The sequence below is a fragment of the Mesocricetus auratus genome, unplaced genomic scaffold, assembly GCF_017639785.1.
Source record: "Mesocricetus auratus isolate SY011 unplaced genomic scaffold, BCM_Maur_2.0 Super-Scaffold_100008, whole genome shotgun sequence".
NCBI lineage: Eukaryota > Metazoa > Chordata > Mammalia > Rodentia > Cricetidae > Mesocricetus > Mesocricetus auratus.
The window spans coordinates 73,444,198-73,516,286 of record NW_024429192.1 but is presented as its reverse complement, the minus strand read 5'-3'; the positions used below and the strand labels follow the sequence as shown (position 1 = coordinate 73,516,286).

The 72,089-nt window shown below is 46.3% G+C and overlaps 1 long non-coding RNA gene and 1 other non-coding gene across 2 annotated transcripts; one reads left to right on the top strand and one right to left on the bottom strand.

Annotated features, from left to right (window-relative positions):
• Nucleotides 1-21,701: 21,701 nt before the first annotated feature.
• On the top strand, nt 21,702-21,839 carry LOC121142073. The gene has a single exon (XR_005879086.1). It is a non-coding gene; the product is annotated as a small nucleolar RNA SNORA13 (small nucleolar RNA).
• A 17,118-nt stretch (nt 21,840-38,957) lies between these two features.
• Nucleotides 38,958-45,692, bottom strand: LOC110342312. The gene is made up of 3 exons (XR_002384342.2): nt 45,359-45,692; nt 42,269-42,375; nt 38,958-39,475 (listed from the first exon to the last, which is right to left on the bottom strand). It is a non-coding gene; the product is annotated as an uncharacterized LOC110342312 (long non-coding RNA).
• Nucleotides 45,693-72,089: the final 26,397 nt, after the last annotated feature.

Genomic DNA, 72,089 nt, shown 5'->3' with positions numbered 1-72,089 from the left:
CTAGCTATTGACTGTTTAATCCTTTATTAAACCAATCACAGTGACACGTCTTCACACAGTGTTAAGAAATATTCCACAACACCAACCAAAAGTGAGCACTGGAGACTGTTCTGACAGCCCACAAAATAGATATGCACTGCTCCTGCATGGTCTGGGTAGGCTCCCAGTGCCCAACCTGGGGGACTCAAAATGACCTGGAACCCCAGCTCTAGGGGGATCTAACACCCTGTTTTGGCCTCAGTGAACACCTGCTCTCATGTGCACATACCACACACACACACACACACACACACACACACACACACACACAATTAAAAATAAAAATCTTTTTGAGAAAGGCTCTAAAGAAGATTCTGAGAGTAGGTAGAGCATATCAAGACCCCACCTTGTCATCTGGGCTTCTGACAGGCCTGGTCAGTCTTCCGGCTGTAAAGCCTGCAGCTCCCAAGGGAAAGGGTAGGTGAAATTTGTGGTTCATTTGCTCAGTTTCAGCTCTCACTTCGGCATCTATGAGTGTTCCTGGAGAAGATGTAGAAGTTACGACAGGGGAGGCAATAAGGACACATTGCTCAGTCAATATTGAGATTTCTGTCCTGTTGCCCCCCACCCCGCCACCTGCAGAAAAGACCTGTAGGCTCTGACTCAGCACAAGTATGACCTTGTTGGGCCTGCCCTAGTCACTAGGAGGTCAGATACTCTCCTCGTGGCAATGAACCAATCAGAAGTTAGCTGGTGGGATGCTGGATGTGCTTTAGGGCTCTGGATGTGCCTTACAGACAAGTAGCACAACAGTGATGTGCAGAGCATAGCAACCACCCTGGGAGGGCCATGGGCCAACAACCAGTTGACCAATCAACACAGGGCAGGTCATTCGAGCCCAGAAGTGCACCAGTCCTGAGACTGTTGCAGACCCCTGACACTCCCCTTGCTTTACCCAATATATTCCCTGCCTCGAGGCTTCTCTGGGTCCTTCTCCAGTCATCTGCAGCAATGAAGGGCCTGAGTTAGTGGGGTTAAATAATAAAAGACTCTTTGCTTTTGCATTGGAATGGGTCTCTTGGTGATTTGGGGGGGTTCAGAATTTGGGCACAACACTACTACTTATTGATGCTTTAAAAAATGTGTGGTGAGCATGCGTGTGGGTGCACTTGCATATGTGTAGGCCCAAGGCTGAAGCTGGTGTCTTTCTTCCATGCTTTTCCATCTCATTCTCTTGCTGAGCGCAGACCTCAGAGCTCAGCTGGTCTGCCAGGCAGCTTGTGCTGGGGATTCTGTGTCTGTATTCCAAGGGCTGCCCCTGCAGGTGGCACCAGCCTGCCTGACTTTCACGTCGATTCTGGGGACCTGGTCCTTGTTTCTTGTGTGCCTGTGTAAGAAGCAGAGCCACCGGTGGTCCAAGCCCCTGTGGCTACTGATGGTGGAGGGGTGGACACAGGCAGGCAACTCCACGCTTGCACCAACTGTGGGAGCCTCATCAGACTGAAGCATCACCTTGTGTTTTGCATGCTTTAATAATACAAATGGGAAGTGTGCTGCCTGCCTTACTCTTGAGCCCGGAGTTCCCTGGTTATCCCTACATATCAGACCTTTGAAATATGCTTCAATTCTGGCAGACTTAGCCTCACTGGCCATGGGTGGGTTGATAACTCCATAGGGTTGATCACACGCTTTAAAACAGCTATTCCATCTCAGCACTTGGGAAGCAAAGGAAGGTCAATCTCTGTGAGTTTGAAGTCAGCATGGTTCATATAGTGAGTTACATACTGGCCAAAGGCTAGATTGTAAGACCCTACCTCAAAACAAACAAACACACCATCCCAACAAATAAACTGTCCCAAAGATGCCCAAAGAACTGAAGGCATATGTGGGAAATGTCAAGAAAACAAGTCACGGATAAAGTAAAAATGTCAACAAAACGAGAAACACATCTAAAAATAAAAAAAAAATCAAATTCTAAGCCGAGTGTGGAGATACAAGCATTTAATCTGCGCACTCAAGTGTCAGGTGGATCTCTGGGAGTTCAAGACCAGCCTGGTTTACAGAGCAAGCTTTAGGACAGCCAGGGCTGTTACATAGAGAAACCCTGTCTTGGGAAACAAACAAAAAACTCAAGTTCTAGAGCTGCAAAGTATGATCATTGGAATGAAAACATTTCCTAGAAGGACTCGAAGGCGGGTGTGAGGAGACAATTGAAACCAGTGAGGTTTTTTGAAGTGGGGCGTTAGGTAGCTGACCTTGTGCTCACCTTGGAGCCTCACTAGCCTTTCTGAACTCTGATTCTCTTGATTCCACCTCCCAAGCGCTGACATTACAGGTCTGCACCACCACACTAAGCTGAATGGATCGAGTCTGACAAATAACAAGACAAACTCAGACTGTGGTAGCACCAGGTCTCATGGGCCACCATCAGGTGCCCCACAGGAGCACTGTGCAAGCTTCAGAATTGCAGGAGAGCTGAGCTTATTTGGAGAAATAATGGCTAAAAGTATCCCAAAGATGGCAAAAGGTGTAAGTACAAAGAGTCAAATAACTCAGCAAACTCCAAACAGGATGGACAAAAGGAGCCCCACACCAAAGCACCGTCAAACTGACGGAAGACAGTGGGGAAGAGTCTGTCTGCTGAGACATGACCTCATGTGGCTCAGGCCTGGCCTTGGGGTCTACATGAAGCTTATGATAACCTGGAACTCCTCATCCTCCAGCCTTCATCTCCCACCTCTTGGGATCATAGGTGTATGCACCATTGATGTTCTTTTGCTTCAAATGCTAGGATAAAGCTGGAAGGGTTCCTGAGTGGGGGTCCATGGCAGGTTCCATGGCAGGCGAGGGTGACCAAGGCTGGGGGGGGGGCGCACATATGACACAGGTCACGACAAATGACAAACATGCCAGGGCCAGGTAGACAGTGCTTAGTGAGAAGTTTTATTAGAAAGGGGAGGGAGGGGGAAGGAAAGAGACACAGAGGGAGGACGGAAGAGGGAGACAGGAGCAGAAAGGGAGCAGAAAGAGCAGAGAGTGAAGAGAGAGAAGAGCAGGAAGGAGAGCAGAGCCAGAAAGAGAAGAGAGCAGGGAGAGAGAACAGCTGGGAAGGGAGCAGAAAGCGGAGTGGGGTCTGTCAGGTAAAGGGGTCCTTCGCGCCTGTGTGCACACAAGTACGCATGGAACCCTGGGCTGACCAGAGTACTGCCTGAGTGCATTCTGCCAGGTGATGGGGCAGGCCAGCATAATGCCTGAATTCTTACAACCATGACTGATTTTAGTGTTCTTTGAAGACTTGTGTTGTCCTCAATATAAGGTAACAGCATTCCTGGGCTGGTGGTCCTGGGTTCTATAAGAAAGCAGGCTGGGTAGCCTTGTGAAGCAAGCCAGTAAGCAGCTCCCCTTCATGGCATCTGCATCAGCTCCTGTCTCCAGCATCCTGCCCTATTCAAGTTCCTGTCCTGACTTACTTCAATGATGAACAGCAATGTGTAAGTGTAAACCCTTTCCTCCCCAACTTAGTTTTTGGTAATGGTGTTTCGTCACAGCAGTAGAAACCCTAACTAAGACATGAACTAAACCTCTGAAACTATAAGCAAGTTCCAATTAAATGCTTTCTTTTACAAGAATTTCCATGGTCATGATGTCTCTTTACAGCAATAGAAACCCTAAGACAGTTGGGATTCAGGACTACAGTCCTGACTACAGTCAGGTGGGGTTTGTAAGGCAAAAGTATCCTGAGACTGTTACTATGCAACTAGCAGACCCCCACACACCCCCTTGCTCTACCCCCAATATATGTCTTGTTCCGCTAATGCTCAGAATCCCTCCTACTCCACTTGGACAGATGGAGTAACCGTAAATTAAAAAGACTCTTTGATTTTTGCATCACATCTGGTCTCTTGGTGATTTGGGGTTTCGGAATCTCGGCACAAATATACATTTGGGGAAGGACATAGACTAAGACACGGCACTCCTCCCATGGGGTTCTAATTCCTGATGCTCAGCAGTTGAGTGGCTGGACAGTTTTTATAACCTTTAGGGTCCCATTGTATAGGAATTTACGACTGGTCTAAGCACCCAGAGACCAGTTTTCCCAAGATAGTTTTAGCAATTATTCTTAGGAATACTTTCATTAAATGGTGTAACTATAGTTTAGTAACTCTACATCTGCCTGGGTCTACAAGAATGAGTTGAATTCATAGACTGGGGGGTGATTTTAGGGTCCCTGGTATCTGCAGTGATTTTTTTCCTTTTGATTGGCCGGGAGTAACACAAAGGGGTAGATGTTAGAATTCACGCTCCCAGCCTGCAATCAGGGTTACTGAGCAGCTACATCATCACTAGTTGTCAACCCTTTCAAAGGTCCCTGCCATCCAAAACCGTTCTCTTCTTCTTTCTCTCTGTCTTCCAGTCTTGTCTGTATCTCTCTCTTATGCCCCTACCCCAAGATGTGTTATATTTGTTCATGCTGCATTTGTTAACTATGTTTTTTTAATATTTATTTATTATGTATACAGTGTTCTATCTGCATACATGCTTGCACACCAGAAGAAGGCATCAGATCTCATTATAGATGGTTGTGAACCACCATGTGGTTGCTGGGAATTGAACTCAGGACCTCTGGAAGAACAGACAGTGCTCTTAACCTCTGAGCCATCTCTCCAGCCCGCATTTGTTAACTATGTAAAGATGTGTTGCTTTTGCATTAATTGAATAAAATTACTCTGGGTTCAGAGAAGCAGGATTAGCAACTGGTTGACAGGAAGTAGCAGAGAGGAGCTTAGCATGTTTTTTTTTTTAAGTTGGGGCAGTGTGGAAGGAGAGAGGCTTCCAGGATTCCACCAAAGAGAGAAAGTTAGCCAGTTGCTACTCTGACTCTTTGAGCCTGCAGGTTTTCACCCTAGCCTTTGAATCTTGAGTTTTATTAGAATGATAGAGATTTAGTTAGAACTGCCTTTAGCCTTGGCAGAAACAGAGCTGTTGTATGGGGGAACAAAACTCCCCCCAGGCTCCGGCCTTAGCAGCTGGGCACTAAGGTTAAACAGCACTGTCCCTCATCTCTGGTCCCAGATCACTCGGCCCCTGATGCTTCCGCACCATCAGTGAGTGATCCTGATCAGCCAGCTTAAATGCTTGCCCAAGTCTCTGGTACTCTTGGAAGCAGAGGCACCCATCTCTGAGCCTTCATTTTTGAGCAGTTTTTGTCTTCTGGCTTCATTTGAAAGTCCTGGTACCAGGAGCCTCTGTCTTCTTGGGCTTTTAGCCCTGGCTCCTGAACTGTGCAGAGACAACTCACTGTTCAGTTTGTGCCTTCTTCATCCAGTCCTCGGTAAGTCCTTGGGAGCCATGGGCTTCAGGCCTTGGGCCTCTACCTCACCTATGGAAACTGTATCATTGTCTGACCTCCAGGTTCTCCTTTGAGTTGCTTCATGGAGAACCTCCCATCCCTAAACCTAGCGCTCGACTTAAGGGCTTCTAAACTTACCCACCTTTGCAGTCGAATCTGGCTTCAGTATCCCTTAGATAATCAATCCAAATGTGGCCAGCTGGGGGCACCCTAGATGCCAGTATTACCTGGGACCCTCACAAATACTGTGAGCGATCAGGATGGAAAAGAACTCCCCACTCCTACTTCTTTTTTCTTTGCCCCACGCCCTGCTGTTTTGTCAGGTCTCCTCTTCCCACACTGTGCGAATGTCCCGTATTTAAGTTACAGGTGATGGATCTGTCCATTGCAAAATGGGAGCTGGAGCCTTAATTCAGAAATTGTCATTTTCAAGTCTAATCCCTAACAGGGATGGAATATAAAATCCTAGTCTTATCAAAAGCAACTAACTTATTGTAAACTGTTAAGGATAATTAATAAATGCAAGCTAATGGTTAGTCACCTTATAAATGATCAAGTTCTTCAGTGTGTTCGTATGTTCTGGGCCTGGCAGCTGAAGACTGACTCCGCCCTGGGACCTCATATTTCCAAGGAGGAACCTAGGGCGATTGGACAGGTGGCCAGCAAGTTCCTGTCATTTTTAATAGACTCAGCAGCTGTGTGGTCTGTGCTTCCTGTTTGCTCAGGTGAAATTCATCCTTCTCGGGTCTCTGGTGGCGCTGACGGTGAGGCTGGTGATAGACACTCTGTCAGTTTCCTGGCAGCAACCAAGGCTTCAGCTGCCTCCTCAGTTCTCTTCATGTGTGAAAAGCAGACCTTGGGCCTCACTTTCCTAGATCTACACACAGTTTACCTTGTTACCAGACTCAGAAAAGAGATAAGCTCACAAAAACAGATTTCTAAGTAACATTTTACTAATTCTTTTTGTTTGTTTGTTTGTTTGTTTTGTTTGTTTTTTGAGACAGGGTTTCTCTGTATTGTTTTGGAGGCTGTCCTGGAACTCGCTCTTTAGACCAGGCTGGCCTTGAACTCACAGAGATCTGCCTGCCTCTGCCTCCCGAGTGCTTGGATTAAAAGCATGCACCACCAACGCCTGGCTATTTTTTTGTTTGTTTGTTTACTAGTTCTTTATTTAAAGAAACTCACTTTACAATGACTGTTGTCTGTAATCAACCACCCGTGTCTTCTGGGAAATGATAGGACAGCAAAAGGTGTGGTTTATCTAAGTTCTGAGGGCATGAAACCTTAAGTTGTGATAAGAAAGTGACCTAAGGTGTCTAAACGTAATTTGTAAAGGTGTAAGAAAGTGACTTACACCTATTGGAAAATGCTTCAGATTTCTTTTTCTCACTGTTCAGAGTTTTACCATTACCAATGGAGTTCTCATGGGCTATAAATCTAGCTCTGGTACACACTGGCTGCTCTTCTCATAGAAGCTCAAGATTTTAAGTTTCCTTTGGTTGTCTTCTAAGTATAGACTTAAAAGTGCTTCTTGTTGTGCTCAAACCTCCATCTCATCTATATGCACCCAGACTTCTGGGTGCTTTCATGGCCTGTATTTGTACCGAAAATCAAGAGTAATTGAGTTTTTGTCCTTCTGCTCCATGGGAGGTTTCTGTCCTCCCTGAGCTCTCCTTGCAGAATGTTTATGCTTTTAACCCAAAATCATTTCCCAGGCTTCTACTGTGACATAAAGGTGTAGGTCTGCTGCCTTTTCTACAGTGTGGATTGCAGTACATGTAGAGTGTAGTTTTTTCCTTGCCAGTTGCCTGGCCCCTGCCGTGTTGAAGTCCCCCAAATAACTCACTGGACACTATATTAATTATGAAGCTGTTGGCCGTTTGCTTGGTTTCTTACTGGCTATCTCTGACTTAAGTATTTAACCCAAAATTGTTAATGTAAGTATTTCTCTTACCGGAAAAAGGGTCCGGACCTCTTACTCCTCTGGCGGCTATATGGTATCTCTCTCTGCCTCTCTTTCCCAGAATCCTCCTTGATTCCTAGTCCCACCTATCTTGCTTCCCTATTAGCCAACAATGCTTTATTCAACAACCAGTAAAAGAGACAGATTTACAGAATGACATCTCCCATCATCTCCTCTTTTCTGTCTAAATAAAAAGAAAGGTTTTAACTTTAACATAGTCAAATTATATATAACAGAACAGTTATCAAGTAAGAACTAGTTACGATATTTAGTCCATTAACATTTAGTAAGATTTAAAGAAAATGTCATCTATCCTATCTTTGTGACTCTAAAGTCTTATATGTAACTTACCTTTTATCATAACTAAGGAAAACTATGATTATAGCTATCTGCCTTCAACTCCATCAAAGACCACAGAAGGATAATATATAAACACTAGAGACATCTCACTATCTGGACAGTCACCCAAAGTTCCTCTGTAACGTTGGGGCATCCATCTTCAGCCTACAGGCCACTGTGTGTCTAGAAGACTTCTCAGCAAAGCAGGAAATTTCAAACTGTCCATCTGCATTGGCAGTCCATCATTCACTTTTCTGTGTCCTGTAGAAAGTCTGGTAGACTCTTTCATGAAGCAGGAACCCTTTAAGACTGTCCGAATTCAGTAGTGACTTTTCTGTGGGTCTTGCATGTCTAGATTATATAGCAACAGTCAAACAGTCTAGGCAAGAGCAGTTTCTTGCCCAAATGGTTAATCTTGCCATGTTGAAAGCAAACTCCATCATGAGTCTCTTCGATGCCCATCTTCCTCTCAGACATAATTGTGCTGCCAGGAGTAAACATTTCTCATTGTCAAGAAAAACCCTAAACCATTTTAAATGCCGTTTTCTGAAGGTCTTTGAAAGGTTTGAAGACTATCTGTTTCAAATATATCTCTATATCTAGAATACCTAACTAACCTAACTATAAATTCTACTATAAGTAACTATCTATAATCTGTATTTAATTATGCATTACGTTTTAAAAGATCAGTATAAGCACAATACTTAAACAAGAGGAGAAATACACATATCACAAAATTGACTTTGAATTTGGATCAATAAATGAAAAACCATACCAATACAAAGTATTCGTTTGCACACCATAATCCCCTTTTACCTCTAAAAAGAGATTGGTTGTGATTATTAACCAATTATAAACAACCTCATTCAAATGAAAACAAAGATTTACAAACAATATGGGAATTTGGACAATGCTCATTCCAAACTGCTTCCTGCTGATAGGAGGCGCTGTCCATACCATGGGGATCATGACAAAACACAGAAACCCGTGTAAGTCCTTGTTTTCGTGGTCTGCAAGGCTACATCATCTCAGCTGTCTTAAGGGTCTTGGTTCATCAAACCATAGAAGCCTAGAAGGAATCCACAGCTTTCCATTTTCTGTGGAAATAGAAATAAAATATCTTTTCTAAAGTAACCCTATACTTATACTTAAATTTTGAAGTCAAGACATTTTCAAAAGATATAAGGTGAATTAATTAAGCAGCATTTATAATCAAGTTTACTTTAGCAGTTGTTCCTTCTTTAGCAATCAAAAAACTGAAAAATACAATAGCACACAGTATCCAGACTCGCTGTGTATTTTCCATCTTTATGTGGCTTATATTACTCTATTTCTTTTACTTTTATTTATTTTTTTTCTCTGAGACAGGGTATCTCTTTGGAAATCTACCTGCCTCTGCTGCTGGAGTGCTGGGATTAAAGGCGTGTGCCACCACACCCAGCTACTTCATTTTTATTTGTTCCAATATCTTGTTTCTTTTACTCTCCCAAGTCTCCTTATATTTTTCTTAATCAGAATCTGACTTTACTGTAAAACTTTATGTTTTTCTGGCCACGTGTCTTATGTAGGCTAAAGAACATTGCTAAAATTAAAGTGGAAACAGTCGCTGGGTTTCCAACATGGTGGGTGTAAGTTTGACTCCAGCTCATCGCCTCAGTCTATGCTGACATTCAGCAGCATGGTGCCGCCTTGGAGATGTGGTCACTGCCACCGCCAGATGCTCGTGCACACCATTCAATTGTTAGCAGAGCCTCTTAAAAGAACCTTGCTGGGGTTTTTTTCTTTGCTTATGCTGAGTCAGGAAGACTCCCTTAGGTGAACCACATGAGTCTCTGCTTGTCGCTAGCAAAACAGAGCCCACCTGAGAAAAATGCTGCTACCAAGATGCTGTGCTTTTCTCTGTTCTTTTGTTTCTAAAATCCCCTTAAAGCTTTTGTAATTCTACGTGGAAATTCAACCCCACTTCTGACGCCATATGTAGAGTGTAGTGTTTTTCCTTGTCAGTTGCCTGGCCCCTGCCGTGTTGCAGTCCCCAAATGAACACACGGGACGCTATATTAATTATAAAGCTGTTTGCTGTTTGCTTGGTTTCTTACTGGCTATCTCTGACTTAAGTATTTAACACATAATTGTTAATCTAAGTATTTCTCTTACGGGGAAGGGGTCTGGACCTCTTACTCCTCTCGTGGCTACATGGTGTCTCTCCCAGAATCCTCCTTGACTCCTAGTCCCACCTATCTTGCTTCCTTATTAGCCAACATTATTTTATTCAACAATCAATAAAAGAGACAGATTTACAGAATGACATCTCCCATCAAGTACAGAGTACAAAACAACATTAATGCTAATTTGTGTAAAACTTATCTTTTTGTAAACTTTAAAAAAATCTTTTTTTTCAAGACAGGGTTTCTCTGTGTAGCCTTGGCTATCCTGGAATTCACTCTGTAGACCGGACTGACCCCAAACTCGCAGAGATCCACCTGCCTCTGCCTCCTGAGTGCTGAGATTAAAGGCGTGTGCTACCACTGCCCACCCCCCCCAAAATAATTCTTGTAAGCTGGGCAGTGGTTTCTCTGAGTTTGAGGCAAGCTTGGTTCACAGAGTGAGTTCCCAGATAGCCAGGGCTACAGAGAAACCCTGTCTGGAACTCTCACCCCCCAAAATTCTTGTGAGCTTCAGGGAAATGATTTGAATCCACCTCTCATGGGTCAAATTGACTCCAGATAAGCACTCCTGTCAATCAGCAATCCAAGTTTCCCCACCTACTGCCTACTCCTGAGGGCGGGATCTCTCCTCTTTTCCCTGATTTTGGGATTCCCCTCCCATAACTACCAGGACCATGGGCCTAAAAGTATCAGATGTACACCTGAAAAAAATTTCCCCCTAAACTCCTTCCTTTATCTTCTGCCCCTGATATATATCTGTTCCTGTATCCAGGAACAGTTCCAGGTGTTCCCTCAAAAGCTATATTCCAGACAGCTGCAAAGTGGCTCATCCCAGGTGATCCAGTCTCACAGACTGCTTCAGCTAGGCACACACTTTCCTAGCCCTAGATGGTCCCACAGAGCCTGGACAGTGGGTGAAACCGCCTGCTCTTCCAGGACATGGTCATCCCCCCAGCTTTCTTGGGTTCCCAAAGATGTCAATGCCCCCAGATAACTGGAAGCAGTCTAAAGAGTATGGTGACCCCATTCCTGCTTCAATCACCCTTCCTATTTCCTCACATTTTATATAAAAAAAAAACAAAGAAGAGGAACATTAGAAACCAGGCGCTCTCCCAGCCAGCCCTCAGGGACTCAGGGACCCAGCAGCTATGTCACCACTAGTCACCAACTCTTTAAAAGGTCTCATCCTAGATTGTTCTCTTGTTCTGTCTGTCTGTCTTCTCATCTCATCTGTCTCTCTGTCTCTATCTCTCTCTCATGTCCTTTGCTCCCCACCCCAATAAATCTCTTGTGTTAGATATGGCGTGATCACACTTGCCCCCAACCCACCAAGTTCCTTCCCCTGCTTGAATACTAAGAGTAGACATTGACATCACAGATGAGCATCAGGATTCGTAAAACAGGGAGACAGAGAAAACAAACACCACTTTACCCAGGTAGAATTTGGCCATCATCAAAATAAGTCATTCAATCAGGACACAACCATATCTTGAGTAACCCCTTCTGCAAGCTTTTTTAACTGATTTTAATAGTACTTGTGATACTGGAGGAGCCTGGAGCCCAATGGCCTGTGGTATGCTAACAGGAACCACAGACAGCCATTTGTCCTCTCTGCTGGTAAGGGAAATGGCTCCTTTGGAGAGAGGGGAACCAGCTTCACAAGATGTCAAGGGATGCTGATGCTGGCTGTGGTCTAACTGCCAGAATTTGGGGAAATGGAATATCCTTTGGACCTGACACCTTAGTCTTTTATTAATAGTAAGGTATGACATAAACATTTCTGTAACTGCTTCTTTTTTGGGGGGGGAGGTGTCGAGACAGGGTTTCTCTGTGGCTTTGGAGGCTGTCCTGGAACTAGCTCTTGTAGCCCATGCTGGTCTCGAACTCACAGAGATCCACCTGCCTCTGCCTCCTGAATGCTGGGATCAAAGGCGTGTGCCACCACTGCCTGGCTATAACTGCTTTTTGATTAATATTGGGCATTGTTGCCAGGGCCCAGGAAGTCTGGAGTGCCAGTCAAAGGCTGGGGGTACCTGGTTCACTGTCCTGGTATGGCAGGACCACCTGGAGCCAGCAAAGTGTGGACCATTTTGGAGCCGTCTGGAATACTGGTCCAAAGCAAGAGCTCAAGACAGTAAGAAATTCTGTCAGAATCATCTGGTTTACAACAACTTTCAGTAAGTCCAGGGCTCACTGGTGTCACAGGCTTCCCGGGGCTGTCATACTGCAGACCAGTAGGCTGGAAATCTTCTGAGACGACATAGAATAGGGACAGAAGTTAAAGTTCACTAGTGAGGGAAAATTCTTACACTTGAAACTTCCATGCCTGTGGTCCTGGTAGCTGGAGCAGTGGAAGGAGTTCTAAGGTCAGGGGAAGGAGAGCACTCGCCCTTAGGACCCCCAGAACTCTGCCTGCCTGGAGTCCACTGACCTCACGTTTACTCCTAGCTTGATTGCTGCAATGTGGAGGTGGTGCCGGGAGGAGGTCAGTGCTGAGCCCGCACTCAGGGACAGGTAGTAGGCAGGAAAGCTTAAGCTGTTGACTGACAGGGGTATGTATCTGGTGTCTGTCCTGTGACAGTGGATTCAAGTCACAACTCCCTGAAGCTCACACTAACTTTTTGAAGTTTAGGAAAAGATAAAGGAATAGTATCTTGAGAATGTGTTCACACTGAAATCTAACTTGTGAGTTTAACCCTGTCTGTGAATCTGTAGAGGCCTGAGTTTTAATATAAAATGGACTGACCAGACAACAGCAGCCTTGTGGAGAGAAACTAGATGCTTGCTGTTGCTAAACTGATAAAGCTACAGCTAGGCCTCAGTCACCATCAGTGATCTGAGAAGAATACATTTAAGCAGAAAGTATAATCCAAATGCCTCTGTACCAATTAAAATGACAGAGACTTACCCACTCCCTGAATGGTTACTCTAGGATCCTCTTTGAGGTCAGAGTGGCACTAGTCTTTGGCTTCTGGGCCCTGAAGATTGGAGAGACTTACTCTGTGGGTGTGGAGCTTGAGAGACTGACCTACCCTTTTCTACCTTTTTGGGGCAAAAAGAGGCAACCAGTTATCCACTGTCCATCTTGCCCACAGTTTGGGTAAGGTCCTTCCTGGCCTCGGGCAGGAGTGGGGTGGATTTTTGTTCAGTGGTTAGGGTTACCACAATCCAGGTGGAGTTGTCTGTGCCCTGTCATCTTCTTTGGAGGAAGCCTTAGGGTCGTCACTGGTTTCTGGCAGTTTTATCTGTTGTGGCAAGTTTCCTGTTTATTGAGTAGATCTCTGAGGGTGTTGAGGGCCATCATCTAACCTACTAAGCATATCTGATTTTAAACCAAGTTTGTTTTTAGTTACTTGCTTTAGGTTGAACTTCGATAGCATATACAGAAGGCCAAGCCAACCTTGTCTCTGTAGAAGAATTGCTTTTGCACTTAGCATTTGTGGTGGTTTGAAAGAAAATGCCCCCAATAGGGGGTGGCATTATTAGGAGGTGTGGCCTTGTTTTGAGGTGGACTTTGAGGCCTCATGTATGCTCAAGCCGTGTCAGTGTCTCAGAACATGTCCTGTTGCCTATGGGTCAAGATTGAGCCAGCACCATGTCTGCCTGCATAGCCTGTGCTTCCCCCATGGTGATAATGGACTGAAACTCTGAAACTGTAAACCAGCACCTCAATTGAGTGGTTTCCTGTAACGTGTAGTCTTCCTGCCAGTTGCTGCCATTTGTTGTGGGATTCCCGCCTGGATCCCGTCGCCGATTTAGCCCCCAAATAACACACAGGGTGCCATATTATGAAGCTGTTGACCATTTGCTGTGATTTCTAATTGGCTAGCTCTGACATAATTTTTAACCCATAACTGCTAATCTAAGTATTTCCATGTGATGTTCTCTTACTGGAGAAAGGGTCCAGGACCTCTTACTTCTCCCGTGTCCTACCTCATGACTAACTGTACCTCTGTTTCCCAGAATCCTCGACTCCTAGTCCCACCTATCTTGTTTCCCTATTGGCCAACAGTACTATATTTACATATACACAGAAGGACTTCCTCCATTAGTCTCCTTATAAGAGTTGCTGTGGCCGTGATGTCTCTTCACAGCAGGAAAGCACTTGCGGGGCACCATGACTGTCCCCATTCTGAGCACATTAGAGAACATGGTTGTGTATAAGCTGACTGAGCATTAACTTGCTTGTCTTATTGTATTTAACAGTCTACAACCAGTTAGCAGCTTTTACAACATTGAGATTTTAGAGTTCTACCTCTGTTAAGTTTTAGCCTTTAAGAGTTGAACTGAAGATTTAAGATTCTTTAGCATCAAAATAAAAGTTGCAACCATAAATACAGCCCATAGAGAGGCTGGAACCTGACTTTCCTGGTCCTTACATGGTGTGCCATCACAGACTATCAGCTTCTGTATCACTCAGTTTACGTAAATAGCTAAAGATTAACAAAGTTAGCAAAGACAAAGAGGCTAGACATTATCTCCATTAGTTTCTGCTAGCCTGAACAGACCTTAGGAATTCTTAAACCTTTATCAAACATACTTTCTTATCTAAAAATTTTTAGAAGCCTAGTGTTGGTTAGCAAGTCACAAGACATACATATCTGAGTTAGTTTCTGTTCATCTGAGTAGACCTTTATAACCTTAGGAAGTTAACAAACCTTAATCAAGACACCTTGTGGGTCTTTTCTGTGATCCAGTGACTTAAGCTTTACCTAGTGACTTGACCCAGAAGCATTCTCTTCCCTAGTTTTCTTGTTACTCACCAGTCATCTTTTCCTGCCCATCCTCCCCCATAGGTAGTTTCAGACGTTTGGACCACTTCGTGGTCTGGGAGTTGTGCAGGATGTGTCACACATGGAGTGTGGTGTAGACAGCTGTGCCTTTTGTTTCTAGAGATGTCAGCAGCCTGAGGCAGACAGCCTCTCCCACCCAGGCCCAGAAAGGTGGTGTGCTGTCCTCACAGGACCCAGGTCAGGCTTTCCCGTGTCTGTAGGTTGGTCCAGATCCAACAAGCTTGCTGGCTTGTGTGTCCCCTGGCAGCCATTTCTAGATACTGCCCCCACCCCAGATTGTTGCCTGGATACTTTTAAAGGATCACACAGACACTCATGAACCTGGATCCAGCTTCAACACAGTGACATTCTGCAGGTGACTGAAGCCTCACTTATGAACCTTTCCTGTCCCTAAGGTACTGCCAGGTGTTTCAGAAAGCACACCTGGTACCACCCTCCAGAAAGAACATAAAAACAAAGCAAAAACGGTTGGCCCCGGGTCAGGCCTGAAAGGCGCCCCCCGAGACATGTGATGCCCAGTTCCACTCACCCACTCCTTGTTATAGCATATGTGCGTACTAGCATCTTTCTGTGGGGTAGTCGCCCTCTTCTGCAGAGCGTACCCCATTTGGCCATGCTCAGGATGGCTGGGCATCTCCGGGCTTTAGAAAACTCTGAGGGCGAAACACAGTTTTTTTTGTTGTTGTTGTTTTTTTTTTTTTTTTTTGGTGTTTACGAGACAGGGTTTCTCTGTATTGTTTTGGAGGCTGGCCTCGAACTCATAGAGATCCGCCTGCCTCTGCCTCCCGAGTGCTGGGATTAAAGGCGTGCGCCATCACCACCCGGCCTCACAGTTCTTTATCTTCTTTAGTATGACACTTTTGGATACATGATTTTTGTGTTTTTATAACTGACATCAAGTAGAAATGACAATGGCAGCGAGCAGTCACAGTTACTGTAAACCACAGTAGATTCTACACTTCAGACCTCTTCCCATTACTCTTCCTGGTAAATCTCAGCATTCCTCCTCATCCTCACGATTCATTTAGCACTGTTCCCTCTGGTCATCTGTTCCACCTTCTGGGCCACTATCAAAGCAGGCTCCAGAAAGCTCCTAACAACCTATGTGAACGTGGGAAGGAGGAGGATTACCTAGCCAGCAGGCACCGACTCCCTGCTTAAGAAGCCTGGCCTCCTCCAGTCTACGTGGTCTGTGGTCTCACAGGGAGACAAGGGAAATTTTCCCGGGGTACTTCACCAAGGGAAGCAACCTAGATCGTGGTCCCTTATACAAAGACTGCAGTGATGAGCAGATTGAACCTGTCACAGGGTTGCAGGTCCCATCTGCCAGCTTGTGGACCACAGGTTCAAGGTTATCTAGGCATTTAAATCTCATTGGTGGCCTCCAGAACTGTCCCCATAAACATGGCAGGATCAGACACAATCCATATTTCCACTGCAGAACCAGGAGGAAACTAGAGGCATCTACCAGGTAACTCAGGAAGCTGCACTAGGCTGCACCTGGTCCCTGCACTAGAGGACCACCCTGTGCTGTGTGTGCTGGGCTTCCTTACAGAGGGAGGGAAGCAGCGAGTTCCATGGACGCGCTCTACAGATACAGAGGCCCTGCCAACCACAGGCATATTTGAACCGGTTGGTACCTTTATCAGGCCTCACCAGTGTCTCTCGACAGCCCTAGCTCCTGCCACAGCAGTGCCAGCCTCTGTCCTTACTTGCTGACTCTCAGAGAATAAGAACACTACCGAAAGCGGCCACCAAGTGTCGCCAGACCTGAGAGCGAAGGTCTGCCGAGGGCTGAGATTGCTAACAGTCCACAGTAAATGTGAACAGAACCTGTAATCTCAGCTCTTGAGAAGCCAGCTGTGATTAGGAGATTAAAGCCAGCCTTCCTTACATATCGAGTTCAAGGGCAGCCTGAGCTACATATGAGACTTGGGCCCCAGACACCGACCAACCAACCACAAAACCCGCAGAATACCCTGCACGTGAGGCATGTCCTGCACGACCTCCAGGCCCACGCACCTTCTGAGGCAAGTTCTGCCGTAGCTCTTGGACTTGTGGAAGACAGTGGCTTCCTAAGAATACATCTTAAAGGTTTTAATGTTCAGACACAGGGATGGGCAATTAGTGGCTTTCAAAGAGAATTTTAAAAGCCCAAGATAATTTGGTTCTAGCCTGCACCATTTTAACTCACCACAATCACTGTAGAGCTTTTTTTCTTTTACTTTTTGATTTTTTTGTCAGAACCAGAATTAAGCACCATAATTCCAACCCTTCCATCCGACAAATTACCCTTAGTTGGAGCAGTGTGTTCTGTGAGTTGGCATTGAGTACTTTTAAAGCATATATATGCTTTATTTATATATTTATACATATATATGCTTTAGAATATATATATATACATATATAATGGCAGAAGTGCTTATCTAGGATAACCTCATCAAATGAAAGGGAGAAGCAGAATACTGTGGAACATTCCTTTACACTGTATGAAGGTATGTCACTGTGCATGGTTTAATATAGAGATGAATAGCCAATAGCTAGGCAGGGGAGGTCAGGTGGGACTTCTGAGGACATAGGTCTCGGGGAGAAGAAAGGTGGGTCACCATCAGGAGACAGAAGCAGCAGCCCGTGCATGAGGTTAGGTAAAAGCCATGAGCCATGTGACAGCACATAAAGTTATAAAAGCTAGTTAGAAATAAGCCTAAGGTATTGGGCAAGCTTTCATAATTAATAAGAAGTCTCTGTGTTGTGATTTGGGCACTGCTGGCCTGTACAGCAGAAAGCATCACCTCGGAGAGTAGGGTGGTCAAGACAAGGACCTGGAGTCTTGGTTCTCAGCAATGTCCCCCAACTGTGGCTCGATGGCAGGAGAGTGACGTGGCAGTTTCGTGCTTTGGTAGCTTCCAGGGCAGACATAGTGTGCTGCCTCACAGGAAGGTACCAGTCTGAACCTGCTAGCAGTTGTATTAGAGCCAGATTCCACAGCTCCTAGCTCCCTCCCTCTCTCTCCCTCCCTTCTCCTCCTCCCCTTCCCTCCTCCCTCCCCCTCTTTAGTTTTTGGTTTCATGTGTACAGCTGTTTTGTCTGCATGTCTGCCTGCACATGACACACATGACTGGTGCCCAGTATATGTCCGGAGTTTCAGAGGGTTGCAAACCACCATATGGGTGCTGGGATTGAACCTGGCTCCTCTGGAAGAGCGGCATGCAGCACGGTTGAGCATCTCTCCAGCCCCTACGCTGCTTTTCTTGAAGGTCAGTTCATTCTCAACAAGCTGGATTCTCAGCACCACCCTTCAACTGGTGTGACTGCCAATGCAGAGAAAAACACCATAGAGACCACCAGGTGGCGCCCCAAAGCCAACAAGAACGCCAGTTACCCTACTCAATACCAGCGTGATAAAGCTGCATAAATAACTTACTGACCGTGTCCTTTGCCTTACAGAAGTTTCTCAGTCTCAGGAGGTCCCATTTATTGTTGTTCTCAGTGTCTGTGCTACTGGTATTATATTTAGGAAGTGGTCTCCTGTGCCAATGCATTCAAGGCTACTTCTCATTTTCTCTTCTATAAGGTTCAGTGTGGTTGGATTTATGTTGAGGTCTTTGATCCATTTGAACTTGAGTTTTATGCATGGAGACAGATATGGATCTAGTTGCATTCTTCAACGTTCCAGCATCCAGTTATTTCAGCACCATTTGTTGAAGATGCTTTTTCCCCCCATTATATAATTTTGGTTTCTTAGAAAAAAAAACAGGTGTTCATAGATTGTGGATTAGTATCAGGGTTTTCAATTCATTTCATGGTCCATCTGTGTGTATTTATGCCAATACCAGATTGTTTTTATTACTGTAGTTCTATAGTAGAACTTGAAGTCAGGGGTGGTGATGCTTCTGTAAGTTCCTTTATTGGACAAGATTGTTTTAGCTAACCTGGCTTGTTCATTTTTCCATACAAAGTTGAGTATTGTTCTTTAAAAGTTTGTGAAGAATTGTGTTGGAATTTTGATGGGGATTACATTGAATTTGTAGATTGCTTTTGTTAAGATTGCCATTTTTACTACGTTGATCCTACCTATCCAAGAGCATGGGAGATCTTTTCATTTTCTGATATCTTCTTCAATTTCTTTCTTCAAAGACTTCAAATTATTCAGACACGAATAGTTCCTCAGAGGCATGCACAGTGCTTTGAGTTTTGGTGGATTCCATATGTAGTTAATCTGACAAGCAAGATCAGTATCACAGATTTACACACACACACACACACACACACACACATCATGGTAGGCACACTGCTCAAATAAATGTAATTAAAAATTAAATCCTGCACTCTCTGGGCTCTTAGTTAGTGGTCACTACCCATTCCACATCAAGTGACAGACAGACTATTTTCAACTTGATTTTAACAACTCAACTTTGCCACCACAGCTCAAATACTGTCATAAGCAATACATAGCTAAATGTTGAGACTATATTTACAAAACCAAGTGTATAGTAGTTTGAATGGAATTGGCCCCCAGAAGCTCATAGGGAGTGGCACTATTAGGAGGTGTGACTTTGTTGAAATAGGTGTGGCCTTGTTGGAAGAAATGTATCACTGTGGGGGCAGGCTTTGAGGTCTCCTATATACAAGTACATCTGGTTCAGAACACTTCTTGTTGCCTGAGGATCAAGATGCAGGACTCTCAGCTCCTTCTCCAGCACCTGGCCTGCCTGCTGCCACCATGTTTCCTGCCATGATGGTAGTGGACTAACCCTCTGAAACTGTAAGTCCATTAAATGTTGTCCTTTATAAGAGTTGCTGTGGTCACGGTGTCTCTTCATAGCAATAGAACACTGACTAAAACAAGATATAAGACTACAGTTGGCCCATGAGCCAAGAGTTCATCAACCTTTTCTCTTGAAGGGACAAAAAGCCATATATGGAAAAGTTAGACACTGGTAACTCATGCCAAGAAATGACATAGAAGATTTAACTGTGCTCTTTGAAGACATTTTAGGGGTATTTGAACTAATTATATTTTCTTGGAAGTAATTAAAAATAAGCCAGAGCTTTGGCAGGATCAAGCTTCTGTAGGGTGACCCACAGCCCCAGTAGTCAGGGAAGAGCTGGGACTCCAGCTTCCGTGAGCATAGGGTCCTCTGAGAGACCACTTTCCCCCCCTACTGACTCTCCCCACAGCAGCCACATGTAGCACGATAATAAAAGACCCAGAGACTGATATTGGGGTTCAAGCTTCAAACTGGAGACTGATACTGGGGTTCAAGCTTCAAACTGAAGATCAGAAAAGCAAAGCAGCCGGCCATTAGCTCTCGCCTCTGCCTCAGCTCAGACCTGAGGGGTGATCGATCCTTAGACTGCAGATTCACTCAGACTGCTATGCTCTCCTCAACGTGACTAGAGACTAAACTCTCAGACTGAATGCCTCTACCTTTTATACCTCTCAGATCCTGGGATTAAAGGTGTGAGCTCTCCAGTAGCCCAGGGTGGTCTTGGACTCTTAATCCTGAGTCCTGGGATTAAAGGTGTGTCCCACCACTGATTGATCTGTATAGATCGAGGCTGACTTTGCTTTCCGAACGACATATCACCACACCCACAACTTTGGCTCTTCAGCATGGATCTAGCGTGTGCCTTCAGGGACAATGGTCCAGGACTTCCACGCACCAAGCCCAAGGCTGATGCAGAGAGAGATCTCTGTCCCCGCCTTTCCTTGGTAATTCCTCTAGAACAGAAGCAGGCTCCTGCTGGGGAAGTGCCTCAGCCTCAGTTGCATGTCATTACATTGGGCAGCAGTCACACAGCTGAGGCAATGGCTTGAGGGCAATCTCTCTCCATTTGCCGTACTCAGGAACAGCCATTTTCAGAGTGTCCTTATAGACACACCAAGTCCATAGCACAGACAAGACAATGGACACCAGCATTCTCCCCATGGACACTCCATATCCAGATAGCTCAGCCTCAGGCACCTGTCTTACAAGCCATGAAACCAACACCATGGTAACAAGGTACACCATCACTTTTGTTTATGCTGCATTTGTTTACCTCTGTGAAGCTGTGTTACTGTGCCTGTCTAACACTGGATGGTCTAATAAAGAGCTGAATGGCCAATAGGTAGGCAGGAGAAAGTATAGGTGGGGTTGAGAGAATGAACAGGAGGAGAAATCTGAGAAAAGGAGGAAGAAATGAGAGAAAGAGCCAGATATAACAAGGAGTGGAGGACATCAGGGGCCAGTCACCCAACAACCTGGCCAGTCACAAAGTAAGAGTAAAAGTAGTAAGAAAAGGAAAAAGTCCAAGGCAAAAGGTAGTCAGGATAATTTAAGAAAAGCTGGTGAGAAACAAGCCAAGCTAAGACTGGGGATTTGTAAGAGAGAATAAGCCTCTGTGTGTGAATTATTTGGAAACTGAGTGGCAGCTTCCCAAATGAGCAAAGAACAAAAAGCCAAAAGAGTGACGTTAAAAAAAAGTATAAAACAAACACCAACAGCGTCTTGGCATTCTGACGTGGGGCTAGAGTAAAATCCAACAACTAATGTGTTAACTTTTTCTAGGGGAAAACAGGAGTCTCTTCACCTCAGACTGAGTAGAATGATAGACCAAACTGTGTTTCCATCAAAGCCCAGCTTGACGAGTTTACTATGGTTGCTTACAAGCACGGGTGGAAGTCACTTACAGAGCCGCATCCTCACAGACTCCCATGCTATCGTGAGTGATGGCATCAAGGGAGCTGCATCACAAGAGTTCCCCTTACAGTTAACCTTTTGTTTCCTAGTGGACTACATTTCCCAAGATCACTTGCAGCTGCAAGGGGGACTGGGCAGGAACAATAGCTTGAATTTCAGGTGAGGACTCATGATCCCTCCCTCGTTTATCTACTGCTTTTACAATAGACTTGGCTGTCACAGCAATACTTTGATCATTAGTAGTCAAGGCTATCAGGCCAACCTAGTCTTTGCCTCAAGACATCCTCATGTTATATCGAGAGGAAAAAATGCCACACAACAGGTGGAGTAGAAAATGGGTAGATGGATAATGAATAGATGGATGGATGGATGTAAGGATGGGTAGATTAACGGGCAGAAGGATGGGTTAAAAACGAAATAGATGGTGGCCTTTGTGTTGCCAGTTCACCTTTGGTCACTGGTGCATGTGGCGTCAAAAAAGGCATAAATTAATGCTTTGCAGTCATTTCTTACCCTGGAGTTCGGTATCTTGGGTTGTAGGAGCTGCATGCATAAGTAAGAAAAAATGAAACAAAACAAAAACTAAATAGATGAATGTCTGACTCGTGTGTGGATACGTGGATGTCAAGAAGAGAGGAGGGCTGACCGGGTGGTTAGCTGCTGAGAGACACCGACAGATGAATAGACAATGGTTATATTGTGATGGGTGAATTGTGATTGTTTTATTGGCAGAAGGGTGAAGGAACAGAAGGGATGCTTAATACAGCGGAGCCAGACTCTCAGAGCAAGAGCTGCACTCACTATCAACTCACCTGAGCAAGCAGAGCATTGCTGCCACGGAGGAGGGGTCTTGGGAGTTGGTAGTCCAGGCATTCCACAGAGTCACAGGTGGGCAGGAAAGACATTGCCGATTGTTTCCTCTTGCAGGAGACAGATGCAGGCCTAGAAGTGTCCCTGTTGTCTGCCCCAAAGCCAAGTACAGACATTGTCCTAAGTCCCACTCACAGCCCTGCTGATGAAACACACACACACACACACACACACACACACACACACACACACACACACCAGGTCTAGCTCATTGGCTGAGGGGCCATCATATCACTAAAGTCTTTGTCTTCATCTAATGTGCTTGAGGGCAGAGAGCCCCACTGTGGAGCACATGGTGCTGGGAACGAGTTCTTTAAAGTCCACCAGCTCATCTCTTTCCCTTTCCCTTCTACATAGGATGCCCCAGAGTCCAGCAAAAGCAGTTAAGTTCTCATGAGAGCAAGAAGAGTCAGTGAGACCCTTTAGAGGTGTCCATAAGGTCCAAAATCGAGACTCAAATGTGGTTTATAGCACCAGACTGCTTCCACAATAAAACCACAAGGAGGTTCACGCATTCAGGGAAGGCTTCCTTCCGGTGGCGTTGGCCAAGAGGAAAGACCCCATAATTTTAAACAATGACCAGCAGGGGGTGCACAATGGCCAGGTTTGGATCAACCCTCAATGCATCCCTCAATGCTCCATCTGTAAAATGGGGGCAATAACAATGTATGGCATAGGGGTGTTCAGAGAAACAAGAGCTGAAGGGCATCCGGCACGTGCTGAGTGTTGTTCTTTGCTGCAGTTTTGGGTGATGAAGCACAATCCACCAAACTCAACAAACCTGCATGAAGTTTATTGGCAAAGGGAGCAAAGGGAGGGGTAGGTGTTAACCAACCAGGAGCAGAAATGGAAAGAGAGAGAACAGGCAGGAGGCACTTGCTTAAGAAGCTGAATGGGGCTGGGCGTTGGTGGCGTACGCCTTTAATTCCAGCACTTGGGAGGCAGAGGCAGGCGGATCTCTGTGAGTTCGAGGCCAGCCTGGTCTACAAAGTGAGTTCCAGGACAGCCTCCAAAGCCACAGAGAAATCCTGTCTCAAAAAAACAAAAAAAAAAACAAAAAAACAAAAAAAAGAAGCTGAATGGGAGTGGTTTAGAATGAGGCTCAGCAGTTGGGGCCATTGAAATCAGAGTCATGGAGCTGCCGTTGGCCCAGCTCTGCATGGCCCCAGCTCCTCGTGGTTTCTGTGTACAGAGTCCTCACACAGCCACTTAGCACACGCACTACGTAACCATGCAACACAGGGCCCTTTGAGCTGTCAGCATAATGCCAGGATATCAACAAGGAATACATGGAGGAGCAACCACCCAGCAAAGACAGATCCCTGGGTAGGGAGAGAGCCTGAGGGTTAGAGAGACACTGTGACCAGGAAAGGTTCCCTGAGGAGAAGGCCCAGGCCCAGGAGAGAGCTGGGGAGGAGTGACAGGCACAGGCGGGTGCTGAGGAGAAACCCCTGGGATGGGAGATGCTGTTTGTCCTTCTAATACTGGAGAGTAAAATGGCGTTCACGTGTGGCATGTGCCCCAAGACGGTGCTAAGGATCGGGAATGATGCTGAACAGGTCACGAACTTGGTTCCCCAGTGCCTCCACCTCATCAGTGGACAAACCCTGTTTTTGGGTTTGTAGACCGGTGGGCCTGGTTGGAGTAAACGGATCACTGGGGACGTGCCCTTTGAGGTGATAGCATGTCCCAGTCCTTTGCCCTCACTTTCCCCGCCCTGCTTCTCGGCTGCTGTGTGGGACAGGCATCTCTGCTCTGCAACATCCTACCTTAGCATAGACACCAAACTAGCAGACTCCAGTGACCATGGACGAAGTCTCTGACATGTTGACCCAAGGCTTTCTCCTTCAACTTGATCTCAAACATGTTGTCATGGTGCTGGAAAGCTAACAAGAGACACTAGCAACACAAGGAAGATTAATGATCCCCGAGGGCCACGCAGTTATCATATAGAACAATAGATAACAGATAATTTAATCACTTTCAAGCCTAAGCGCATGGCCAGGAGAGAAAGAAAGATGCTGCAAACCAAGAAGGGCCAGGGGGTGGCACCGGAGCACACCCAGCCTTTGTCTGGAGTTCGGCTGTTACCAGGACAATGAACACTTTTTAAAGGACCCTCTCAAGCAAGATGGCTTCTTCCACTTATAGGCATTAAGAGGCCAGTGTAGCCCAGTCAGGCTGCTTTGGAAGCTTTTGAATGTTTTTCTGGAAGTATTGGATATACTTTGCTTCAATTGTCAATTTGGCACAAACCTACAGTCACCTGAAAAGAGGAAATGTCACCTGAAGAAATGCTTTGATCAGACTGGCCCATGACCATACCAATGAGTCATTTTCTTAATTGCTACTTGATAGAAGGCCCAGTCCACTGTCTTGGTGTTTATCACACAACAGAATAGCAAACTAAAACAAAAATCCACTGGACCAACTATACAAAGTAAAAATATTCACTCTCTCTAGGAAATGAAAGACAAGAGCACTGATAATTCTGAGTCAAGAGTTGAAAAAATAAGCCGGGCGTTGGTGGTGCATTCTTTTAATCCCAGTATTTGGGAGGCAGAGGCAGACCTGGTCTACAGAGCGAGTTCCAGGACAGCCTCCAAAACAATACAGAGAAACCCTGTCTCGAACCCCCCCAAAAACAAAGAGTTGAAAAAATAATATCCACTGAGTATATGTAGACAGACATTTTTTTGAGACAGATTCTCACTATGTAGCCCCCAACTGGCCTCTAACTCAGATTTGCCTGCCCCGCCTCCTGCCTCCTGCCTCCTGCCTCCTGCCTCCTGCCTCCTGCCTCCTGCCTCCTGCCTCCTGCCTCCTGCCTCCTGCCTCCTGCCTCCTGCCTCCTGCCTCCTGCCTCTGTTGGGATTAAAGGTATGGGCCAAAATGCCTGATTAAACAGACTATTCATATCTAACAAGCTAAACGCTCATGCCATGTGCCAGCATGGCCCCTTTCCATCTGCATCCCCAGGGCCTGGCACAGTGCGAGGGCACATTGGATGCCCTAGCAGATGTGCTCCCAAGTGAGTCCCTGCTAAGTGAACTGATGGCACCTCCTCACCACCCAGCCTGGGCATTCCTAACCATTGCACTGGGCAAGCTTCTGAAAAGCCACCCTTTGGATGTGTCAGCTGGCTAGAAGCACCCAGAGAGCAGCTGTCTGAGAAGTCATTCTGAAAGGGAGGTGCCGAGCAAGGCTCCCAGCCTACCATATGGTTCCAGCTGGCAGCTGACAATCACTGTGGCTAAACTGGCATGCCGAGGCCATGCTGTAGTGTGGGTTTGCAAGGGCCCCAACAGGTTGGCCTTTACCCTCACTTTGGTGGTAGTAAAAGAGGCTTAAACTGCCCCGGCCCGTGGGACATTCAACGTGGGGGCTGGAGGGTACCTAGGGGAAAGCTGAGAGTAGGAGATACGAAAGAATGGACGCCAAGACAGGAGTCTGACCAAGGCGACAGCTTTATTTCATCCCAAAGGGATTCATATAGAGGAAGGGAGGAGGGGAAGGAATGGGGGTGTGCTGCAGCTGCAATGACCTTGGTGGAGCAAAGGTCAGTGGGGAGTGCTGCCTGGAAACCTAATTTGCAGGGCAAAATGTTGGGGGTAGAACCTCCTGTGTTGCTAGGTAACCTGACTGTAGGTTCTTACTTTATCTGTCTCCATCTTTCCTATGTCGTTGCCTAACTCCTGGCAGAATTGGGGGCTTTCTGTTGAGCTAATCTTTAACTGCTAATTAAGCTTCAGGCCTGTTTCTGGAATTTAGCAGAGGTAGCAGGGTGGCCCAGAGTCACCTACTCTCTATGAGGGTTGAATCATGTCTTCTCTTATGAGTACGTGAGGCAGCCATATCTGGTTGATGGCCAGAGGACCCAGACATCTCCCCCTTTCTGGTTAAATAGAAATTAGGTGCAGCCGGAGTATAAGTTATCCGAAAACCACAAGGATGATGGAGCCTGTCTTAGGATCGATCTGAGAGGCTTCCACCTTACCCGTATGGAATACTTTGCCAGCCATCAAAGCTCCTGACTTAGGGGGCGAAAGCATCAGAAGGGAGCACGTCCTTGGTCTGCCATCTGTGGGTAAAGAGGCCTTGGCTGGGGCTGCATGGGGCCCATGAGCAGATTATGTGCCCCGGGGGAGTTTGTCTCCTTTATGCTATGCTGGGAACATTAGGAGAAGGTGGCCTTCCTCCTTGCCATCGCTGTCCTCAGCTTTCTGAGAAGGACCACTCTCCTTCATGGCCAACCTCTGATAATGGATCTGGATAGGCCTTGCAGCAAGATTATCTACTTGCTGTTTACTAAGGTCCATCAGGCACCTAAGGGCCCATGGGCCAAAAGAAATAAGCGATATAAAGCCTAAGAGAAGGCCCAAGATGTTGGGCAATAAGGATAGTCAGGAAGAAGTGGAAAACGAATTATTTTACCAACTCCCCTGTTGCTTCCTCTCTCTCTTTTTTCTAGATCCTCTCTGATTTTTTTCATACTGTCCTTAGCTCTTCCTGTCTTACTGACATAAAGCAACACTCTTCCCTAAGGGTAGCACAGAGGCCTCCTTGTTGCAGGAACAGGAGGTCTAACCCTCTCCGGTTTTGTAGGACGACCTCAGCCAAAGAGTCGATGGAATCCACAAGGTCGTCTATTCCTTTTTGGAGCCGCAGGATGTCTGCATCGATGGTTGAGCGCAGTTCAGAGTACCTATTGTTTGAAAGGACAATGCCTGTCTTGGCTCCAGAAGCAACGAGGCTGAGGAGGAGAAAGATGGTGAGGGCAGTAATTGGCTCCCTATGGCGTCTGTGAAGTGAGGAGTCGTCTGTCTTCCCATAAAGGAAGGAATTCATTGGGAGGGTAATAGAGCGAGCAGGGTAAAATCGTGATCAGAAGGCAAAATTCATTATTATTTGCAAATGCGGCTGTAGCCAGGCAAGGGGTGAGACCATGGGTACACGCCCACCAAGAGTCATTGGAGGGAATGATGTAGGCACGAGTTGGATCAGGCCTAAGAGTCGTATTGCAAAGATGTCTATATTGAGGAGGGGGTGCAGAGGTAGAGATACCTGGGTGATGGAGACTCCGTGAGTGGGGTCTGTATGCCATCTGCAATGCCGCTAATCATTAGAATAAGCGGCAGCCCCCCAAAATGGCTATCTCCTCACAGAAGGGGGGCTGGGAGTGATAACATAGCCAGCAATCCTCTACAAGTTCAGGGGAGGTTTCATTAAGTGTAAGGAAGGTTTGATCTATGAGATTAAGCACAATGTTTCGAGTCTGGGGAAAGGGCAATGAGAAGAGGGGAGGGGTAGATAGGGTGATTGGAGGGAGTGGCCTGGAGGCAGGAGGAGTTTGGGTAGGTAGTTGAGGTGGTGGTAGGGCCAGAGGAACAAGAAGAGGTTAGGTCCAACGGGTTGGAAGTGCTGGTAATTAACCGGCTCCCTGATATGCTTGACAGTGAAAAGGACACCTGGGTCATGTCTGCCTTTGTGCAGCCTGAGACCCCAGGAAAATCCAGCCTCCCAGTTTAAGATCTTTTTTCCAGGCTCTGTGAAGGAGATCCGTGGCAGGTGGCACCATCCAAAGCAGTCAGAAGGGGCAGTATAATTAGCATTGACCACGATAAAATCCCTACAAGGAGGATGGCTTCCAATGTCCAGTGCCAGTGGTCTCACATCCCCATGTCTGACAAAAGAAGTTGTCCCTGCCCCCTCAGCCTCCTCTATGGGTGTTGTGAAACCCTGGGCATACATAAAATGGGAGCTGCTTAAGCCTTTGGTGGAACATGGTATTACGGCATCCACCCTGACCGCAGGGGTCCTTATTAATCTTGGTGTCGGGGAGGGTTGTTAGGATGAGGACCCAGACTGCTGGTGATCGGTGTCAGAAGCAGCAAGGTTATCGGAATTTTTAGCAGCATCTGCAAGACAAGAAGTGGGAGGTGGTGTCTCAGCTGAAGGTTGGTGCTCCCCTCTGGACAAGGGTGGGTTAACAATTTTTACAAGCTGCTCAGAAAGCCATCTGGGTTCAGAGTTTTCTGAGTCATAGATGCAGGCTGAGCCCCTGCCCCAAATAAGAACTGGATCTGGACCCTTCCAATTATTGGTTAGGGGGTCTTTCCAACAGACTTGAGCATAAGAGTCCTGTGAGCAGGGGTGGCAATGGCGATCCGCCACTGTCCTTCCCCCTTGATCAAGGGTAAGGAAGTTGAGCATAAACAGAGCATGATTAAGCCTGTTTCAGATGTCTGGAGCCTTTGGAGTAGGGACTTGAGCATTTGATGGGCCCATTCCACGATTCCTTGCCCTTGAGGGTTGTAAGGAATGCCGGTAACATGTTTTATTTGAAGAAGGCTACAAAACCTTTGAAATTTAGCTCCTGTATATCCTGGTCCATTGTCTGTCTTTATAGTCTTGGAGGTGCCCATGACAGAGATGCAATGCAGGACGTGAGTAATCACATCCTGAGAAGCTTCTCCTGTAAGGGGTGAGGCACAAAGGAGCCCACTAAAGGTGTCCACAGTGACGTGGATGTACTTGTGCTTACCAAAGGCAGGGAAATGTGTGATGCCCATTTGCCACCAGCCATTGGGGACCAGTCCTCGGGGATTGACCCCCAGATGTGGGACTGGTGCCATCTTGACGCAAGCACCACATGCTTTAACTATCTCTCTAGCTTGATCCCTGGTTATCTTAAACATCTGGTGCAGGGTGCAAGCATTCAAATGATGGAGCGCATGAGCCTTCTGGGCTTGTGTGCACTGAGAGGAAAGGAGGATGGGTGCGGTGAGCTTAGTGGCTGCAGCAGCAGCAGCATTGCCTTCCTCCAGTGGCCCAGGAAGTCCTGTGTGGGCTCCTAGGTGGCCAACATAGAATGGGCACCTCTCTGTCTAATGAGAGTCTATATTTGGGAAAATAGCTGAAAGGCTGTAGAGCTGGATCTAATATAGGGAACTGTTTCTAGAAGGGGAATGGAGTGAGCCACATATGCGCTATCTGTATATAAGTTGAATGGGGTGGATGGTAAAGAAATTAAACACTTGAAGGACTAAGTTCAATTCCACCAACTGAGCAGAGGTTTAGGAGGTGGCTAGGGAGGGAACCTTGTCATTAATAACATATGCAGGGGTACCATAGAAAGAGCCATCAGTGAGTACAGTGAATCCTTCTTTATGAGGTCTGGTGGTTGTCACCCGGGGGAAGGTAAAGGCATGTAGCTGAGCAAATTGAATGAGGGGGTCATCTGGATAGTGATTATCAATTTCTCCCGAGAAGGCAGCGCACGCAATACCAATCATCATCTGTTTGAGACAGCCAAGTGACCTGATCAGCTGTATAGGGGACAATGAGAGTATCGGGGTCCTTACCAAAATACTGTCGGGCCAGCCTTTGGCCCTTTATAATCAGGCTTGCTGTTAGGGAATAATAGGTAGCAAGAACTTTGGAGGGCTTAGAGCCAAGGGGGGCCCAAAGAAGTGGATGGCCAGTATGAGGCCGCTGTTCCTGTTGCCTCTGCCACTCCTAAGGCAGTGGAGGAGGTTTTTCAAACAATGAAATGGAGAGGAAGCCGAGGGTCATGCTGAAACGAAGTCTGAGAAGAAATAGCCTGCTGAATTGCAGCCAGGGCCTGTTTGGAGGGTTCTGTTAGAATGCAGGGAGGAAGAGGGTGTGAATCACCATTTAACAGGTCATGTAGGGGCTCTAAGACATGGGGGGGGTGAGATGGCAAGGTAGGGTCATAAAAATTGCAAATTGCCAAGGAGCTGCTGAAAATCATGAAGTGTCCTAAGGGAAGAGAGGTGAAACTCAATTTTTGGTGTAAAAACCTGCCTGCCTCGGAGTTCAAACCCCAGATAGGAGTAGGGCGGGTGGGTCTGCACCTTTTCAGGGGCGATCTTGAGTCCCGCCTGAGTTAAGGCTTGTTGGAGATGGGAAAAAAGTCAAGAGCCTCTGCTTCCGTGGGGTCAGCCAGTAATATATCATCCATGTAATGGAGTATATAAGCCTGAGGCCAGGCTTGGCGGGTATGGCCTATAACCTGAGCTGCAAATTTCTGAGCTAAGGTGGGGCTGTTGGCCATTCCTTGGGGCAAGCCTTACCATTGGAAGAGGTCCATAGGTCCCTGGAAATTTATTTGGAGGAGGCTGAAGGCAAAATGATAACAGTCCTCAGGGTGGAGAGGAATGGAGAAAAAACCAATCTTTTAAATCTATGACAATTTTAAAAAGATGGGTAGGGATGGCAGCCGGGGAGGGAAGTCCTGGCTGCAAGGCTCCCATGGGAATCATGACCTTATTTACAGCCCTCAGGTCCTGGAGCAGTCTCCATTTACCAGACTTCTTTTTTATTACAAAGATCAGAGTATTCCAGGGCGAGAAGGAGGGTTCTATGTGACCAGCGGCTAGCTGCTCCTGCACTAGCTTTCTTGTCACTGAGAGCTTTTCTTGTGTAAGCAGCCACTGTGCCACCCAGACTGGGAATTCGTCCCTCCAGCTGATTTTATCTGCATAATTCTGGGGAGCAGACAAGCAAGTGGCCACTAGGAAAAAGGCGGGTCGTAAAACCCAAGGCACTGTTGTGTGAGACCTGAATGGGTTTTTTAATGTCTTGGTTATGCTTCCCAAGACCCTGTCCAGGGAAGAATCCTTGAGAGTGCATTTGTTTGGCAATGACCTCACTCGGGCTGCACATAAAAACATTTATCTGGGTAAGGATGTTTCTCCCCCAGAGGTTTACAGGGAGGTTGGGAACTACAAACGGTGCCAACTGTGCCTGAATTGCCCTCAGAGTCTGCCCAATGCAAGCGGCGGGAGCTGATTTTGGGATTATTAAACTGGCCAAGACGTTGAGGGTGGTAAAGGATGAGGTGAGAGGCCAGGACTGTGGCCAGTGTCTGGAAGAAATCACTGTGGAGTCAGGCCTGTTTCTGGAATTTAGCAGAGGTAGCAGGGTGGTCCAGAGTCATGTACTCTCTATGAGGGTTGAGTCACGTCTTCTCTTATGAGTATGTGAGACAGCCATATCTGGTTGATGGCCAGAGGACCCTGACATTGAACCATTAAGAGGTGAGCGAGTGAGTGCTTTTATGTTACTGGAGGTATACTCTAAAAGGGAAGACTTCTTGGAGATCTACAGATCCAATAAAATGCCTATCTAAATGTGAATGCTGGGCTGAGGACACAGCTTCGAGGCACTACACTTGACTAGCTTGCACCAGGCCTCAGCCAGAAGCAGCTAAAGTGCCCATCACAGAAGAATAGAGTCAAGCAAATGTGGTGCATATGTACCATGGAAGAGGATTCAGTAGAGAAGGAAATCCAACTATTTGTGACAGGATGGATGAACCTAGAATACATTATGCTGAATCAGCCAAGCCTCTCCACATGGACAAATGGCAGGATTCTAATTATAAGAAGTATCTAGAAGTCAAAATGCTTAATATCCCTGAGTAGAGTAGTATCACGGAGCCTGGCGGAGAAACTGTAGAGTTATTCTTCAGTGGAAACAAAGTTTCCTGGCAGAGAAACTGCAGAGCCTTTCTTTGGTGGAAACAAAGTTTCAGCTAAGTACCACGAACAGTTAGTTCTACACATCAGTTGCAGTGACACCCTGCCTTTAACTGACAGCACAGACAGGATGGGTTTCATGTAATGGGTTGTTATCTAAAACAACAAAACCAAAACATAAGGAGATTCTGGATGTTGATGGAGGTGGTTTGGGGTATCAGGACTAGATTTTATGAAGAAAATCACCAATATACATACATTAAATATTTTTTGTATATCAGTCATGCCTCAGTAAGGTTTAACACACACATACAAGGAAAGCCACATAATAAATTTGAATGCCTCTGTAAAGATACTATGATGTCCTTTTATAGTTTGAACAAATTCCTGTAAAACTGTGAGCTGCCTAATTGCAAATACTGAAATGTTGATTGAAATTTCAGATGGAAACTCATAGGAATAAATACAAAGAACTTCTTAAAGAATGACAAGGGTAGCAGACTCACCCTGTCCAATGGAAAGTCTGGGAAAGAGCAATTTTTTTGGTTCCAAGCACCAAGCAGAAACAAAGTAAACAAACATGATGCTTAGGGGAACAGCGTAGATTAGGAGCTTGGGAAACCCTCACCCTGGCAGTCAGTTGATTTTCATTGGGGGTGACAAAGCGACTTGATGGAAAATGGATAGCTTTTTCAACATTGTCTAGAAGACACTCACACATACATGCACACACACATGTGAGCACATACACACACACAGTTAAGGGAGGGTTTCCTTTGGTTTGCAGAGGGCATACGGTCCATCATGCCAATGTGATAGCATTGAAAGCATTTGTGTGTCAAGAACTAAAAAATAGAAGTGGTAACCAATATCTTAAACTATGAGGAATGCTAACAACAGGAAAAGTACCACAGAACAACATTAATACAAAATTACAGATACTCTACAAAGAAGCGGCACTAATTATCAATCTGAAGCTACAGTCATTTACAATAACTAGTCATGAGGGAAGTACAACTAAATGTATGGAGAGAACCCACACCCACTAGAATGGTTGCACGGAAAGAAACAACAGCCACATTGCCAGGGACCTGCGGAAAGGTCGGAGCCTTCCTTTAGCAGAGAACAGAGGGCTAGGTGGGACACACCAGATCCGCGTAAGGGAGCCACTGCTGCAGAAAGGTGTGTTGGAGCACATTCTCAACATGGATGAACCTAAGAGCATCTGCTTATTGACATAAGCCAGACCCAAAAGGCAGCCTTCCTATAAAATGAAGGTGTTGCTGTGACTGGCAGGTTGGTTTGGAGAAAGAAGGACAGGTACCAGGTATAGAGTTTCCTTCCAGGCAATGCTGCATGTGTAAATCTTACATGCATCCTGAGACTGGAGAAATGATGACTCAGCAGTTAAACGCACTGGCTACATTTCAAAAGACAGGGATTTTATTACCAGGACTTCCATACTGGTTCACAACCATCTCTTCTGTTCCAAGAAATCTGATGCCCTCTTCTAGCCTAAAACCATTTTCCAAATGTGGGTTTTATCTCACATGGTACAACATTTTTGTAATTTGTCTTCCCAATGCATCAACCAAATAGTGAGTCACCAACTGAGTTCCTTGAGACTTCAGTGAGCTGGTAAGGGGTATCTGAGACTCAACCCTATGCCAGTTGCTCATTTTGATGCCTCTGAGTAGAAAGACAGTTTACTTTCTTTGTCGGGGGTCATCCCACATGCAAACTTGGAATCCACTGTTATCTTTTCCATGTTCTGCAGCATGGTGCCAGGGGATGCCTTCCTGGTAGAAGTAGTATATTAGCATCTCTATCTCTAGCTGCAGGGGAGCCACTAGGTCATAGCAGAGCCTAGGATATCAGACCTTGCATTTTTATATGTCTTTTTTTTTCTCTCCCCGAGACAGGGTTTCTCTGTGGCTTTGGAGCCTGTCCTGAACTAACTCTTGTAGACCAGGCTGGTCTGGAACTCACAGAGATCCGCCTGCCTCTGCCTCCCAGGTGCTGGGATTAAAGGCGTGCGCCACCACCGCCTGGCTGCATTTTGGTATGTCTTACATCATGTTCTACTGCTATGAAGAGATGCCAGGACCAAAGCAATTTGTAGAAGAAAGCATTTAGTTGAGGGTTTGCTCACAGTTTCAGAGGGTGAGTCCATGATCATCACGGCAGGAAAAATAGCAACAGACACATAGACAAAGTGCTGGAGCCCTAGCTAAGAGCTTACATCTTAGCTAGGGACACGACTGGGCCTGGCATAGACTTTTGAATCCTCAAAGGCCACGCCCAGTGATGCACCTCCTCCAACAAGGTCACACCCCCTAATCCTTCCCCAAACAGTTCCACCAACTAGAGTCTAAGCATTCAATATATGAGCCCATGGGAGCCAGTCCCATTCAAATCACCACAGTGCGCATTTAAAATACCCACAAAGATTGAATATATATAGAAATGCCTTTATTTTTCATTTTAATTTTTAAGATGTTCATACATGAATATAATGCATTTGCAACACTTCTATCCCTCCCTCTGTCCACCCGGCTCTTACTGTGTGCCCCCCCCCAGAACTCCCTAGCTCAAATTCATGACACACACACACAAATAAAATCTATTGAGCCCAATTAGTGTTGCCCGTATATACTTAGGCAGGAGTACCCTAACGGGATCTTTCTTCCTCCCCAGCAGCTGTGGCTCTTCATCTGGGGGAGGCCTTGTGACCTTTCTCAACCTGTGTTGGTGTGTGACTGGTGTGTTGGGGGTTTGTGGGTGCAGCTCCCCTGTTGTGCCCGGAAGACACCTTCTCAAAGCAGCTCTTACAGTCAGTCTTTCCTCCTCTCCCATGATATTCCCTGAGCCTTGGGTGTGGGTGTGTGGGTGTTACCCATGGCCGATTTGAGGCTGGGCTCTTTATCATTGCTTACTCTTAACCAACTGCCTCCATCAGACGTAGAAAGAAACTTATTTGATGAGGGGTGAGAGCTGCACTTTACCTAGAGACATGACAAACACTCCATTGAGATGAGGCACAAAACCCTGGCAAGTGTGGCTGCCTGGCCCCGATGGCCTTCAGTCAGAGCTGCAGACAAGTGCTCTGCACCTTGGTGTCTCAATCCCCTGTTCTGTTTGGTTTTTTCGAGACAGGGTTTCTCTGTAGCTTTGGAGCCTGTCCTAGAATTTGCTCTGTAGACCAGGCCAGCCTCCAAGTCACAGAGATCCACCTGTCTCTGCCTCCTGAGTTCTGAGATTAAAGGTGTACACCAGCACTGCCCGGCTCAATTCCCTATTGTTCAATCTAGAAATGCTAACAGGACCTGCTTGTTAGTATTTCACTATTTTGAAGACAAACAGGGGGGAAAAACCTGAAGAAAAATATCTGTTACTTCATAGGCATTACTTAAAATTTTTCAGTTTTGTGTCTGGAAGAATGAACAGGACCCGGTGTCATGGTGACTTCCCAAGAGGCCATTCAGTCCCAGCTCTAGGGAGGCTAGAACCTTACTGGAGGCCTGTAGAGGTCTCCTGGAATAGCCACATGATGCAGGGTGTGGCAATGAGGGACTGTGGCTGCTGCTACCTTATGACTGAGTGCGCTGCAACTTAGACTGAGTAGATTTCCCAAAGCACGTCACAGAGCAGTGATGTCTGCAAGGCAGGGCACAGAAACCTGTTAGTTCCATGAAGGCAGAGACTCCTGACCCTCTGAGATCTCTAGGTCATGCCCTGGGTAGCAAACCTAGGCCTTATCATCTTTCCAAATCCTCCTGCCTCAAGATGGTGACAGGGAATAGATTGGTTTCCTGGAAAAGGAACCCAGCCTGAATCCTGAGTCAACTGTTGGCTATTTCACCCTCTGAACTGAGAGGATGCCTTTCTTCTAGATGAAGCCCCACTGAACACCCAGGGGGCCCCCTGAGCCCACTGCCCTCCAGCACCACCCTGAGGCCCAGTGGTCTGCTGGACTGCCAACTGGCTCAGAACTCAGGGCATTCCAAACCAACCGCCTACACGGCAGTTGCATAGGTAATTAGCCTCTCCCTAACTGACCTTATCTGAAGACAAGCACTTAAGCACTAAGAAGCAGGAAGGTGGCTGCTTGGCTTCAGACGTCTCAGGGAAAGTCTTTGGGCTCCCAGGGTCTTTGCTGATTAAAGTCTGGCCAGGCTTAGACCTGCCAGCAACATACCCACTCCTTGCTGTCTGACTCACAATCTCAGCATTGATATGCAAATATCAGCCATTGTCACAGCCTCTGCAAGACTTCCAGAGAGTGGAGGGGCAGTGTCCAATCTCTATGGTATTTTCCAGATGCCCCTAGGAGGCTGCAGGCCCTGCTGCACAGATGGTAGCTTTTCTAGACTGGGAACAGTTTCTGGTGTGTCTTATGTTTAAATGTCTTTGCTTCTTAATCCACAGTCTTAGCAGACAGAGTCGAAAGGGGTGACTGTCAACACACTGGTGGCAGAAAGCCATAAAGAAGTATCTTTTCCAGGTTCCTGATTCTCTTCCTGACCTTAGGCATGTAGAGGAGCATGCGTAGTGGGTCCAGATGCTGGCTAGGCTGTACTCAGGTCCCATATGAGCCATGTGACACAGGGAAGACACTTCACCTTCTGTCTTCAGTTCCTGCTCTGTGATACTGGAATGTTCTTAGGGCCTGCTTCCTAGGGCTATGTTGTGAGGTGTGGTATAAACCGCAGACGAAGCCTGAGGAAGAATGACTGCTGCATTTGTGCTGCGCCTAAGCTGGAGGCATCACGGGCCCAGAGCACGGGGGCGGGGGGGGGGCAGATTGGGGGATGGGAGGAAGATGTCACACGGAAGATATGTCACCATCCAGGGTTCCTGTGGGTCTGGTACCTTGTAGCTGTGCAGAGGATCTGTTATCACCACAGTGACCCTTCGGGGAGAATTATGAGTTGAGCAGTGGTTGTGCCCACTGTTACAGCTGGACAGGGGGTGATAGGCCCAAGAAGTGAAGCGCTGGTTCAGGCGAGGGCCTCCTTCGTCAGCCCCAGGCTATAGGAGATAGTAGATGTCCTGTATGAGGCCTGAGCCAAGAGGAGGGCAGTAGCTGGCCCAGACCAAGTCCGGGTCAATCCTGACCAAACAAGCTATGCCGTTTCCACTTTGCAGAGAGCAGGGCAGCCCACCCCGGGTCTCTCTTCCCCAGCATCTTTACCTACCAGCTTCCTCCTGGAGGTCAGATGACTACCTGAGGAACTAGCGGTTCCTCTGACTCCAAAGTGGCTCAGAGTGCTATTGCAGGGAATAAGCTTGGTTTTAGCTGGCCAGCCCTGGATGAACTGTTACTGCTAATTATGAGGGACAAAGAGGCCCAATTGCCCCATGTCACAGAGGCCACTAGAGGAAGCTGGCATGTACCCACATGTGGTCACTGCTGGTCTGACAGCAGGTGGAGGAAGACCTGGCTGAGAACAGACAGCATCTGTACCCACTACGCATGCTCCTTCCCAACCTCCTCCGTCTTCAGCAGAACCTGCTTCTACAGTCTGTCCACCAACCCAGACGCTGTGGTCCAGGGCTGAAGACTTCACCCCTCTTGAGAGCCCCTGGACAGCCGCTGTACCAGAAAGCCCTCCTTACAGACAGATTACCTAGGCCCTGCTACAGCCAAAGGCCCACTGTTCCTCCTCCTCCTCCTCACTCCCAGCAGTGCCCAACAGAGGGATCATGTTCTCATCAGCCCCATGTGCATCCTACCCTGGAATCCTAAGCTCCTTTGCTTTCCAAACATCTCTGATAGATCCTCAATGGTTGCCATCAGGTTTGGCAAATCTGGTCAGGCACATTTGATCTGTAATTCACCAGTGTGGCAATGTTTTCCCCCTCAGATCCATGCATCATTCTGCCTGAAATATTGGGTAGAATTCAGATGTAGCTCTCTGGCATGAAGCATGTTTCATTGAAACATGCACCTTTCTGTTTTAATCGATGCTTATTATTTCATAGTATGACTACATATGGAATATGGGCCCCTAGAAATTTTCACTCCTGGTGCCAACACTCTGGGGCAGCATAGTGATCTAGCTCAGTCACAATGGCAGCCTCATAATGACTAATTTGAAAGGTTACAAGAGTGAGTTACGACATGCGCATTCTGAACAAGAATGGGCGTGGCAGTTCGCTTGGGACAAGAGGCTGAGTTCCATGTTTCCCAGGGATTTCTGCTGTGGAGCTGAGATGCCAAAGCTTTGCAACTGTGCTTATAAGATTCACTAAAGTCTACCTTGTGTGGGCTGCTTGTACTTTGATATGTTTATTTATTTTCAACAACAGTAGATACTTCTGGTTTAAGATTAAAACCTCCAATTTGATGTAATTTCTGAAACTAAATCTCTACAGTTACAAAGTAAATGATCATGGCCTGTGTCCTCTGACCTCAGGCTTGATGTGAATGTCACTGCCCCTCCATGCGGTGCTCTGAGCGCCTTTAACACAGACACAGGATCTGGTCACTGGAGGACAGAGACGCAGGGCACCTTGTGGGGAAGCTGTGTAGGACTCCAGGCCTCCTCAGCCCTAGGAGGTGACCTTGGACACCAAGGCCAGACTTCTTTTTTTCCAATAAGGACTGTTAAGTTTAGGGAAAGGACTGTTTCAGACAAAAGGTTCAGAGCTGACAGCTAAAAGCTTCACCCCATGGGGGCACAGGACATTCTTTTACTCTTGGAGATAATGCAGAAGTTGGGGGGGGTTGTGCCTGGAGGAAGGAGGCCCAAGGTCTGCTGACATCATCTAACTAGACTGACGTCACTATTCTGTGGCCCTGGCTGGGCCAGTTGTTTAGTAATTTGTTAGGCCATTTCTGGGTAAATATGTGGGGAATTCCACAAAACAGTGGGCCTAATTAATGGAAGTTTTCTTCCCTGCCAGTAACCATCTCTGTTTAGGGTTTTGCCACCTGGAAGGCCTGTTTCCAGGATGGAAAGCGCCCCCCTTAGGCAACATGATAAACAGTCTCTCAGGAACGCACCTCCCTAGCCTCCATCGGGGTGGGCTACTCCAATGACAGAACCTGACACAGCTGGAAGAGGGTTTTACAGCCTTGGGATGGAAAACGCTTGGCTCCATCAGGCCCTCTGAGGAGCAAGGGCTCTGCTGACCATGGTGGAGCCATGCCCTGCACTGTGAACATGGACAGCTTCCAGGAGCGCTTTCCTTTTTCTGAAAATAATGACTTTCTCTATTGCCACCAAACCATATCTGTGCCTTTCAATAGAAACACTTATGCTGTGATAGTTTAAAAATATATACATATCTTCAAGGATCTTAGTATAGTGCAAAAATGCTATTTAAAGTAGAATAAATCTAAGTACACTTATATCAACACACAAAAAATGAAAGGAACAGACATAATTCATGGTCCTGCCCTCAACATGGAGCTGAAGCTGCCATGGTTTCACTTTGATGGCTTGTGTGTGCTTTGTTTATTACATATGAAAAGTCTGTAGAAGCCCGGTTCCTTCAGTGCCACGAGGTCTCCCCAGGGTCATATAGGCCCCATTGAGGCTAAGGACCTGGAGCTTACACTCGTCCCAGCTGTCTGGGATACTGCAGTGGCCCTCTCTGGGTCACTGAATGGCTCAGCACCCATGGGGATTGCTATGCTGGAGCAAGTGGGCTGTCTTTCTCGCATGAAAGGAACCTTGGTGCCTCTCTCCACTCTGATTTCCCCAAGTAGCCTGAGAGGAGCTGGTCATGGCCACCTCAGCACTGCTCAGCACAGTGGCAAGGGGTGGGCTTGCAACCCTTCTTCCTTCTATCCATGTCCGTTGACGTCCTCACTGCTCTCTGTGAATTCAAAAGAGAACAGTGATGATGAGTGCCTAGAGTCCCAGTGCAGGGGAAGTAGGGTGGGACTGGGTGTGCCCAGAGCCCCCAACTGTTGAAACTCATAGCCTAGTTCCTCAGGATTGCTCAGCACCTTTGTTCAATAAACAGAGAGCCTAGGGAGAGGTTCTGGAGGTCCACTGGACCTCAGCTGTGTGGATGAGCCTGGGAGCTCTAGGAGGACACTCATGAAAGTGCAGAGGGCCTGGGGAGGTGCTGAGACAGGAGGCCGAGAGGGAAGGGGCCAAAGCGGAAGCAATTACATGTGGGTTGCTGCTCTTTCTTCGATGTTCACAAGTCACCTTCCGGTGGTGAGGAGCAGTGACACTGGTGGGGAAGCCACAGGAAACGAGTGTTTAGTTGTGGTGATTATCTTGGGTCACCCTAAAAGTTTAATACTCATACCAACTCTGTGCGTTTGGAGGCATTAGACATAACGAACCCAAGGCTAGAGGTGTCATGACTTGTCATGAAGCCATGACAGTTGGTGCTGGAGTTTGCATTGATAGACTGGAAGTGGGGTGCATCTGACAGCTTGGTAGCACTGTGCTTGGCAGTGGGTCACAGAGGATAGGAAACCTCTGACCCTGCTCCCCAGAGGCCAGTGGCTGCCCTTCCCACACCTTTTCTGGGATCCTGCCTGGCCACAGAGGGATTCTGGGCAAGATGAACACAGTCCTCATATAAGCCAGCAAGTTGAGATAAGGTTGGGCAAGTTGTGGAGGCCAACATGAGCTCACCTATGCATCTCTGTCATGGATCGCCCAAGGATTCTGGGGCACACACAGAGATCTCAAGACAGACCTTCTTGTCCTCACTGGTTCTATATGATCCAGAGAAGGAGGATTAAATATATAGGAAGCAAAGGAAAAGATACATGCCAGGAATGGCTAGACAGATGGGTGACAGATAAATAGGGGGAAAAAACCTTAAACAGGGTGCTTAAATCATCCAGGAAAACCAACTTGTGAAGTTGAGGCAGTCAGCTGGAGTTCCTGGATAAGCCTTCTCTCCATGGCTGAACTTCCAACTCTCCACCCCTCCTTCCCACTGCAGGCATTTTTTGTTTGTTTGTTTGTTTGTCTTGTTTTATTGAGACAGAGTTTCTCTGTGTAGCCCTAGCTGTCCTGGAACTCACTCTGTAGATCAGGCTGGCCCTGAGCTCAGAGATCTACCTACATCTGCCTCCCAAGTACTGGGATAAAAGGTGTGTGTCATGAGACAAACAGTAGTAACTTATGTTGGAAATGGTTCACCTTCTAGCTATTTTCAAGGACAAGTGTGTTTCTTTTGGAGCTGTTCTGCTGTTCTCTGCTCCCTGTCACAGGGCATCCTCAGACAAAGGACTCTGGAGGAGAATTGGAGGCAAATGTGCTTAGGTCTGAAATGAGGGGGGCACCTTGGCTTTCAAAGCCAGCTTTTCAGTGAGTTTAAGCAACACATAACAATTCAGCAATATCCAGTACAGTGTAGTGTACCACTCAGGCCTGGCATGCTCTGGAACTGAGAAGTGCTGAGAATGGGAAGAGAGGGGTCCGCTTCCCCTCTCCACTTGGCACATGCTGTCAGCAGGCCCAAGTTTGTGCCTATGAGCAAACCCTGCCCCTAGCAGACTCCTCTCATAGGTCAATACCCCAAACCCAGTTGTCCCTCTCTTGTGCAGAGTTCCCAGGGGGTTCAGAGCAGCACAGCTCGAGGCAAAGGTGGGAAAGATAATGGCCTCCCGGAAAAACCACCTTTAAACACCAGACAGAGGAAAGACGGCTGCACAGCCAGCGCCAGCTCACTCCATGCCAGAGGTTGTTAGAATACGCAGATGACAAGCAAACTCCTGCGTTCATTCCCTTTATCTTCCCAATTAATGCTCAATCCTAGAGGCAGTGGGTGGAGCTGACACTGGGTGGAGCTTGAGTTTCCCTGCTGAGAGCCTCCTTTCTCATCTGGGAGTTTCAGTGCTCTATGAAGCTCATAGTTAGGCCCCCACACTGAGTCAGTAGTGACTGGTGCTCCCCCTGCCGGCGCCCGTTAGGATCGCTGTGACTTTCACAGCACCCTGGCTCCTTCCCGGGGACTCTTTGGCTCACATTCTCTCCGAGTCTGCCCCGTCAGAGGTCTTTAACAAGATACTGCGAACAGACTTTAAGATGAGGGAGAACCAAAGCAAGCCCGTGCAAACCTCCCTCCCTCCTCCCCATTGGGCCATTACAGCTCCGACTCCAGTCACAGCACCCCAGTGTTCCACTGCGACAGACATACTTCACCTTAGCTGAGCTTGGAAAGCATGCCATGGCAGAAGTTCAGTCAGAGACGCCAGCAGGTGCCCCAAGCGGGGCAGGCGTTCTTGGTCGTTAGCGGCACGCAGCTCCATGGGACATTTGAGATGGGACAAGGGTGGCTAAAAGATTAGATTCTACTTACTGCCTTAAGAAACACATTGCTCACTAAAGCACATTCATGCCATGGCCTCTGGAGTCGAAGGATGAGGAAGGCAGGACTTGGCTCCTGAATGGGGTCACTCATCTGTGGGTGTTCCCTGGGTACGCCCTGGGGTGTGAAATAATGAAGGCCACACCTACGTCCAGAGGAAGCCCATCAGGGGATGTGCAGGGGATAGGAGAACCATCAACACATCAGAGTAGTGGGAGATGGAGGGCAGGCTGTGGTCCCTGGGATCCTACCTGTAGAGCCTGGGGCAGGCCTACGCACAGGTGTGACCCAGCACCCTGGACAGAGTGAGGAGTGAACTTCACATACCTGAGGGAGAGCCCAGCCAAGGAGAATATTCATCAGACACTCATGGGGGCAAGCTGTGCAGGGCAGAACACACCAAGGAGGGCACAGACCCTGCCCTACAGGAACATCTAGGACCAAGATCCCTCTATCAGTGAACAGAACATAGTTTGAGACTGACAATCTTACATATGTCAGGGAGAGGGATGCTGTCAATCAAGATGGCATCCTCAGGGCTCTACAGAGAAACAGCAGGGACTACTGTGAAACCAGCTCCATCGCTGTTTGATGTGTCCCGCACTGGGGCCCATGGCACCTACCTTGCCTGCAATGTTCTGCAATGCCACTAGTGAAGTGACCTTATGTGGTTTTCTACTTAAATGTGGCTCTGGGCAGGACAACCATTGGTTAGCAGTTTCAGCACAAGGGTCACTTTCAGGTGGCTTCCAAGAACAGAGGGAAATAGGGGCTGGGCCACGTCATGGCTTTAGGAAAAGCAGGCCTTGGAGCATCTCTGTCTGTCCCGACACTGTCCTGTCTTTCAGTATCTGTTTTTGTAGCCTAGGTCTGAGGAATAGAAACCTGACTCCTATCCTGCCTCCTAGCAGATCCCACAAAGGAAGTTGCCCGGCGCACCATAGTATCTGAAGAAGAGGTGGACCAGGGGAGCGATGTCATCTTTGCGGCCACCTCAGAAGACACCCTCACTACAGAGATTTCAGCCATGGCCCCTGTACCCTGCTCATTACCGTGCAGAAGGGCTGCAGAGATAAAATGGCCACGGTTGGACTCGGGGTGATCTCTACCCACCTGGCTGTTACATAACTTCCACACTCTACATCTCTCTCCTTCTCGGGTCCAGCCTCCGCCCCGAGCTTGCCTTCCTTGTAGGATATACTGTCCAGCTGCCTCTGCCTTCCAAGGACCCTTGGAAGTTTTGTAGCTGTCATTTTAGGCATTTAGTCAAAGTAGAGCCTTCAAGCACTGGGGAAAACTATTCAGAAAGTGGATCTGAAGACAAGTTGACAGTAAAAAACATGATTGTAAGCAGCATGTCATTCAGTCAGGCAGTCCTGTCAGCATTGTGGGGACCACAGGAAAAGGCACAGCCCCACTGTGCCACTGACAACAGATAAGGAGGTCCCCTAGCCCTTGGGGACCTTGGCTCAAGCCAAACTGGGACCTGTGGCTTTGATTCAGAAAGGAATATCAAGACTCTATGAAGCAGAGTCCAGGCTTAGTGAAGTCTGAGGGTTAAGAGAAACGGATGACGTCAGAAGCAAGTGAGACACCAAAGAGCACAGTTGGGTGTCTGGGAGAATCTTTGTTGTCGTCTTACAATAGCTGTGTGGAGGACTTTGGTGGGGTTTGAAACTGCCATCACAAAAGGTGGCTGAGGATCTAAGTGGGAGTCCAGGGTGGTTCCCAAGGTTCCCCTGATAGGATTACAGTTGATAAGGTTAAAGTCTAGACCACAGGGATGCAGGAAGTGGGATATTTTCACTGTAAACAAAAGTAGCAGTCTGAGTCTCAGTAAATTTCCAGGAAGAGCAGAGAGGCCCTTCTCAAGGTCTTGAGCCCGCAGTTGTTACTTTAACATAAAGCACCTATGTAAGAAAGGGATGCAAGTTCTTGCTGGGAGCCTACACATCAAATGTTACTTGTGCTGGAATTCCCACTTCTCACCTGGAGAGGAGCTCCAGCCAGACTCCACAGCGAGGGTCTCTCTCCCAGTCCTGTGTCCCCATGATTTTCTCTTTCTATCTTGCCCAGTTTCCTCTTGTTCTTATGGTGGGAAAATACTGGTACCAACAAAGCAATCCAGTTCCATTAGAGTCCAACTTTCTTCACCATCTGAGAGACCCTCAGACCAGCACTTGCCTCTTTTTATATTTGCATTTTCATAAACATCTTGACATGCATTCTTAGGAGGACACTCCAAAGCAACCCCAAATGTATTGAGCTCTGCCTGGCAGTGCTGTGAGTGGGTACTCTCCTCTCCCACAGCTGAGTTTCCTTCTGCCCACCGCCTTGCAGCACAACCCACTTTCCCCTAGCTCTCCTCACTTCACACCGTGTATGTCGTGCAGGACACAAAAAAACAGTGACGGCTGTGAGGGAGATGGGAGTCTCATCTGGGAAATGTATCTGAAGGGAAACGGAAAGACAGACGACTTTCCATGGAGAGAGTTGGAATGAAATTGCTGTAACTGGAGTTGTCTCCTCGGTGTGGCAGGTGGCAGCTCCTGAGCTCACAGCCATAGGAGGCAGGCCTGCCTCTCATGACTTGCCTTAAAAGTAGGCTAAGGATTAGTGATGAGGCTTCTGGTCATGGAAAGGCATTGGGAATGCAGACAGGGCCAGCCATGGAGCACCAGTGAGGAAACAATCCTTAGAGAGGATTAAAATAGCAGAGGAAGCAAAGCACATGCCCACCTTCAGACTCTGGCCTTTCGAGTAGCTCATCCCCAGAGGGTCACTCACGCCTGATGCAGAGTATTAGAAATGGGCCTGGGGTCTGAAGTACCACACAGTCCAAATACTTCAAGGGAAAAAATTTTGCTGAAGGATACGTAGCCATATGAAGTCAAACAGGAAAACATTGTTCTTTCGACCCCGTGCACTCATTCTGAGTGCTCAGGGCTTGGTGTCACACACTTACGTGAGTGTTTGACTATAAGCAAAGTATTTTGTTCCTAGAAAAGTATTGACTGAGGAAGGGATTTTGGCTTATGGTGCTTGCAAAACCAATTTCTTAAAAAATGAAATTTCTTTGTACTCTGAAGCCTCTGATAGAAAAGGCAATACATTTTGTTTATATACCCATAATTTCCCCCCTTTCACAGTATATTTTCATTCTTTACATTCAATTAACATTGTCTAACTTTTCTGTTTGAAGTATGGAACATATATGATAAGATGTAGGAATTGCAATAGTTAATTGCCATTTAAATAGTTGTAGGATTACACAATATCCTGCTGTAGCCATGACTCCTAGTTCCACAACAAGGGAAGTCAAGGACACTTTCTATTTTTCAAACCATCGTTCCTTACGATTAGAAAGAGGGCCACTTATTCCTTAATTTTCAGATAACTCATAGGATAAAACAGTACCTGAAGAGCCCTCCAAGTGGTGCCCTGATGAGGAGCCGTTAATAGAAGCACAATGCTGACTGCCTCTCAGCACACGGTCTCCTGGTCTGCTAACGTCGCATGTAGTTAGTCTGTTTCCCGTGCCATTGGCCTTAGTTACTTTTCTATTGCTGTGATAACACACATGGCAAAGGCGATTTATGAAAGACGGCACTTAGTTGGCTTCAGTTTCAGAGGGTTAGAGTCCATGATGGAGGAACAAAGAACAGCTGAGAGCTCACGCCTTCATCCAAGACCACGGGGCAGAGAGACACGCTGGGGATGATGGGAATCTTCTGAAACTTCAGAGCCCACCCCTCTGACACACCTTCTCCAACAGGACCATCCTTCCCAAATCGTTCCCATCTGGGGACCAAGCATTCAAACATGAGCATATGGGGGCCATTCCCAATCAAACCCCATTATGCACCATTCATCCAACTGGAGACATCCACTGATCTGATAGAGTTCCTAATGCAATTGACAGTTCTTCGTTGGTTGGGCTCTACATTTTCAGTTATGGTGGACTACTAATTAAATTCTGCTGCTGTTTGGTTCTTAGCTTTAAACTCACCAGGGCTTCCACTCAGCACTCTGATGGAATCTGGATAAACAAAGTCACATGACTCTCCTGGAATCAGAAGCTCCCTTTTTCAATGAGACAGCTGAGGTTGGCCTGGCTAGGCTGATAATGTGCACTTGTGAGAGTGCTAGCCAGCTGAACCAAAGCACAGGTCCCATCCAATTGCCTATAATATTTAGAGTAATGGTTCCCCCAGTACCACCCACCCTCACTCTGACAGTGCTTTGGCTAGAGTGGTGTCCTGTCTCCTCAGAGGCACACAGGCTGTGACATCCAGCCTTGCCTTCCAAGAATTGCAGCTCTTGTCTCCACCTTTCCAGGCAGGAAGTGGAACTGGTTTTGAGCAAGGGGATTCTAATTGCTCTAAGGGGCAAAAGGTGTCTTTGCCTCTGTCCCACAAGCCTGACACTCTTATTTAATGCACAAACATGTTTGATCTGTTCCAGCCATGCCTTCATTTGCCTGTGCCATTTCAACCTATACAACGAAGTCTCTTCAAATTTTAACTTCTACCGCTTGTCCTGTTTTGTCATATCTAGGAACCTCTGGTTTTTAAAATGTTTACAGGATGAGACTAGATATGCTTCAGACTGAATAGTTAGTGCAGAGGGTTTTTTTCCATTTATTTATTTATTTTTGGTTTTTCGAGACAGGGTTTTGCTGTATTGCTTTGGAGGCTGTCCTGGAACTCTCTCTGTAGACCAGGCTTGCCTTGAACTCACAGAGATCAATCTGCTTCTGCCTCTGCCTCCCAAGTGCTGGGATTAAAGGCGTAAGCCACTAATGCCCAGTGTTTTTTTCCTTTTTTTAAAGTGATGTTATCACTAAAGTTTCCCCTAACAAATAAATTAAAGCAGTTATTTTTAAATCCTAATTTCAAAGTGTCTCCTTGATGTAATATTGTCTATTTTCTCTGCGTCTTATTGTCAGCACCTTTTTTTTTTTTTTGGTGTATGTGTGGGCACATGTGTGTGTAATGTATCTGAACTCTTCCAGCTGTCTGAACGTTGGCGTTGCTGATTTACAGCCCCTCCCAGCTCCACTTCAATTAGCTCTCCTTCCAGCATTTTACTAACATTTGGTCCCTGGGCTGGAAAGAATGGGCTGGCAATTGGAGCATGGGGAGAAGGCCTGCACCCCAAAAGAGAGGGAGTAAATGGGAGACCACACAGAACTGATTTAGTTTCCGTGATGGAAAGGTTGATGGCCCTCTCCAGGCATGCAGTCAATACAGCATTTCATAGACAGCATCTTCCCCGCCCCCAGACAGGGTTTCTCTGTGCAGCTCTAGAGCCTGCCCTGGCACTCGCTCTGTACACCAGGCTGGCCTTGAACTCAATAGATCCGCCTGCCTCTGCCTCCTGAGTGCTGGGATTAAAGGTGTGCGCCACCACCTCTACTACCAGGCCACAGATGGTGTCTCAGGCACTGTTCTACTGCTGTGAAGGGACACCATGACCAAGACAACTTTTATAAAAGAAAGTTTCGGGCTGGTTTACAGTTTTGGAGGTTTAGTCTATTGTCATCATGCTAGAGAACATGGTGGTAGGCAGGCATGGTACCGGAGAAGTAGCTAAGAGCTACACCCTGATCCGTAAGCAGACAGAGAGAGGAGGAGGGGGGAGGGAGAGGAAAGGGAAGGGGAGGGTGAAGGATGAGTAATGGAGGGGGAGTTAGTATTCAGGCATCTGTACTGGCCAGCCCTTGGGGTTCTGACAGGATTCTCCCTCAGCTGCAGCCACTAAGAGCACCACCTGTGCACATTCACTACATTCCCTTTTTAAAAGAGCCCTGTCCACCTCCTCTCTTCCTCTCTTCTTCTGACTGTCTCCCTCTCTCTCCCTCTTTCTCTCTCTCCATGCCTCTTCTCTTCTGCTGCTCCTGCCCCAGAGGCCAGTCTCTGCTCTTCCTTCCCCACTTTCCCCTAATAAAAACCCCTCCACAGATGCCCTCTGTCACATGGCACCTTTCTCTCAAGCATTGCATTTTAAAATTACAACAGGAGGCAGGGAGGAAGGGAGAGAGGGAGAGGGATAGAGGGACAGAGGGAGGGTGGGAGAGAGAGAACTGGGCCTGGCAGAGGCTTTTGAAACCTCAAACCTCCCCACCCCCAGTGACACACTTCCTCTAACAAGGCCACACCTCCCAATCCTTCCAAATCTTCCAAACTACCTGGTGACAAAGCATTTAAATATATGAGCCATTCTTACTGAAACCAACACAAACAGGAAGGTCAGTGGCCCTTTCCAGGCATGCCAATTACATACAGCATTTCAGAGGGGAACAGCCCTATGTCCTCTTGGGGGACAGTGAGGGTTCTAAACTGTGTTAAAGGCGAATATCTAATCGGCTGCCTCCTTTGGACTTTGCCTGAGGAGGGAGGGTGCCAAGGAGTATGATGATTGACTCCAGTTTACTGTGTAAACTTTGGAGATGACGTGGGCCCCATTTCCTTAATCTGTATTTTCTATTAAGCCAACCATAGCACAACTGGTTCTAAGATAACCACAGTCACATTACCAACAGCAGCATCTGGGAGGGGCAGCCTCTCTCCACCCAAGGAGGTGGTTCACTATCACCAGTAAATGGTGCACATTTTCTACCTTTGGTATTTTTGTCAAGCCCGCCTGGATGCTTTGCAAGGCTCCTGTAGCAAACTTTCTTTTCTTTTCTTTTTCTTTTTAAGATTTATTTGTTACATATATAGTGTTCTGTCTACATGCCAGAAGAGGGCACCAGATTGAATTGCAGATGGCTGTGAGCCACCATGTGCTTGCTGGGAATTGAACTCAGGACCTCTGGAAGAACAGTCAGTGCTCTTAACCTCTGAGCCATCTCTCCAGCCCCCTGTAGCAAACTTTCCTAAATATAGTTGGACTTTCTTTTGTGGGACTGCCGGCTTCCCAATAATGACACAGAGACTTTAATATGAAAGCTTGGCCTTTAGCTTAGGCTCGTTTACAACTAGCTCTTATAACATTCACCCCATATTTTTTATGGCAAGTCGGACTTGCTCTGAGTATGCTGGTGAAATCTGAGCCTAGATTCCTCCTCCTCTTCCTCTCTACCCCTGGAAATCCTGCCTAGCTACTGGCCATTCAGCTCTTTATTAAACCAATCAGAAGCTGCCTTGGCAAAGACATATCATAGCGTACAAAAAGATTATCCCACCACAGGTTGAAGGTCAGGAGGCCAATCACCTGAGGTTTGTTTTCTTATTGACCATCCTACATAGCCACCTTTTTAGCAAATCCACACACAGTGAAAACTTTTGTGCACAACACACATAGCCTGAGGGTCCCCAGTGACCTTCTCACAAGGTGAGTAGAGGGAGTGCGATTAGCTACTTTTCTGTTGCTGTCATAAAACATCATGACCAGGACACATTATAGAAATAAGTGTTTGTTTGGCTTACAATTCCAGAGGGCTGGGGACAGAATGGTGGCAGGTAGGATGCGTGGTGGTGGTAGCAGGAAGCTGGAAGCTGTCATCATTTACCATTAGCATGAAGCAAAGAGAGTGGAGGTACCAGCAGGCAAGGCTTCTTCCCTACGCTCTCAGGGGTATACTTTCTCCAGCAAAGCTACACCACCCCAAATGATGTCATCAACTAGGGACCAAGTATTCAAATGCCTGAGACCATGGGGCATTTCTCATTTATGCTACAACTGGTTATGGGCAAATCTCTGGAGATGGTGTGGCTTCTCTGGGCAAGGGGAAAGATGACTTATCAGAGAAGTCTGCTGTTCTCGGGGGTCCCTGTTGGTCTTGGAAGGCAAAGGCCAAAGTGTTGGCTGTCCTCTTTCAGCTGTCCTATCCTCGTTGGTGTAGGCTTCCAGGGTTCGGTACTGAATACCCAGTTATATAATGGGCTCTTGGCCCTTGGTTGGCTCCTCTCCTTGGGTCTCTTTTGGTTCACTTGTTCCCTCCCTTTCCTCTCCCCTCCCCCATACACACATGCCCTCTGACCTCTCTGGGTCTGGTTCAATCTGCAGGCAGTGTTTTGCCTGGATCCTCCCAGATGCCTCTGCTGTGCTCCCCTTTTGTCTACAATAAACCAACCACTGTACCTGGGAGCCACCACACACTCATGATGTGTTTCTTTTTTTCATTTGGTAATGACTAGTAAGCCGAGAGCCTAAGGAACTTCAGGAAAGGGTGGGAAGCTGTGAGTTGCGCAGGTGGACGTTGCCCACACATGGCCTTTGCAATTGCAGATAGAGTGCTTTCCTTAGTTGTTTCTGGTGAATTGTTAAACCCGAGGAGATGGGGGAGCTGCTAGGTGCAAACCTAGGCTAGAGTTTTGGGACAGGGGTCTTAGCATTTCTATGGACATGGTGCTGGAGAAGGAGTTGAGAGTTCTAATCTTGATCCACAAACAGCAGAAGCAACTATGAATCTCACTGGACATAACTTGAACATATAAGAAACCCACCTCCATAGTGACACACTTCCTCCAACGAGGGTACACCTCCTAATAGTACCTAACTTACAGGCTGCAGTCCAACAATGGCTAGCTGTGAATGGAAAGTCCAAGAGTCTAGGAGTTACTCAATCTTGCGAGGTTGGGTATGTGCTGGAATCCTGAAGTAGGCTCAGTGCCAGTGAAGGGATGGATGTGCTGGCAAGGCAAGGGCAGGCAGGCAAAGAGCCTCTGTTCTTCCATTTTCATTATAGAGGCTCTCTGCAGAAGGTGTGGCCAGGATTAGAGGTGTGCCTTCCCACCTCAAGATCTGCACTAAAGGTGTGTTGTCTTCCTTCCTCCAAATCCAGATCACAGGTGTGCCCTCCCCTTCTGGGTTGTAGCTCATTCCAGATATGGGAAAGTTGACAGCCAAGAATAACCACCACAAAGGGTAAAATAAGGTTAGCTCTGTGCTTACATGATGGCTCTGTGTCACCAGACCACTGGGACCATTACTGATACTGCCAATGGGAGTTGTGTCAGCTCGAGTCCTTGTATTGACGGCTGCTCCACCAGTAGACCTGGCCCCACAGAAGCGCTCTTTCCTATCCGTGTCTTCTTCTTGTCACTGTTCTGGTTAATGTTCTCGTCACAGACAACTTAAGCAGGACTTGTCTTTCTTTGGCTGGGCCATGTCTCTGCTGTTGTGAATTCCCTGTCTACACTGGAATCCTGTAGTTCCAACTAGGCCTGACATGTTCGGCCTCTTTGCGAGACTGATGAGAATCACCTGTATTGACACTTGCCAGGGTGCGCTGACCCATGCACGACACCCCTAGCACAGTGGCTGATGATCTTGGAAATTGCCCTGCTCAATCCCTTGGGCAAAGGGATATAAGTTCCATGTTTCTGTTAGGTCTTGACACAATATCCTGACCTGGACTGCTCCGCCTGTCTGTCCCGTGCTGATGGTGTACCTGCAACCTACCTTTCTCTTTGGTGACTATGTATGGGGGAACATTTCTTACCTTCAGTAAGCCCGAGAGTCTAGCTTGCTTCACACTTCCAGCTGTGAGCTGTCCACTACATCGGCACCATTGCTGGGACAGGACATGATCAATCAAGGCCAGCCTCGCCTCACTACGTGATGAACAGAGGCAGGGACTGGGTTCAGTCATGTGGCCAGGACTGTAGTGACTCCTGTATGATGAACCACCAGCAAAGGTCAGCCTCCCTGAAACATTCTAGACGGTCTTAGGTCGCAAACTCAGGATCAATAGCTACTGGAAGTGCCTACTTAACATATCAAAGCAAACTCTGGACCCTGTCTCCCTCAGTCCCCAGCAGTGAGTCACCTTGGCTGGCACGCCCCAACCCCTTACCTCCAACCTCCAGTCCCTGAGCTTCACTCGCTGCCTTTCCCCAGCTGCTCTCCCCAATATAACTCAGCCATTTTGGACACGTGGGCTCTTGGCTCTTGGTTGGCTCCTCTCCTGGGTCTCTTTTGGTTCACTTGTCCCCTCCCTTTCCTCTACCCTCCCCTCCCCCATACACACATGCCCTCTGGCCTCTCTAGGCCTGGTTCAATCTGCAGGCAGTGTTTTGCCTGGATCCTCCCAGATGCCTCTGCTGTGCTCCCCTTTTGTCTACAATAAACCAACCACTGTACCTGGGAGCCACCACATACTCATGATGTGTTTCTTTTTTTCATTTGGTAATGACTAGTAAGCCGAGAGCCTAAGGAACTTCAGGAAAGGGTGGGAAGCTGTGAGTTGCGCAGGTGGACGTTGCTAGCGCATGGCCTTTGCAATTGCAGATAGAGTGCTTTCCTTAGTTGTTTCTGGTGAATTGTTAAACCCGAGGAGATGGGGGAGCTGCTAGGGGCAAACCTAGGCTAGAGTTGTGAGGGGCAAAGATGTACACCAGCATAGCATGAAAACAGGATGCATTTACTCCTAACAAGGATGTACACCAGCATAGCATGAAAACAGGATGCATTTACTCATAACAAAGATGTACACCAGCATAGCATGAAAATAGGATGCATATACTCCTAACAAAGATGTACACCAGCATAGCATGAAAACAGGATGCATTTACTCCTAACAAGGATGTACACCAGCATAGCATGAAAACAGGATGCATTCACTCCTAACAAGGATGTACACCAGCATAGCATGAAAACAGGATGCATTTACTCCTAACAAGGATGTACACCAGCATAGCATGAAAATAGGATGCATATACTCCTAACAAAGATGTACACCAGCATAGCATGAAAACAGGATGCATTTACTCCTAACAAGGATGTACACCAGCATAGCATGAAAACAGGATGCATTTACTCCTAACAAGGATGTACACCAGCATAGCATGAAAACAGGATGCATTTACTCCTAACAGGTACAGGAAGACTGAGGCACCAGATGAAGTGCTAGCCCTCCTCGTTAAGGGGGGGTGGAGTCCAGGGAAGGGGGTGGGGGCTGGGGGACTGTGCAAATGTGGCTGCTGGGTGGGAAATTACATTATGGTTACAGATATGACTATTCAAGTTGGTCAATGTTCACAGAGATCTGAAAAATAGGAGGTCTATTTTATTCTGTGGTGTGGTTGCTGGATTCTGTGTTGGTCCTTTGCAAATAGTTTGTCCAGAAAACTCACTGAGCAGTCATGGTACTTTCCATCTAATTAAGATTTGTTTAGAAAACAGAACAAGAGAATCACCTAGATTTAGGAGTCTCTTTGATTTAGGAGCCACTCATATTGATCGTTTTAGGGGCTTTGAAGTACACAGCCTGTCTGAAGCTTGGGCGGGTCAGAGTCATGAAATGATCAGCTGACTGATGTGAGGTTGGTCTTGTGGAAGGCTTTACCTTCAGCTTGTAGAACTGAATTTTCAGCCTGTGGCTGGTGCCACGGTTGTACTGCAGTTGCCCCTGCTAGTGAGAAATGGACTGCTTGATGTCAGGCCGTGGGATTCTCTGGAACAATCTGGGTCAAACTTCCATTGTTTACAATTTAAGTATGAGAAAATCAAAGCCAGGCACAGTAGTGCATGCCTTTAATCCTAGCACTTGTGAGACATAAACAGTGAGGTCTCTGTGCATTCCAGGCTAGTCAAGACTACATAGAGAAACCCTGTCTCAAAACACCACACACACACTCGCACACACACACACACACACACACACACACACACACACACACACACACACACACACCTCACCCTGTACAAAATCAACTCCAGACAGAACAAAGACCTTAATGTACATTTTGACACTCTGAATCGGATACAGGAAAAGATAAGGAAGATATTTCCAGATGTGAATGAAGAAAAGGACTTTCAACAGGACTTGAGCTGCTCAGACAGAAGGTCAACAGCTGACAAATGGTATCTTATGAAATTAAAAGATGTCTGTTCAGCAAAGGAATCCATGGAATAAAGAGGTGGTTCATAGAATGGGAGAAACATTTTTCAAGCTGAACCTCTGACAGAGGGTTACTAGCTAGAAAACAGATATCAAAGAACTCAAAACAATGAACAACCAAGGCTGGAGAGATGGTTAACAGCATTTGTTGCTCTTGCAGAGGACCTAGGTTAGGTGCCTCTCACTTACTTGGTGCTTACAATCATCTATAATTTAGTTCCAGAAAAATCTAACCCGCACTTAGAGCTATGACACCCTCCTGTGACCTCTGTGGGCACCAGGTAGTAATGTGATGAACATACATAACATTCTGGCAAAACAGTTGTTGATACCCAGGCTTCTCCCTCTCCCCGGGTCCTGGGCAACCTGCTCCCGACTCTTCTCCTCCTCCCCTGTGGTTTCTCCTCACCCACCTGTCACTCTGAGCCAGCCCTCTCTGAGGCCTGTGCCTTCTCCTAAAGGAAACTTTCCTGGTCTCTGGGCCTCTCTAATCCTCTGGCTGTCTCCCTGCCCAGGGATTGCTCTTCTCTGGGCTACCTTCCCTCTTCCCTCGTCCTGGATCTGACAGGTGAGGCTGTCCAAGGTTGCGTGGCTTTGTTGTGATGCGTTAGGTGGCTACAGAAGGACTCTGCATGCAGAAACCACGTGGAGCTTGGGCCTCTGGGAGCTGAGCCAACAGCGGCTCCATGACTCCAGTTTCAAGGGCCCCAACTGCTGAGCCTCATTCTAAACCGCTCCCTTTCCCTTTATAAGCAAGTGCCTCCTGCCTGCTCTCTCTTCCCATTTCTGCTCCTGATCAGTTAACACCTACCCCTCCCTTCGCTCCCTTTCCCGATAAACTCCACGTGGGTTTGTTGATTTTGGGGGATTGTGTTTCATTACCCAAAGCTGCAGCAAAGAACAACAGTCATACACATAAAATAAAAATATAAACAATGAAATCAGCCTAATCAGTAACTTGGTTAATGAAATGAACAGTTTGCAAACAAAGAAATACAAATGACCAAGAAATATATGAAAAAAATCAATCTCACTAGCAAATTAAAACTACATTGAGATTTTGTCCTACCTCAGTAAGAAAAAATAACACAGAGAAACTCCCAAAGGTGTTCCAGAATAAAACAGACAACCACACTCTGGCGCAGACCTCATCCCCTGCACTGCTTTTGATTTTTGTGAATTCTTACACACCTTAGGGGTAAGATCCTCAGAAACTTTCTTGTGTGTTTGTGTTTTAAAGTAATCCCCAAAGGGCTTGGGGTAATGTAACTGTCATATTACTCAAAGTGCCTTAATAATACCACAGTTCCTGCTAAATGTAGAACCAAAAACATGATCAGGGCCAGTGGTGGTGGTGGTGGTGGTGGTGGTGGTGGTGGTGGTGGTGGTGCACACCTTTTAATCCCAGCACTTGGGAGGCAGAGGCAGGCAGAGGCAGGAGGATCTATGAGTTCAAGGCCAGCCTGATCTACAGAGCAAGTTCCAGGACAGCCAGAGATACACAGAGAAAGTCTGTCTTCAAAAACCAAAAAAAAAAAACCCATAAAACCCCACCATAAAAACCACAAAAGCTGAGCATTTCTTAGGTTAGAGAAGAAGAGAAGAGATCCCTCAGCTTTAAGAGACAAGATAAAAGCTGTGGATTATAAACATATTTAAAAAAGACGTGGTTACAGATACATGAGGTCATACCTCAAGAAAAGCCAAAAGGAAAACTATATAAAAAATAGTCTTAAACCAAAGAAACTGGGACAACACGCTTCATGTCCAAGATAGAGTATGTGTAGGGTAACAGACCTGCTTTTATTCCAAACACAAGTGTTAGGTTTCCACCACAGTGACCAAGTTCCTGAGGCATTGACTTCAGAAGGAGAGGTCTGTTTTGGCTTATAGTCTGATCAGTGGCAGACGTGCTCATGACTGTGACAAGGCAGCCCATGACATCAGAGAGCATCAGGTCAGAGCTGCTCACTTAGGGCAGCTGGGCAGCAGAAAGTAGAAGGAAGGCCCACCCCTTTCCAGTCCCTCTCTATACCCCCCAACAACGGCAACGGTCTGGGGACCAAGCCTTCAGCACAGGGGTCTTTGGTAGACACCTCAGGTTTGGATGACAACAAACAGTGAAAATAAAGATGATGTCAGAAGAAACTAGGCAACTCAGGGGGAGGAAGGAGGATGGCTTTAGGATGAAAAATTGGCATGTCAGAAGGTCCAGCAGATGTCAGGAAAGAGGGAAACACTAGCGGAGTAGTTACCAAATAAGACACACTGTCTCTAAACAGGAGGCAAGTTAATGGTGTTGGAAGCAGATAGAGGCAACAGTGCTTGAGGGAGAGCAGGGCTGGCTGGGCCGTGTCCTCACTCTGCAGTAAGGCAAGAGCAAGGATGTTAATATAGCTTAAGAGTAAGAAAAATGGCAGAGTGTATAAGTTCTGTGCTACCCCAGGGTTACACATTACACAAAGGATGACCATGGAGAGCCAGTCCACAAGGGGAAGGAGGAGGGGAGCATGCAACCATCAGGACAACGTGAAAACTAGAGCTGCAGCAAGTATAAACAGAACGGTGCTTGAACAACATTTCAATGCGTTTGACACGAGTCGGAAACTGGAGACTGGCTAGAAGACACATCTGTACACTGGTCTATACAGATGTCTCAGGAAATCCTGGCGATCATGTCAGAGCAGTGAAAAAGAGTGACCAGGTAACTCATGTCTAAGTAGCAGGCCAAACATGCTTGCAGACAAAACACACCGTTTTGTCCTCAGAAAGTTGGTCCCTAAAAGTAAAGTTCAAAGAAAAATGCCGTGATTCTTAGCCCTGACAATGACTAGCTGTGTGACTTCCTCTCAAAGGACCTAGAGTGTCTTTGTGGTAGTAAGAGCATGGAGCACTTGGTTGTGGTGGGAGTTAAGGGTGGCCCCATGTATGATTGCAGGCTATGATTTTCAATGGGCTGTTCAAGTGCAGGGAAGTGTCCCCTCCTGTGCTCACTCCGTGGGCCTTGCTCAGTAGCATAAGCGGCTAAGAGCATTGAGTCTCCACATCTCCCACCATGTGCCCCCACTCCTGCTGTGGCTGGGTGGGGTCAGGGCAGCAGCCGTGGGGCCCATTGGGCTGAGTTTGGACTCTCTGCCTCTTTTCTGTGCCAGGGTGGCAGAGCTCAGGGCAGTACTTGTGTCCACATCTAAATGGGACACAGGGCAGGGAAGAAGTGTGTGGTGGCTGCTTCCCCCAGATTGCTTTTCTCTTAGGCTGGCACTCTCTTCATGCCCTCTGCAGGAGTCGGTCCTGACCCAGAGGGAGACGGTCTCTGTGGATGGCAGTGTTCTGGACAAGGGTCAGTGAGGCTAGAACCCTTCTGCTTATGCTCACCCAGAAAACAATGGTTAGGCTTTAAGGTTTGCATAGACTTGTGCCTGGAAGCCGCTTTACGAGCTATGATCTGGGCCCTGAAATAGAAAGTTGGGGTTTCTGTGGGGGAGGGGCTTGGGAACTAAAAGACCGGACAATATTGGCTCCAAACATGGGATTATTTTTAGTGTAGGGAGGATCCCCTGATCATGACTCAGGTATTATAACTAAAAGGGGCCAGGGGCCAGTTTTGAGGCCTCTTCCTTCCTCCAGCAGCATGCATGGTACTCAATAGTCATTGTCAATTCTGTTGTTGTGATGCTTGGCGATCCAAACACTGAGCATGGGGCCATCCCTCTCCATTTGAGCCCACTGGTACTCCTAAAACTGCCAACCTCAAGGCAGCCAGGCGTGCCTAGGGTAGTGTTCAGCCACACAGGCCATTGCTGGGCCACACACTGAGCATGCAGTTGGCAGCTCAGGCCTGCAGAGGTCAGTGTTCAGCTACACTGACCATGGCTGGGCCATACACTGAGCATGCAGTTGGCAGCTATAGACCCAGAAGCAATGGATGTGAGGTTGCTGGAGGGGGATAGCTAGGTGCTGCCGTGGGTAGCTGAAGCGGCATGTGTGAGTAACAAACTCAAGTCATACTTGGGTTGTGCTGCCTGGGATAGAGGTAGGGCCAGAGCGGGACTGAGAGTTGCCAGACCCAAACTGAAGAGGCAGTTGGAGGTGGAGCTTCGTGTGGCTTTCCGTAGGGACTTACGTTGCATAATAGTATGTGTCTCTAAGGCTATGGAGAAACTTCGCAGTTGGTGTGGAGTGGCATAAACTCCCGGCAGGCAGTGGGAAGACAGTCATGCCTGAAGTCGGGCTGCCACAGAGTGTGTATATGAGAGGGACATGGACAGGGCCAAAGGAGCTGCCGTCTGCAGGAAACCCCACGAGGAGAGACTGGGAAGGCAGACTAAGGTCCACTAGGGGATCCCAACTTCCCACGGTGCCTGGGGAGTCAGCCAAGCCTGCAGATATCAATGGGCTGGAACTCAGGACAGAGGTAGTGATTGGCAGGAGGGGAGAGAGACACTGATATTCCAAGAGAAAGGAGTTCTCTGAGAGGAAAAAACAGGGGAGCTCATGCAGGAATGCAAGACTCTTTTTTGAAGGCTTTGGGACAGTTGGGGAGGCAAAGCTGGTACCCGAGGCTGCTGTGGCTGCTGCAGCCAAGGCTCTGGGATGCAGAGCCTGATTCCTTCTCCTTATTCTAAGGCCCCAAGATGGCTTTGATAGGAAGGGGTAAGGAGCAGGCAAGGGCAGAGTTGGCCCTGTGATGATGTTATCCTAGTGCAGGGTGCAAGTCACCTCTCTCTCTTGATAAATGTAGTGAGGTGATGGGTCCTAGGGCTAGGAGAGACGTAGCTCTGAGAGGGAAGGGTGGGCAGGGGAGCCGTACTTTGTCTCAGACACGGGACACTCAGAGGCAGCCACTACAGTGGGTTCCAGGAGTCCTGCTTTCTCCTGTACCTCTCCTGCACTTCATGCTGGGCATTGAAGGCAGCAGGAGGAGGGGACGCTCCTTGGCTAGAGCAGAAGGGCTGGGGGGCACTATAGGGCTTCTGGCCTTAGACTCACCCCCAAATGCATTCTTGATGCTCCGAAATGCAAGCTACCTTTCCCTCTCTTGGTGCTGTGCTGGATGGGGTGGAGGCAGCATTTCAGGGTTCCATGCCAATTTGGCAGCAGAGGAATCTGTACATTTGCTGCCTAAAACAATGGTGCATGCCCACTCCCTCCATCTATCCTACTATGGCATCTGCCAGCTTTCCTGGACTTTCCCCTGGGAATTGGCAGAAGATGAAAGGGACACTGGGACCATTCAAACTCTCTTCCTTTGTTTATTGTTATTGTTGGGTTTTATGGTTCTGGGGATCAAAGCGAGGGCAGGGTGATGCTCTGCTGCTGCACGGTGACCCCAGCCTCACTCACTTGGAGGACCTGAGGTTGTCATAGACAGGGATGAGGCTAGACCTCATCTGTAGCAATAGGAAACCTTGGGTGGACTGAGTCTACTCTGATTGTTTTCTGTTGGGAGTGGGGACAGGAGTCTGCGGGTTCTTGTTTGAAGTCCATGAGTTTTACGTTAACCCAGCCAGCTGTTAGCTGCTAATGCCCCATACCTGTGCTTCCATAGAAGACCTCTGGTAGCAATGTCCCTGGGGCGCCTTCTGGGACAGTCTTAAGGAGACACTGACACAAGCTAAGACAGACAGTATGACAGTATGTGTTACCTCGGCACAAAGTGAGGACAAGAAGAGCAGGGGAGTGGCTGCTTTGTAACTTTCTAGGCTGAACTTAGGCTACTCACCTCTGATGTCTTTTATTTTGCAGACCAAAGTTTAAAGTAGCCAGTGACTTCTTCAGAATAAAAACATGCAACACTGCACACAGAACAAATGCATTCACAGAACAGAATCTGCTTCAATGCAATCAGCACATCACCCCACACTGTGCTGCACAAGGAAAAGCCTAGGGTGACTACGGACATTTGACCTGGTGTGTAAGGCAGCTCGCTGCAGTTCCTTTGAGTTCCAGAATCACAGGCCACTGTCCCCACACAAAGCAGTGCAGGAATGTGAAGCTCTCGCCCAGGCACGAGGCTAATGGGGAGACACAATAATGTACAAAATTCATTTATGCGGGAAGAGGGAATGGGGAAGAACCTCAAGTGGTTTATCAGTAAGAAATTGACTATAAAAGACACACAGAGTTCTCTTCTGGTCCCCATGTCCTAATCCTTGGAATCTGGGATATAGGCTTCTACATGTTCAAGGGAGATGGTGTCGACAGCACCCAGCCTGGGAAAGGGCCGGAGTTAAAGAGTCAGTGGGGGGCTTGGGTCCCGCCTCTGCTGGTGCTGGGTGTCCTGTCCTCAGAACTCAACTCCTGCTCATCTCCACACCCCTGTCTCAGGGCCTCATCACTCACCTCTGTAGAGGAAAGGGTGTGGGGTCTCCAGGGCTCTTTGCAGCCCAGGTCCCTTTGCTAGACTGAAGAAGCCCCAATTCTTCTCCTCCTTCTAAGAGACAGCCTTGGTCTTCATGGTCCCTCTGTGTTATACTGACCTGCCACACCTCCTCCATCTTTCTTCCTGGTCATTTCCATTCTCCTTGTCAGCCTCCACCATCATAGTTTTCATGTGAAAACACTGGTGGCAAGATCAAGGCCATGCTGTCAATCCCTACAGATCATGAGCTAATCCATAAACTGTCCACCCAAACACAAGAGAACCTGCATGCTTATGGTTGTGCTGTGCCCTGTGGGAGAGAATTTAGATGTAACCCACATGGTCAGAGAATTTCCTGAGCCTGGGATGCCCGGGGAATTGGGAAACACTGGGTCTTCTGCATAGCTACCCAGAAATGAAAGCATATCAGCCGTGAAACCATTATAGGTAGCTCCCCAGTGTACACATAAAGTCAACACAGGATGGATTTCTGGTCATGTGAAAATCATCAGAACCTAGCAAGGTTTGCACCGAATGGGAAGAAAGGCACATGGAAGGTCAGGGTGAGGGTTTGGGCCAGCACAGGGTCTGGCTGGACCACTGTTACAAGAAGCCACAATCCGTGTTTCCTAGATGCTCCACTGTTGAGTCTAGGTGTCTACAGATACAGTCAGCAGTACTCCAAGGGCCACTGTGTGACTGCTTCCCACATGTCCTTTAGGATTTATGTCCTCTGGTGGATGGGCCTAAGGGGCAGTGGGACATAGGCTGAACAAGGAGATGGGGCTTTACTCCTAGTTCCATGATCCGAGGATTGGGTGAAAATGTGTGTGTGTGTGTAGGGGGCACTGGGAGTACTTGTCAACTATTTTTTTCTAGAAGGACCATGTGCAGGAAGACCACAGGAATATCCTTTAGCTCACCCATCTGAAAGGGCCCTCAAAGCCAGGAGTTGACAATAAAGACAAGACAGAGTGACACCGCAAGGTCTGAAGTGGGTGGCCATGCCCTTCCGACTGCCCCCAGGCTTATGGAGCACCCATGTACAAAGTTTTCTCTGTTACTGGAAACCTTCCAGTGGGACAATACCCCAAATCCAAATCAGGTCTCTTGTGCATACCTTCCAGCAGATGCCGACCAATCAGGCATGATGTCCTGAGGCTGAAAAGCTTGTGTTTCAGTAGGAAGGGAAAAGCCAGACGGCAAACACTGTGTGCACTGACATGGGAAAGAGCTCTTAGAGAAGCAGGCAGATCTAGCTCCCCGCTCCCCAGAAAGCACTTCACACTGGATACTGCATAGCTGATGACCTGAAGGGCTTTCCCCAGCCGCAGTCTTCATTTGAATCCCATCGTACACAAACACCAAGAGCTGTTTGTGACTACTTCACCCATGCCTACACAAGTGTAGGGCAAAATGGGTGCTATTGCTTGGTTGTGATTTGCATCCCAAAGGGTCATATGCTGGAGACTTGGTCCTCATGACAATACTGGAAGAGGGAGAAATCTCCAAAGAGTAGTTCTAGTAGATGGTGAGAAATCACCAGACCACTGTCATAAGATAGGAGTAACAGTTTTCTCAGAACTTGAGTAATTGTCAGATCGCTGGCTTCCATCCCCCACCGTGATCTCATCCTTTATCCAAGAGGACCTTTACCAAAGCCATGCATGTCAGTCCTGATGGAGAACTGAGCATGCGTTTACTTATAAAGTACACAGACTTGGGTATTTTGCTATAGCAACGGAAAACAGACTAAGACAATGGGTTACACAAGATCGCCATACTCAGCATCTGAGTTCTTAGTCTTCCCCTGGACTCTGCACTTCAGGCATTCAATAGTCATTGAAAACAATTGCAAGTAGAGGGCGTTGGGCCCCAATCCCATGGGGTCTCTGTAAGTTGCTGGTCAGCCTACAAGTGCAACCTGTTTTCCAGTCCAAGTGCTTCCTGTTTTCTAGTCCTGGTTTATTGCCCCAGTCTTGACCCTCTGACATCAACATCTAGCAGGAGGAAAACATGCTGTCTTCCACCTGGGGTTTTTCCACTGTGCTGTAAGCCTGTATATAAGACTGCTCCCTCCTACAAGAGAGAGACCTCTTAGCACTTGCAATAAAGACACACAGACACACATTCTCTTGGCAATAAAGGCAGCACATGCATTCTCTTAGTACAAACAGCTGGATGTCTTGTCTTTCTTTTCCTGATACCTTGGACTTGCTTGTGGTGCCACAAGAGGGGACAAACAGAAGCAACACCTTTCAACACACACTTCCACTGGTCCAATATCTCACACTCAGACCGTGAGACATGAGTTCACGGGACACAATTATGAGCAGGTTGGAGCAGGCTGTCCCTCCAAGTATGCTATGAGGATGGGCCATTCTCTGTGTAGTTAAACATGAGTGATTACCTGAAGTGTGGCGGGTATGAGCAGGTTCCAAGTGTTTTCATTCTTTAAATATATTCAACCCTGTCTGTTCAGTGGCTGCCACACTGGATGGCAAAGGCCTAGAGACTCAAAGGTGAGGAAGACATGACCTCCCTCTCCTGGTGTTGCCTTGCAGAGGAGTTGAAGACCAGATAGCCATGTGTATGCACTGGTGTGGAAAGTTAATCTTTATCAATAAAAAATTGTGAGTCAAACATTGGAGTAAGAACTAGAAAGATCAGAGAGCAGGGAGCAGCTGCCAGCTGCTTACTACCTCCATCCAAAAGGGCCAAGATCTCCTCTGTCAACAGTCCTCCAAAACTTCTGTAGTTAACCAGGGGCTAGTTCTTCCCTCTGATTCCAAACAAGTTTTATTTGTCACAACACAATCAAAATATTACACAACATTTCCTCCCTTTTGTCTAAAAATAAAAGGTTTTAACTGACATAGTAAAACTGTATACAATAAGTAAAAAAATACATATATAGGCAAGAATTACATTAACAATGTCTAGTCCATTTGCATTTGACAAATTCAAAGAAAATACTCCATTATCTATCCTATGTTGGTGAGTTCAAAGTATTGTACCTAATCCTAACTTGTATTACCAACCCAAAACTATCTTATTATGTCTCTCAATGCTGCATACTTTAAACCTCTTGAGAGTTTCTTTTCTGAATTTGGTAGCAAGAAAAACTATATCTACTCTTCAACTCAATCAGAGACCTGAGAAGGAAATAATATTACCCACATAAACAGCTGCCTGGACAGTTACCCACAGTTCCTCTGTAACGTTGGGGCATTCATCTTTGGCTTATAGGCCTAGAATATCTGACAGACATTTCTGTGAAGCAGGACTTTTGAAGGACTGTCCTGCCTTAAGTTTTTGTATCCTACTTCTCCAATTTGGACAGCATACTGTCAGCAGTTGAGGCAAGAGAAGTTTCTTGCCCAGCGACTAACTTTTGCCACAAAGAAAGTAAATTCCATATGGAGTTTCTTCGTTGCCCATCATCTTCTCTGAAGTAGACTGGCGCTGCTAGGAGCAGACATGTCTCGTTGTCATAAAAAAAAAACAACTTATGTTACTTTATTTTTATTTTGTTTTTTCAAGACAGGGTTTCTCTGTATTGCTTTGGAGCTGTCCTGGAACTCACTCTGTTCACCAGGCTGGCTTCAAACTCTCAGAGATCTGCCTTCCTAGTGCTGTGATTAAAGGTGTATGCCACCAACGACCAGCTGAAACTGATGTTATTAAAACATATTAAATGCCATATTCTGTAGGTTTCTGAAGTGTTTGAAAACCACCTGCTATCTAAAATATATCTCTGTTTGATCTTGAAAACATACCCAACATGATTTCAAGCTTGATTGTAATGGGTGGCTAACTACTAACCTGAATTTCTTTATTATCCTAGTTTGTGATAATAACTTTCAAGGACTAGAAATTTACATTATATTCTTAAATAAGCTGTACAGGTACAATACATTAAGCAAGAGTTGAAACATATGTACAGTAGGTTCTAACAAAAATAACCTTAAATTTGTATCAATATACAGAAATATTTTAAATAAGAGTAGAAACATATATCCAATGTAACAAAAATAACCTAAAATTTATATCACTATACAAAATCCATACAAATGTAAAATATTTAGGACTAGTAGTTGCTTTTTTGATTTAAAAGTAGATTCAATAATCTACCCTTTTATCCTATTTCTATATTCCCTTTTCTTTTCAGAACAAGATCACAGAATCTAATCTTTCCTTGTCATTACCAATAACAGTTAAACACCTAAACAAGGACAAATATCTGTAACCCACTGAATGATCAAAAACTGCCCACCCCACCTGTTGGGATGTGAACATCATGTTCTTAAAATTACTTCCTCCCATGGGGGCATCATCAAAGTCTGTCACATCATTTGGGGTAGGATTGAGGCCCTACCTGCCTGGATGTAGGCTGATCAAGGTATCCCTCTATAGGGAATGGGCTCCAAAAAGTCAGTTCATGCATTAGGGGTAAATACTGGTTCTACTGCCAGAGGCCCGGAAGACTGCCCAAGCCTCCCAACTGACACCCACATTCAGGGGGACTAGTTCAGTCTTATGCAGGTTCCCCATCTATTAGTCTGGACTCAGTGAACTCTTACTTGCTCAGGTCAGCTGTTTCTGTGGGTTTCCCCAACACGGTCTTGACCCCTTTGCTCCTCCCTCCCTACAACTGGATTCTGGGAGTTCAGTTCAGTGCTTAGCTGTGAATCTCTGCTTCTGCTTCCATCAGCTACAGGCTGAAGTCTCTATGATGGCATTTAAGGTAGTCATCAATCCATTATAGGGGAAGGACATTTAAGGTATCCTCTCCACTATTGCTTAGATTCTTAGTTGAGGTCATCCTTGTGGATTCCTGGGAATTTCTCTAGTGCCAGGTTTTTCCATATGGCTCTATCTATTAAAGTATCTCTTTCCTTGCTCTCCCCTCTCTGTTCTCCCAATTCGACCTTCCTGATACCTCATGTTCTTCTCCTCCCTTATCCCCTCCTTTCTCTTTTACCTCCCTCCCCACATGCTCCCAATTTACTCAGGAGATAGTGAAAAAAGGAACATAAGTAAACACAATAAGGGCAATATATAGCAAGCCAACAGCCAACATCAAACCAAATGGAGAGAAACTCGATGCTATTTCTCTAAAATCAGGAACAAGACAAGGTTGTCCACTCTCTCCATATCTCTTCAATATAGTACTTGAAGTTCTAGCTAGAGCAATAAGACAACAAAAGGAGATCAAGGGGATACAAATTGGAAAGGAAGAAGTCAAACTTTCACTATTTGCCGATGATATGATAGTTTATATAAGTGGCCCCAGGAATTCTACCAGGGAATTCCTACAGTAAAGTGAACACCTTCAGTAAAGTGGCAGGATACAAGATTAACTAAAAAAAATCAGTAGCCCTCCTATATATAGATGATACATGAGAAAGAGAAAGAAATCAGAGAAACATCACCCTTCACATAAGCCACAAACAACATAAAATATCTTGGGGTAACTAATCAAACAAGTGAAAGATCTGTATGACAAGAACTTTAAGCATTTTTTAAATATCTTATTTATTTATTGTATATACAGTCTTCTGCCTACATGCCAGAAGAGGGCACCAGATCTCATTCAAGGTGGTTGTGAGCCACCATGTGGTTGCAGGAAATTGAACTCAGGACATCTGTAAGAACAGTCAGTGCTGTTAACCACTGAGCCATTACTCCAGTCCCTGAACTTTAAGTCTTTAAAGAAGAAATTAAAGAAGATAACAGAAAATGAAAAGATCTTCCATGCTCTTGGATAGGCAGGATCAACATAGTAAAAATAGCCATCTTACCAAAAGTAACGTACAGATTCAATGCACTCTCCATCAAAATCCCAGCACAATTCTTCACAGACCTTGAAAGAACAATACTCAACTTTATATGGAAAAACAAAAAAAAAATCCAGGATAGCCAAAACAATACTGTATAATTAATTAAAGTTCTAAAGAGTCAAAAATAAAACCAAATGATTATAAGACTATTGACAATAGAATAGTCCCTTAATTTTGATTTTTCTTCTGTCCCATATGAGGTTGTTCTTCTGACATGAGACAGATAATTTGGATTTTTCCTTTTAACAATCATGCTTGGGTTTAGAGAAGGAGAAAGCCACATTCCAACTCCAAAGCCAGCTTTAATTTTTAATTGAGCTGGGACTGCAAAAAAGAGCATTTACATTATATGGCTGTAGAGAACAGCAGAAACAAACATTTGGGAATATTTATGAAATCTATGATATATCAATAGATCAACATACTCTTTTTCTTGAGACACTTTTCTCTGAATGATTCGTCCCTTTTCTTCAGATGTCTCATTTGTCCAGTGGTCTTCAGATTCCTTGGCAGGATGCCTTCATTCTCCTGGAAAGACAAAAACAAAACCCTGCCCCAACCCTAACTTTGGGGAGTTTCCCTTTTGGTAACTTATATCTGATCAAATGAAAAGCATTTGTTAGTCTTATAAATTAGTTTGGATTGGATGGTCATGCTGTTTGATGAACTGTCACCTCTTCTAATTAAGAGGTCTCTCTTGTTCAAATCAAATCTTTATCAAGTTTGATGGTATTCATAGCTTTTATTCTCCTATGGAAACAAAAATAAAACCTCTTTCTCTACATAACACATATCCTGGTTCTCATTCTGAGGTCAACATGTCTTTAAAGTGTACAGGCTGATTTAATTCAGTAGCTTTTCTATTGTCCAATGTCTCTCCGTAGCTGTCATTCCTTTTTCATCAGCATTGAGAAAATTTAAAGTTAATAAAGCACTGTGAATCTATCTCTGGGAGTCTTTATTACTCATTCTGTGTATAATCATGTATTTTAAAGTACGATTAGCTCTCTCTCTGTTTGCCCTGGAGGATTGTATGGTGTACCTGTAATGTGCTTTATGTTGTAATATGTAAAAAACAATTTCATTTTACTAGAGACATATGCTGGAGCATTGTCGGACTTAATTTTTACATGTGTCCCCATAATGGCATAACTTCTAACAAATGTGTGATCACAGAATCAGCCTTTTCAGAACTCGAAGCAAGTGGCCCACTGAAATCCTGAATATGTATCTATAGTATGGTGAACAAATTTTAATTTTCCAAACTCTGGAAAATGAAACACATCCATTACCAAATTTCATTTCTTTGAATACCCCTTGAGTTGCTTCCTGCAGGTAGTGCAGTTTGATATACAAAGAACAAGTAGAACATTTCTTTATAGTTTCTTTGGATTGTTGCCTTGCTATTAATATAAACTTGGTGCTTCTTATGAAAATCTGAGATTTCTAGCACATTCCCTATCAATAGTTGATCAATTTCATCATTACCTTGTGCTAGAGGGCCTGGCAGACCTGTATGGGATCTGTAAGGAATGATTTCTATTTCTGATTCTTTCTTGTAACTGAATAAATAACAATGCCAATTCTGAGTCATCTGGAATAAATTCAGCAGTTTCAATGTGTAAAACAACTCCTTCTGCATATTGAGAGTAACTACATTAAGACATTCTAGAAAATCTAATAAATAATACCATGAGAATAGCATATAATCCTGACTTTTGAACAGAATCATAAGGGCTTTGAGCCACTTTACTTAAACTTCCTGATTAGTACCCTGCCTTTTCTGATTTATTTGCTTCAGTATAGAATGTAAGTGTTCTAGAAATTGGTGTCCCCTGTATAACTAGAGGAAGGATCAAGTTAGTTCTCTTTATAAACGGAATTCTCTTACTTTGGAGATATTTGTTGCTAAACTCTCCCCCAAAATTACTGCAAGCTCTTTGTCAGTGTTCGTTTTCTTCCCATATCAAGGAAATTTCGGCATTACTAAAAGGTACCACAATTTCTACTGGGTCTATTCCTGCTAATTGGTGAAGGTTCAGTTTTCCTTTTAAAATCAACTCAGAAACTTTTTCTACATAGGTCTTCAATTTTTTGCTGTGCTTGTGTAAAAAAATATCCATTCTAAGATATTATCTTCTTCATGCATTAAAATTACTACAGGGGAACACGTAGAAGGTAGAATAATCAGAATGCAATGCAGTCTGGATCCAAATGATCCACATTGCATCCTGTCACTTCTTTTCTACCAAGACAATTCTCTCTCAGCCTCAGCTGACAATTTTCTTGGACTATTTAAGTCCTTGTCACTTTAGATTTTAAATAGATTACTCAGCTCTTGAGTTGTTAATCCAATTTTGCGTCATTGCTAGTAAATGTCTCCCAACAATTTTTGCAAGTCTTTAAGAGCCAGCAATTGATCTCTCCTGACTTGTACCTTTTGGGATTGAATTTTTGTAAACCTATTTTATGTCCTAGGTAATTAATAGAATCTCCTCTTTGTATTTTTGTCTTCTGGGTTTGGTATCATTCTATTTACAGCTAAGTTAATCATTGAAAAAAATCAGTGAAGGTTTCTTTTGGGACTTATATAACTTTAGTAAATGACTCAGCTATATTTCTGACTTCTTCAACTCTGTCCTAAGCATTTAAAGTTGCTGCTTGGCATAGAGCCAAGGTGTGGTCATCATAAAAAGACTATGCTTGTACATCACATAATTACCCTCTCCAGGAAGTTGATCCTGGGAAATGTCAATACTTCTAGCCCTGCTTTGTTGTTCAGTGGTCCTAGCCTCATCTTTTCACTAGGTCCTCCACTGCAATTGAGAACCAGGTTCCAATGCTGCTGTAACCTAGTCTTTCCAGTCTTGTGAGATAATTCTGTTACTAGTTGACCATGAATATAACATATGCCTCACAAAAGGTAAATGTATAACATATAAGACTATCACTTGCTTAAATCTCCTCAAATCTAACGTTTCTACAGTCAGTTCTTCCATAGCTGTGAGGATATCTCTCATTTGGAAGTTGTTTCTGTATGGTAACTGGATAAATTAAGGTGTTTTTTTTTTCATATAAACTTGGGATGTTCCTCTCAAATTTTCTAATGAAATGGTGAGGTTGGTTCTCATTTAAATTCCTCTGTCTTTGTCTGAATATCTCTATTATCTGTTTCAGTAAGTTTTTTCTAAAACTTGTAACTTGCCAGTCAAAATTGCATTATTTTCTTTAGTAACTTTTTCTAAGGCCTATATCTTATCAACTAACTCTTTTAGGGATAAAGCAAGAATACCAAACTGATAATGTTTATAACTGACATTATGTAAATCCCAGCTAAGTTAATTATCCCCTCATTTAATTGGTCCATTTTTAAACCATCCATTGTGGAGGAATCATACAGAGACCTAACTCCCTCCATCATAATGGTGTTTCCCATTTTTAACGAGGGGAGGGAAAAAAACCTCTTCTTTTTTTTTTTTTTCTAGTCTCCTTCTTTAAGAATTCCCAGTTGTCTCACCAAATATGCTGACAATGAAGTATGAGGTTGTCTGGGCGGAGAATGCAAGAGGTGTACAGCCTGGCTGAGGACAGCAGCTTGAGGAGGGGGCCCAAGGGAAGCCCACAGCCCACGGGGAAAAGGAACCAACTAGCCAGCCCTCTGAAAGTGGACACGGGGGAATGTGTGAAAGCAGCCCACGTGATGGGTGGGAGGCGAAAGCCCAGAGCTGCCTGAAAACAGAGCTGACTGGTGGTGAGGGGCTCACTCCAGGGACATTTGGGGCTCAGGTGCCTGTGGAGTTTGGGGCTTGTGGAGATTGCTGTGGAGAGAGTACAACAGGAAAATCCCAGACTCACTGTGGGGTCTGGGGAAGAAAAGGAAAAGGCAGCCTTTCGCAAAGTGACTCTGGCAGATGCAGCTCCCATGTGCAGCTCCAGAGCGTGCGAGAGGCTACAACGTCGTGGGCAAGTGGTTATCTGATGAGCTCGTGCCCCAAGCTGGGTGCCAAGTGAAGCATTAACTTAATTAATCTCTAACAATTAAAAATCAGGAGTCAAATATTAGGGGTAAGAACCTGAAAGATCAGACAACAGGGAGAAGCCGCCAGTTGCTCCCTACCTGCATCCAAAAGGGGCCGAGATCCTCTCTCCACCCTGCCTTACTACTTCCTGTCTCCTCTGTCAACAGTCCTCCAAACCTCTATGGTTAGCTAGGGGTTAGCTCTGCCCTCTGACTCCAAGCAAACTTCATTTGTCACAGCACAATCAAAATATCACATAGCACAGGTTATCCAGCAGGGCTTCAGTAACCAAGTCTAGCCCCAGTCACAGCAGCAGAGAGTGGAAGGTGGCACCCAGAGCACTGTCTTCAGAAGTCCACCACGGATCAGAGCTTGGGCGCCTCTGCCTGTCATGTGGGGGGCCAATGGCTACAGAGGTTACTATGAAAACCTTTATATATCTGAGCCAGATGCCAACCAGGCCAAGCTCTCGTCACCACTCATGGGTCCCAAGATAGGCTACTAAGTACTGAGTGGGTTCCAGAGTGAGGAGATGGAGGACACAGCCCCTGCCATGGCAGCAACTTGTCAGGTAGGAAAACACAGACGCATTTGGTACTGATGATCCTCGGGTGTGTCAGAGATGCTACTCACTGATCTCTCCAGCCACACAAAGGAGTGGTGAGGGCTACTTAGGCAGGGGATCTGCACCCCACCCCCATACTGCTGTAGCCTGCTAAAAGGAGAACGACAATTTTCCTCCTGTTTCTTTTGTGTGGAACAATTTGAAGAGTATTGACATTAGCTCTTCTTGGAAATTCTGGTAGAATTCTGCACTGAAACCATCTGGTCCTGGGCTTTTTTTGGTTGGGAGATTTTTGATGACTATTTCTATTTACATAGGGGTTATAGGTCTGTTTAATTTGCTTATGTGGTCTTGATTTGATTTTGGTAGGTAATACTTATCCAGAAAAATGTCCATTAACTTTAAATTTTCCAATGTTGTGGAGTACAGGTTTTTGAAGTATGACCCAATGATTCTCTGGATTTCCTCAGTGTCTGTTGTCATGACTCCCTTTTCATTTCTGATTTTGTTAGTTTTAATATTCTCTGTCTTTTGGTTAGTTTGAGTAAAGGTTTGTCTATCGTTGATTTTCTCAAAGAACTATTGATTTTTTTGGTATTGTTTCCTTTGCTTCTATGTTATTGATTTCAGCCCTCAGTTTGATTATTTCTAGCTGTCTACTGCTCTCAGATAACTTTAGCTTGTGTCAAGTTGACATATAATTATCCAACACACAGGGTTTTCTCTAGAACTCCTGGAAAACTGTGACCTAGGGACTCAAGACTTCTAGAACAATTGCACCTCAAGTGAAGTTTCTAGGGTACATAGTGACATATTTAAACCTAGAACTCTTTCTCTTATGGAAAAATACACCAAAGTATAATTAAACTTTACTAAAACATAGTGCATTTCCATAGAAAGCATGCTCCAAAAGAACCCTTAAGGACTGAAGGGGTTCGTGTCAATGGTGAGGGCTTGCCCTGTGAAACCCTAGTGTCATGCAGTTCAGTGTTGAGGGCTGACCTAGTGTGCATGACACCCTGGGTGGAGGTACAAGTCACCGGTGAGGGCTTGCTTAGTGTGCATGGACACCTAGGGGGTGGAGTTCATTGTTGAGGGCTGCCCTAGTGTGCAAGACACCCTGGGGAGAGAGAGGTACAGGGTTAGCATTCAGGCGCGTGGACCATCCCCTGGAGACCTGGCAGAGTGCATCTCCCCACGCACACATGCTTGCCCGTCCTCAGGCAGTGCTCTGACCTGCTCAGGGTCCTGACAACATCTTCAGCTACATTGCCACACCCTGCCTGCTCTCTCTCTCTTCTTCTCTCCTACCTCTCTCTCTAGCTCTGCCCTTCTTTCTGTTTCCCCACAAGGCCGCTCTGCTCTCCCCTCCTCCCCAATAAAACCCTCCACATGAGCACTGTCTGCATGGTGTGTCTGTCTCTCACCTGCCATGGGGCTGCTTGAACCCAACCCACCAAGGTCCCTGTCCTGTAGTATAATGACATTGGTGTTGTGAGCTGACAGACC